This window comes from Oncorhynchus mykiss, chromosome 31 (assembly GCF_013265735.2).
Source record: "Oncorhynchus mykiss isolate Arlee chromosome 31, USDA_OmykA_1.1, whole genome shotgun sequence".
NCBI classification, from domain to species: domain Eukaryota; kingdom Metazoa; phylum Chordata; class Actinopteri; order Salmoniformes; family Salmonidae; genus Oncorhynchus; species Oncorhynchus mykiss.
The window spans coordinates 8,879,870-8,951,958 of NC_050571.1; the positions used below are offsets into that span (position 1 = coordinate 8,879,870).

Here is a 72,089-nt window from a genome sequence, read left to right on the forward strand (position 1 = left end):
GACTAGACATAGCCTCTGGCTGGAAAACCTGCTTTTTATACCCTAACACCTATCTCACCCCCCCCCTCCCCCCTGTCCATCTGGTTTCTCAGCCCCTTCTCTTCACTGCACACCAGGCTAGTGGGCTAGATATGTCATGTCTCAGCTGTTGTACTTTACAGTACATTTTGTACTAAAAGTGGACAGTCTTTGAGATGACACAAAACCAGTCTGTACTGTAGTTAATCTGATATAAATAAATGGATAATACGAAAAGGCAGAATATATACAGTCAAAGCTATGATCTGAGTTCTTTATGTTGGAAGTCAAGACATATGAACACCCCAAAGCCCTGACCTGTGCCTCAGGGCTAGGGGTAGGAGCTCCTAATGTTTATGACCGATTCTTTCCCTTCCCATTCTCTCTCTCCTTGCCTTTTCAGTCAACATTAACATTCAGGGATATAGATGGTGAAATCAGACTAACATTCAGGGATATACATGGTGAAATCAGATTAACATTCAGGGATATACATGGTGAAATCAGATTAACATTCAGGGATATAGATGGTGAAATCAGATTAACATTCAGGGATATAGATGGTGAAATCAGATTAACATTCAGGGATATAGATGGTGAAATCAGATTAACATTCAGGGATATACATGGTGAAATCAGATTAACATTCAGGGATATACATGGTGAAATCAGACTAACATTCAGGGATATACATGGTGAAATCAGATTAACATTCAGGGATATACATGGTGAAATCAGATTAACATTCAAGGATATAGATGGTGAAATCAGATTATGATTCAGGGATATACATGGTGAAATCAGATTAACATTCAGGGATATAAATGGTGAAATCAGATTAACATTCAGGGATATAGATGGTGAAATCAGATTAACATTCAGGGATATAGATGGTGAAATCAGATTAACGTTCAGGCATATAGATGGTGAAATCAGATTATGATTCACTGATATATACTGAACAAAATTATAAAATCATCATGTAAAGTGTTGGTCCCACGTTTCATGAGATGAAATTAAAGATAAAATGTCCTTCATATCTACTGGTTCAGTTGTTGATAATGGTGGGGCCCAGGCCTCTAATGTCAGCTCTGTTACAGTCAACTATAATATAGGCCCTTATGTGAACCATTTTAACTTTGAGCCTGTTTCTTATACTGAGGTCTTTAAAGAACTAAAGGCAATAGACACTAAAATGTCTGCAGGTCCAGACAACCCGGATCCCCTACCTCTTAAAGATAGCAGCTGGTATTATTACTGAACCTGTGGCTCACATTTTCAACTTGAGTCTCTTGGCCAATTCCATACCCAGCATTTGTAAATCAGTTTATGTCCTCCCACTGCTAAAGGGTGGAGATCAAATCAAATCAAATTTTATTTGTCACATACACATGGTTAGCAGATGTTAATGCGAGTGTAGCGAAATGCTTGTGCTTCTAGTTCCGACAATGCAGTAATAACAAGTAATCTAACTAACAATTCCAAAACTACTGTCTTGTACACAGTGTAAGGGGATAAAGAATATGTACATAAGGATATATGAATGAGTGATGGTACAGAGCAGCATAGGCAAGATACAGTAGATGGTATCGGGTACAGTATGTACAAATGAGATGAGTATGTAAACAAAGTGGCATAGTATAGTATAAAGTGGCTAGTGATACATGTATTACATAAGGATACCGTCGATGATATAGAGTACAGTATATACGTATGCATATGAGATGAATAATGTAGGGTAAGTAACATTTATATAAGGTAGCATTGTTTAAAGTGGCTAGTGATATATTTACATCATTTCCCATCAATTCCCATTATTAAAGTGGCTGGAGTTGAGTCAGTGTCAGTGTGTTGGCAGCAGCCACTCAGTGTTAGTGGTGGCTGTTTAACAGTCTGATGGCCTTGAGATAGAAGCTGTTTTTCAGTCTCTCGGTCCCAGCTTTGATGCACCTGTACTGACCTCGCCTTCTGGATGATAGCGGGGTGAACAGGCAGTGGCTCGGGTGGTTGATGTCCTTGATGATCTTTATGGCCTTCCTGTGACATCGGGTGGTGTAGGTGTCCTGGAGGGCAGGTAGTTTGCCCCCGGTGATGCGTTGTGCAGACCTCACTACCCTCTGGAGAGCCTTACGGTTGAGGGCGGTGCAGTTGCCATACCAGGCGGTGATACAGCCCGCCAGGATGCTCTCGATTGTGCATCTGTAGAAGTTTGTGAGTGCTTTTGGTGACAAGCCGAATTTCTTCAGCCTCCTGAGGTTGAAGAGGCGCTGCTGCGCCTTCTTCACGATGCTGTCTGTGTGAGGGGACCAATTCAGTTTGTCTGTGATGTGTATGCCGAGGAACTTAAAACTTGCTACCCTCTCCACTACTGTTCCATCGATGTGGATAGGGGGGTGTTCCCTCTGCTGTTTCCTGAAGTCCACAATCATCTCCTTAGTTTTGTTGACGTTGAGTGTGAGGTTGTTTTCCTGACACCACACTCCGAGGGCCCTCACCTCCTCCCTGTAGGCCGTCTCATCGTTGTTGGTAATCAAGCCTACCACTGTTGTGTCGTCCGCAAACTTGATGATTGAGTTGGAGGCGTGCGTGGCCACGCAGTCGTGGGTGAACAGGGAGTACAGGAGAGGGCTCAGAACGCAACCTTGTGGGGCCCCAGTGTTGAGGATCAGCGGGGAGGAGATGTTGTTGCCTACCCTCACCACCTGGGGGCGGCCCGTCAGGAAGTCCAGTACCCAGTTGCACAGGGCGGGGTCGAGACCCAGGGTCTCGAGCTTGATGACGAGCTTGGAGGGTACTATGGTGTTGAATGCCGAGCTGTAGTCGATGAACAGCATTCTCACATAGGTATTCCTCTTGTCCAGATGGGTTAGGGCAGTGTGCAGTGTGGTTGAGATTGCAGATCCCTCAGATGCTAATAACTATCGTCCCATCTCTAAACTCCCTATCCTGGCCAAAGTCTATGAATCCCTAGTGAACTCACAGTTATAAAAAACCTCTTAATTGAAAAAAACATACTGAGCTGGGTTCAGTCTGGCTTTAGATCGGGGCACAGCAGCTATGGTCCTTCACCAGCAGCTATGGTCCTTCACCTCTTCACCTGCAGCTATGGTGCTTCACCAGCAGCTATGGTCCTTCACCTGCAGCTATGGTCCTTCACCAGCAGCTATGGTCCTTCACCAGCAGCTATGGTCCTTCACCTGCAGCTATGGTCCTTCACCTGCAGCTATGGTCCTTCACCAGCAGCTATGGTCCTTCACCAGCAGCTATGGTCCTTCACCTGCAGCTATGGTCCTTCACCTGCAGCTATGGTCCTTCACCTGCAGCTATGGTCCTTCACCAGCAGCTATGGTCCTTCACCTGCAGCTATGGTCCTGCAGCTATGGTCCTTCACCTGCAGCTATGGTGCTTCACCAGCAGCTATGGTCCTTCACCTGCAGCTATGGTCCTTCACCAGCAGCTATGGTCCTTCACCTGCAGCTATGGTCCTTCACTTGCAGCTATGGTCCTTCACCTGCAGCTATGGTCCTTCACCAGCAGCTATGGTCCTTCACCTGCAGCTATGGTCCTTCACTTGCAGCTATGGTCCTTCACCAGCAGCTATGGGCCTTCACCAGCAGCTATGGTCCTTCACCAGCAGCTATGGTCCTTCACCTGCAGCTATGGTCCTTCACCAGCAGCTATGGTCCTTCACCAGCAGCTATGGTCCTTCACCTGCAGCTATGGTCCTTCACCAGCAGCTATGGTCCTGCAGCTATGATAAAAAAAAGCATCATTGTGCTGCTCTATTTGTTGACTTATCAAAGATCATTAATTGTTGTTAGCTAGACATTGGTCTCAGTGAAGGGGCACTAAACCATTCCCGGTGGCCCATTGTACACCGCCCTATGGGACTCCCAATCACACCCAGATGTGATACAGCCTGGATTCAAACCAGGGACTGTAGTGATGTCTCTTGCGCTGAGATGCAGTGCCTTTAGACCACTGCGCCACTCGGGAGCCCCAAAATGTATGTGCTCCTTCTCTGTTTCAGGCTGTTGAAGAGCTCCAGACTGCTTTTCAGTCACTGCAGGCCTCCCTTTCTGGTCTCAAACTGGTCTTGAATGTACAAAAAAACTAAATTCATGACCTTTACCAGAGCTCGCAATCAGCCAGAGAAGGTTAGCATTGTCACATCTGGCAGCTTATCCATTGAAAAAGTGTCATCCTACAAATAACTAGGTATCTGGTTTGATGACAAGTTGTCCTTTAAAGTTCATATGGATAATATTGTGAGGAAGCTTAAATTGAAATTGTATTTTCGTAATAAGGCTTGCTATCTGCTTATGGCCAGACAGAAGCTTGTTCAGGCTACTTTTGTCTTTGTAATTGATTATGGTGACATGTTGTATATACATGCAGCCTCTTCCGTCTTAGAGACTGGACACTGTTTATCATGCAGCCTCTTCCGTCTTAGAGTCTGGACTCTGTTTATCATGCAGCCTCTTCCGTCTTAGAGACTGGACTCTGTTTATCATGCATCCTTGGGCTTTATTACAAACACCAAGTCACACACCCAACATTGCAACAAATGGAAGATTGGTCCTCACTTTATATGCTACATCATTTTCTGGAATTTTCCATGCTGTTTAAAGGCACATTCAACTTAATGTATGTAATCTTCTGACCCAATGGAATTGTGATACAGTGAATTATAAGTGAAATAATCCGTCTGTAAACAATTGTTGGAAAAATTCCTTGTGTCATGCACAAAGTAGATGTCCTAACCAACTTGCAAAAACTATAGTTTGTTAACAAGAAATTTGCAGTGTGGTTGAAAAACAAGTTTTAATGACTCCAATCTAAGTGTATGTACACTTACGACTTCAACTGTATATCTCACTAGGTCAGGGTATTTAAGCCTCCATATATCAACTAATTCCAGTATATCCATGACATTCATGATTTCCATAAGTGCCTGAGGGTGATAGTTTGTAGTGTAATTTCCTTTCTGGTCCATAGAGGTATTTAAGACCATATTAAAATCCCCCACCAGGGAGGGTAGTCTAGGGCGGCAGGGTAGCCTAGTGCTTAGAGCGTTAGACTAGTAACCAGAAGGTTGCAAGTTCAAATCCCTGAACTGACAAGGTACAAATCTGTCGTTCTGCCCCTGAACAGTCGTTCTGCCCACTGTTCCTAGGCCGTCATTGAAAATGAGAATTTGTTCTTAACTGACTTGCCTATATAAAATAAAATAGAGTCTAGTGTTGCTTGTAGAGTTGATAAATTCTTATATATATTTTCAAAGAAGCTTGGATCATCATTACTTGGACCGTATAGGTTAATAAGCCATATCTGTTTATTGTCCAATAACATATTTAAAATAATCCATCTACCTTGAGGATCTGTTTGGACAATTCGTACATTTGCATCACAATGTTAGTTAATGGTTTTAGTTTTAGTTAATATCATCGCCCCTTTTGAATTTCTTTGCCCATGAGAGAAGTATATCCCCCCCCACCCCCCCCCCCCCCCCCCCCCCCCCCCAGTTATTTCCCCACATAACTTCATCTAAACTTGTTAAATTAGTTTCCTGTAAACGATAGATATCAGGTTCCTTCTCTTTAAGCCAGATCAGTACTACTTGTCTTTTCTTATTATCTGCTAAGCCATTACAATTATAACTGGCTATACTTATTTCACCCATTTACCATAATGAGACACAAGTTTCAATTCTATTTATCATAATATATGTTTGTAAACGTACCATTAAAAAGTAACATGATGATGGAGTGTCTATATAGCTGAACCATGATATTTGCATTGCTACTAAGTAAACCTCCAATTGGTCCCCACTATTCCACCCACTAAAACCCCTCCTCATCCTGAATTGGGTTGTCATCCCGTTGCCCAGTAGACCACCCCCGACCCCCGGGATCCCATGGCCCCCGAGAGAGACCAGGATCCATCCTTGGAAAAGAGCACACAGTGCCACCCACAGAACAGAAGCAGATTAACCGCCAATTGCATTTCCATCGCCCTCACCTCAATTTGTATTATATATAGCTATTAAAAAAATATATTATTAAATATTCCTGTTTATCTTATTTTCTATAATTAGCTATTAATATTTGTAGTAATGTAGGCAATTTACTGCAAGGAATGTTATCTCTTATCAGTCTCGACATTACCAGATATACATTATGGCAAGCAATTATTATTTTAGCAAACAATTATTGTGATTCATCCCATATTGTCCCTAACATCCCTCGCAACAGTTGTGGGACACAAACACACAAACACACACACACACACACACACACACACACACACACACACACACACACACACACACACACACACACACACACACACATACACACATACACACACACACACACACACATACACACACACACACACACACACACACACACACACACACACACACACACACACACACACACACACACACACATACACGCATATAAACACAAACAAACTCTCACACACACAAACTTTTGCTAGGAACTTTAATAATATCAATCTCATAGGCAAGGTCATGACATGGTGAGTCATAGTCAGGGCTGCTAATGCATGCGGTCGACAGTCAGAGTGGCATTTTTTCTAAATCTTTTCCAACTGTTTCACCAAAAGTGAAGGTGAGGGAAATGTAATCAATATTGCTTTCAATTAACAAAAAGATGAACGCAAACCATATGAATAAATTAACAATTATCATTCCTGCCAAGACGTATGCTTTATCACCCTGACAGTACAGTTAACACACTATCTGTCTGACTCATGATGTGACAGTACAGTTAACACACCATATGTCTGACTCAGGATGAGACAGTACAGTTAACACACCATCTGTCTGACTCATGATGAGACAGTACAGTTAACACACCATCTGTCTGACTCATGATGAGACAGTACAGTTAACACACTATCTGTCTGACTCATGATGTGACAGTACAGTGAACACACCATCTGTCTGACTCATGATGAGACAGTACAGTTAACACACCATCTGTCTGACTCATGATGTAACAGTACAGTTAACACACCATCTGTCTGACTCATGATGTAACAGTACAGTTAACACACCATCTGTCTGACTCATGATGTGACAGTACAGTTAACACACCATCTGTCTGACTCATGATGAGACAGTACAGCTAACACACCATCTGTCTGACTCATGATGTGACAGTACAGTTAACACACCATCTGTCTGACTCATGATGAGACAGTACAGCTAACACACCATCTGTCTGACTCATGATGTGACAGTACAGTGAACACACCATCTGTCTGACTCATGATGAGACAGTACAGTTAACACACTATCTGTCTGACTCATGATGTAACAGTACAGTTAACACACCATCTGTCTGACTCATGATGAGACAGTACAGTTAACACACCATCTGTCTGACTCATGATGTGACAGTACAGTTAACACACCGTCTGTCGGACTCATGAGGTAACATTTCCTCAACGGCTTGATAGCTATACTGTGATAGACCGGCCAGGAATATAACAAGAGGACTCCAACTTCAATATGTGCAGTTTTGATATGGAACGACATCAGAACCTTCCAATCACCTGGGCGTAACGCAACATGAAACAGTATTACAAGGGTAATAATGGGTAATAACAAGGGTAATAATGGGTAATAACAAGGGTAATATTGAGTAATAACAAGGGTAATAGTGGGTAATAACAAGGGTAATAATGGGTATTAACAGGGGTAATAATGGGTAATAACAAGGGTTATAATGGTATTAACAGGGATAATAGTGGGTAATAACACGGGTAATATTGGGTAATAACAAGGGTAATATTGGGTAATAACAAGGGTAATAATGGGTAATAACAAGGGTAATAGTGGGTATTAACAAGGGTAATAGTGGGTAATGACAAGGGTAATAGTGGGCAATAACAAGGGTAATAGTGGGTAATAACAAGGGTAATATTGGGTAATAACAAGGGTAATAGTGGGTAATAACAAGGGTAATAATGGGTATTAACAGGGGTAATAGTGGGTAATAACAAGGGTAATAGTGGGTAATAACAAGGGTAATAGTGGGTATTAACAGGGGTAATAATGGGTAATAACACGGGTTATAATGGGTAATAACAAGGGTAATAGTGGGTATTAACAAGGGTAATAGTGGGTAATAACAAGGGTAATAGTGGGTAATAACAAGGGTAATAGTGGGTAATAACAAGGTAATATTGGGTAATAACAAGGGTAATAGTGGGTAATAACAAGGGTAATAATGGGTATTAACATGGGTAATATTGGGTAATAACAAGGGTAATATTGGGTAATAACAAGGGTAATAATGGGTAATTACAAGGGTAATAATGGGTATTAACAGGGGTAATAGTGGGTAATAACACGGGTAATATTGGGTAATAACAAGGGTAATAGTGGGTAATAACAAGGGTTATCATGGGTAATAACAAGGGTAATCATGGGTAATAATGACAGGAGGGTTCTATAGAGACATGGAAAACATGTGTTTTATATGGACTGACACAAAGGAATAACCTGTCGTATGAAGTTACTGAAACATGTGAAGGAAGCTTTCACCTCAATACTGACACAGAGGTATTCAAAAGAAAGCGAAGACCACAGTATAAAGAAGTGTGGCTTCACAGCGTGGCTTCACAGCATGGCTTCACAGCATGGCTTCACAGCATGGCTTCACAGCATGGCTTCACAGCATGGCTTCACAGCCTGGCTTCACAGCATGTCTTCACAGCCTGGCTTCACAGCATGGCTTCACAGTGTGGCTTCACAGCATGGCTTCACCGTGTGGCTTCACAGCATGGCTTCCACAGTGTGGCTTCACAGCATGGCTTCACAGTGTGGCTTCACAGTGTGGCTTCACAGCATGGCTTCACAGTGTGGCTTCACAGCATGGCTTCCACAGTGTGGCTTCACAGCATGGCTTCCACAGTGTGGCTTCACAGCATGGCTTCACAGCATGGCTTCACAGCATGGCTTCCACAGTGTGGCTTCACAGTGTGGCTTCACAGTGTGGCTTCACAGCATGGCTTCACAGCATGGCTTCCACAGTGTGGCTTCACAGCATGGCTTCCACAGTGTGGCTTCACAGCATGGCTTCCACAGTGTGGCTTCACAGCTTGGCTTCCACAGTGTGGCTTCACAGCATGGCTTCCACAGTGTGGCTTCACAGCATGGCTTCACAGCATGGCTTCACAGCATGGCTTCCACAGTGTGGCTTCACAGTGTGGCTTCACAGTGTGGCTTCACAGCATGGCTTCACAGCATTGCTTCCACAGTGTGGCTTCACAGCATGGCTTCCACAGTGTGGCTTCACAGCATGGCTTCCACAGTGTGGCTTCACAGCTTGGCTTCCACAGTGTGGCTTCACAGCATGGCTTCCACAGTGTGGCTTCACAGCATGGCTTCCACAGTGTGGCTTCACAGCATGGCTTCCACAGTGTGGCTTCACAGCATGGCTTCCACAGTGTGGCTTCACAGCTTGGCTTCCACAGTGTGGCTTCACAGCATGGCTTCCACAGTGTGGCTTCACAGCTTGGCTTCCACAGTGTGGAAGGGGCTAAAGAGATGGGAAAAATATGTTTTGTTAAATCCTCTTCACACTGTTTAATGTCTGAGACAGAGAGAGGGAGGGAAGACGAGGAGAGACACGATTGATGGAAGATCAGCTCAGACAATCAAAGGAAGAAAGATTTGGTTATGCGTCCCACCAGGTACCCTATTCCTTATTTAGTGCACTACTTTTGACCAGAGCCTTGTATTATTATGGAATAATAAAGGAAGTAAGGAAACAGGGTGCCATTTTGGACGCATTCTTGGTGATGCCAGAGAGAGGAGTCTGTCTGGTGCACCCTGTCCTACCGTCTGTCTGGATCAAATGAGAGAGAGAGAGAGGACTGTTTGATAACATCATAGAATTGGTACCACTCCAACATAACTCATACAGGTCTACCTGGGAATCTGATTAGCCAATGTTGTCTTGTGTTGATTTTATAGGCTTAGTCCTGTATAAACTAGAAACACTTAGATAGAACTCCCTACCATCCCTCCCAACATACCTCCCTACCATCCCCCCATACAACCCTACCACCCCCCCAACATACCTCCCTAACATCACTCCCAACATACCTCCCTACCATCCCCCCCAACATACATCCTTACCATCCCCCCCAACATACCTCCCTACCATCCCCCCCAACATACATCCCTACCATCCCCCCCAACATACAACCCTACCATCGCCCCCAACATACCTCCCTACCATCCCCCCCAACATACAACCCTACCATGGCCCCCAACATACCTCCCTACCATCGCCCCCAACATACCTCCCTACCATCCCCCCCAACATACAACCCTACCATGGCCCCCAACATACCTCCCTACCATCACTCCCAACATACATCCTTACCATCCCCCCCAACATACCTCCCTACCATCCCCCCCAACATACATCCCTACCATCCCCCCATACAACCCTACCATCTCTCCAACATACAACCCTACCATCCCCCCAACATGCAACCCTACCATCCCTCCCAACATACCTCCCTACCATTCCCCCATACAACCCTATCATCCCCCCAACATACAACCCTACCATCCCCCAAACATACCTCCCTACCATCCCTCCCAACATACAACCCTACCATCCCTCCCAACATACAACCCTACCATCCCCCCATACAACCCTACCATCCCCCCCAACAGACCTCGCTACCATCCCCCCCAACATACCTCCCTACCATCCCCCCATACAACCCTACCATCCCTCCCAACATACAACCCTACCATCCCCCCAACATACAACCCTACCATCCCCCCAACATACCTCCCTACAATCCCCCCATACAACCCTACCATCCCCCCAACATACCTCCCTACAATCCCCCCATACAACCCTACCATCCCTCTCAACATACAACCCTACCATCCCTCCCAACATACAACCCTACCATCCCCCCAACATACCTCCCTACAATCCCCCCATATAACCCTACCATCCCTCCCAACATACAACCCTACCATCCCTCCCAACATACAACCCTGCCATCCTTCCCAACATACAAACCTACCATCCCTCCCAACATACAACCCTACCATCCCCCCAACATACAACCCTACCATCCCTCCCAACATACAACCCTACCATCCCTCCCAACATACAACCCTACCATCCCTACCATCCCTACCATACCTATCTGTACTAGCTCTACCAACCCTACCAGCATACATCCTACCATACCTACCATCCCTACCAGCTCTTTCAGCCCTACCAGCAAACAACGTGAGGGAAAGGATCTTGGAGAAACTGAAGATGAACTACAGGAAGATTGAGGTGGAGTGCTCCCACAGGACTGGAAAACCTACCACAGGCCGAGGCGACAGGCCCAGGTGACAGACCCAGGCGACAGACCCAGGCCCAGGCCAATAGTGGTCAAGTTCCTGAGATTCAAGGACAAGGTAACTGTTCTGGAAAGAGCTGAGAACCCGAGAGGAGCCTATATCTTCCTCAAGATGGACTATCCTGAAGCTGTGCACGTGAAGAGGAAATAACTTATCCACAGCACGTGGAGACATTTCTTACGTCTGCTACATCACAGGATCATTGTTCAGCCTCCCTCCCAAACAGCTTGGTAGGGATGAGACAGCTAAACCTATGGGTTCGTAGCTTCAACCCCACAGCACACACACACACTTCCACACACCAACTGATTAATGGACTGCTGAATGTATGTTTTTTTAAATCTTGCTTGGTTTGCTCTTTTCCATATTATCTTTATCTCTGATAACTTACCCAGGGAAAGGCTGTAAATGGCCCGTATTAATATATGTAGCAATAGGTTCAGGAAATCAAGAACTTGCTAACATCAGATAACATTCATTGTATTAGCCATTTGTGAGACCCATTTAGAGAGTTCATTTGATGATACAGCAGTAGCAATATGAGGATATAGTACATGGTGTTACAGCCCTACCAGCCCTACCAGCCCTACCATCCCTAGTACAAGACTCATCTCTTCAGTGGGTCATATGATTGAGTGTAGTCTGGCCCAGGAGTGGGAGGGTGAACGGAAAGGCTCTGGAGCAACGAACCCCCCTTGCTGTCTCTGCCTGGCCGGTTCCCCTCTTTCCACTGGGATTCTCTGCCTCTAACCCTATTACAGGGGCTGAGTCACTGGCTTACTGGGGCTCTCTCATGCCGTCACCTGAGTGGGTTGATTCACTGATGTGGTCATCCTGTCTGGGTTGGCGCCCCCAGACAGGATGACGGTGGCGGAGGTCTTTGTGGGCTATACTCAGCCTTGTCTCAGGATGGTAAGTTGGGGGTTGAAGATATCCCTCTAGTGGTGTGGGGGCTGTGCTTTGGCAAAGTGGGTGGAGTTATATCCTTCCTGTTTGGCCCTGTCCGGGGGTGTCCTCGGATTGGGCCACAGTGTCTCCTGACCCCTCCTGTCTCAGCCTCCAGTATTTATGCTGCAGTAGTTTATGTGTCGGGGGGCTAGGGTCAGTTTGTTATATCTGGAGTACTTCTCCTGTCCTATTCGGTGTCCTGTGTGAATCTAATCTCTAATTCTCTCCTTCTCTCTTTCTCTCTCTCGGAGGACCTGAGCCCTAGGACCATGCCCCAGGACTACCTGACATGATGACTCCTTGCTGTCCCCAGTCCACCTGGCCGTGCTGCTGCTCCAGTTTCAACTGTTCTGCCTTATTATTATTCGACCATGCTGGTCATTTATGAACATTTGAACATCTTGGCCATGTTCTGTTATAATCTCCACCCGGCACAGCCAGAAGAGGACTGGCCACCCCACATAGCCTGGTTCCTCTCTAGGTTTCTTCCTAGGTTTTGGCCTTTCTAGGGATTTTTTCCTAGCCACCGTGCTTCTACACCTGCATTGCTTGCTGTTTGGAGTTTTAGGCTGGGTTTCTGTACAGCACTTTGAGATATCAGCTGATGTACGAAGGGCTATATAAATACATTTGATTTGATTTGATTTGACATGGTGTTACAGCCCTACCATCCCTAGTACATGGTGTTACAGCCCTACCAGCCCTACCAGCCCTAGTACATGGTGTTACAGCCCTACCAGACCTACCATCCCTAGTACATGGTGTTACAGCCCTATTAGCCCTACCAGCCCTAGTACATGGTGTTACAGCCCTACCAGCCCTACAAGCCCTACCATTCCTACAATCCCTAGTACATGGTGTTACAACCCTACCGGCCCTACCAGCCCTAGTACATGGTGTTACAGCCCTACCAGCCCTAGTACATGGTGGTACAGCCCTACCAGCCCTACCAGCCCTAGTACATGGTGTTACAGCCCTACCAGCACTACCAGCCCTAGTACATGGTGTTACAGCCCTACCAGCCCTACCAGCCCTAGTACATGGTGTTACAGCCCTACCAGACCTACCAGCCCTACCAGTCCTCGTACATGGTGATACAGCCCTACCAGCCCTACCAGCCATAGTACATGGTGTTACAGCCCTAATAGCACTACCAGCCCTACCAGCCCTACCAGCCCTAGTACATGGTGTTACAGCCCTACCAGCCCTACCATCCCTAGTACATGGTGTTACAGCCCTACCAGCCCTACCAGCCCTACCATCCCTAGTACATGGTGTTACAGCCCTATCAACCCTACCATCCCTAGTACATGGTGTTACAGCCCTACTAGTCCTACCAGCCCTACCATCCCTAGTACACGGTGTTACAGCCCTACCAGCCCTACCAGCGCTACCAGCCCTAGTACATGGTGTTACAGCCCTGTCAGCCCTACCAGCCCTAGTACATGGTGTTACAGCCCTACCAGCCCTAACAGCCCTACCAGCACTAGTACATGGTGTTACAGCCCTGTCAGCGCTACCAGCCCTACCAGCCCTACCAGCACTAGTACATGGTGTTACAGCCCTGTCAGCCCTACCAGCCCTACCAGCCCTACCAGCACTAGTACATGGTGTTACAGCCCTACCAGCCCTACCAGCCCTACCAGTCCTAGTACATGGTGTTACAGCCCTACCAGCCCTACCAGCCCTACCAGCCCTACCAGTCCTAGTACATGGTGTTACAGCCCTACCAGCCCTACCAGCACTAGTACATGGTGTTACAGCCCTACCAGCCCTACCAGCCCTACCAGGACTACCTGTCCTAGTACACGGTGTTACAGCCCTACCAGCCCTACCAGCCCTACCAGCCCTAGTACATGGTGTTACAGCCCTACCATACCTACCAGCCTTACTAGTCCTACCAGCCCTACCAGTCCTAGTACATGGTGTTACAGCCCTACCAGCCCTACCAGCCCTACCAGCACTAGTACATGGTGTTACAGCCCTACCAGCCCTACCAGCCCTACCAGCACTAGTACATGGTGTTACAGCCCTACCAGCCCTACCAGCCCTACCAGCCCTACCAGTCCTAGTACATGGTGTTACAGCCCTACCAGCCCTACCAGCCCTACCAGCCCTACCAGCACTAGTACATGGTGTTACAGCCCTACCAGCCCTACCAGCCCTACCAGTCCTAGTACATGGTGTTACAGCCCTACCAGCCCTACCAGCACTAGTACATGGTGTTACAGCCCTACCAGCCCTACCAGCCCTACCAGCACTAGTACATGGTGTTACAGCCCTACCAGCCCTACCAGCCCTACCAGTCCTAGTACATGGTGTTACAGCCCTACCAGCCCTACCAGCACTAGTACATGGTGTTACAGCCCTACCAGCCCTACCAGCCCTACCAGTCCTAGTACACTGTGTTACATTCTTACTTGAAAACATAATTTTATTCCCATTTCATTTCCAGATCTAGACATGCTAAAGTAGTTTCACCCATAGTGGCATGAAGCTGAGAATAGCCTATGAGACAGGGACATGACCTGTTCTGATACTTCTGTTGCATGTACACATGCTGAGGGAAGACTGAAGAGGGACTTTTACACACTGGCAGTGTGATCTGAAGGCTAACAGCAGTTCATTTACTGTATTAATGAGTTTTCCCATGACAACATGAGGATTGTCAACCTCAAGGCTGAACAGAGCTATATCAATCCACCATCCCTGTCATTCTGATGTCTCAGGGTTATTATCGGTCCCACAGGCCCTGTCACTATGCTGTCCCACCAGCACTGTCATTCTGCTGTCTCAAAGTTATTATCTGTCCCACAGATCCTGTCACTATGCTGTCTCAGGGTTATTAGCTGTCCCACCAGTCCTGTCACTATGCTGTCTCAGGGTTATTAGCTGTCCCACCAGCCCTGTCAATATGCTGTCCCACCAGTCCTGTCACTATATTGTCTCAGGGTTATTAGCTGTCCCACCAGCCCTGTCAATATGCTGTCCCACCAGTCCTGTCACTATGCTGTCCCACCAGCCCTCACTATGCTGTCCCACCAGTCCTGTCATTCTGCTGTCTCAAAGTTATTATCTGTCCCACAGATCCTGTCACTATGTTGTCTCAGGGTTATTAGCTGTACCACCAGTCCTGTCACTATGCTGTCTCAGGGTTATTAGCTGTCCCACCAGCCCTGTCAATATGCTGTCCCACCAGTCCTGTCACTATATTGTCTCAGGGTTATTAGCTGTTCCACCAGCCCTGTCACTATGCTGTCCCACCAGCACTGTCAATATGCTGTCCCACCAGTCCTGTCACTATGCTGTCTCAGGGTTATTAGCTGTCCCACCAGCCCTGTCACTATGCTGTCCCACCAGCCATGTCACTATGCTGTCCCACCAGTCCTGTCACTATGCTGTCCCACCAGTCCTGTCACTATGCTGTCCCACCAGTCCTGTCACTATGCTGTCCCACCAGCCCTGTCATTCTGCTGTCTCAGGGTTATTATCTGTCCCACCAGCCCTGTCATTCTGCTGTCTCAGGGTTATTAGCTGTCCCACCAGTCCTGTCACTATGCTGTCCCAGGGTTATTATCTGTCCCACCAGCCCTGCCATTCTGCTGTCTCAGGGTTATTAGCTGTCCCACCAGTCCTGTCACTATGCTGTCCCACCAGCCCTGTCACTATGTTGTCCCAGGGTTATTAGCTGTCTCACAGGGCCTGTCACTATGCTGTCCCACCAGCCCTGTCACTATGCTGTCTCAGGGTTTTTATCTGTCCCACCAGTCCTGTCACTATGCTGTCCTACCAGTCCTGTCACTATGCTGTCCCACCAGCCCTGTCATTCTGCTGTCTCAGGGTTATTCGCTGTCCCACCAGTCCTGTCACTATGCTGTCCCACCAGCCCTGTCACTATGCTGTCCCAGGGTTATTATCTGTCCCACCAGCCCTGCCATTCTGCTGTCTCAGGGTTATTAGCTGTCCCACCAGCCCTGTCAATATGCTGTCCCACCAGTCCTGTCACTATATTGTCTCAGGGTTATTAGCTGTCCCACCATCCCTGTCACTATGCTGTCCCACCAGTCCTGTCACTATGCTGTCCCACCAGCCCTGTCACTATGCTGTCCCACCAGTCCTGTCATTCTGCTGTCTCAAAGTTATTATCTGTCCCACAGATCCTGTCACTATGTTGTCTCAGGGTTATTAGCTGTACCACCAGTCCTGTCACTATGATGTCTCAGGGTTATTAGCTGTCCCACCAGCCCTGTCAATATGCTGTCCCACCAGTCCTGTCACTATATTGTCTCAGGGTTATTAGCTGTTCCACCAGCCCTGTCACTATGCTGTCCCACCAGCACTGTCAATATGCTGTCCCACCAGTCCTGTCACTATGCTGTCTCAGGGTTATTAGCTGTCCCACCAGCCCTGTCACTATGCTGTCCCACCAGCCATGTCACTATGCTGTCCCACCAGTCCTGTCACTATGCTGTCCCACCAGTCCTGTCACTATGCTGTCCCACCAGTCCTGTCACTATGCTGTCCCACCAGCCCTGTCATTCTGCTGTCTCAGGGTTATTATCTGTCCCACCAGCCCTGTCATTCTGCTGTCTCAGGGTTATTAGCTGTCCCACCAGTCCTGTCACTATGCTGTCCCACCAGCCCTGTCACTATGCTGTCCCAGGGTTATTATCTGTCCCACCAGCCCTGCCATTCTGCTGTCTCAGGGTTATTAGCTGTCCCACCAGTCCTGTCACTGTGCTGTCCCACCAGCCCTGTCACTATGTTGTCCCAGGGTTATTAGCTGTCCCACAGGGCCTGTCACTATGCTGTCCCACCAGCCCTGTCATTCTGCTGTCTCAGGGTTATTATCTGTCCCACCAGCCCTGTCATTCTGCTGTCTCAGGGTTATTAGCTGTCCCACCAGTCCTGTCACTATGCTGTCCCACCAGCCCTGTCACTATGCTGTCCCAGGGTTATTATCTGTCCCACCAGCCCTGCCATTCTGCTGTCTCAGGGTTATTAGCTGTCCCACCAGTCCTGTCACTATGCTGTCCCACCAGCCCTGTCACTATGTTGTCCCAGGGTTATTAGCTGTCCCACAGGGCCTGTCACTATGCTGTCCCACCAGCCCTGTCACTATGCTGTCTCAGGGTTATTATCTGTCCCACCAGTCCTGTCACTATGCTGTCCCACCAGTCCTGTCACTATGCTGTCCCACCAGCCCTGTCATTCTGCTGTCTCAGGGTTATTCGCTGTCCCATCAGTCCTGTCACTATGCTGTCCCACCAGCCCTGTCACTATTCTGTCCCAGGGTTATTATCTGTCCCACCAGCCCTGCCATTCTGCTGTCTCAGGGTTATTAGCTGTCCCACCAGTCCTGTCACTATGCTGTCCCACCAGCCCTGTCACTATGCTGTCCCAGGGTTATTAGCTGTCCCACAGGGCCTGTCACTATGCTGTCCCACCAGCCCTGTCACTATGCTGTCTCAGGGTTATTATCTGTCCCACCAGTCCTGTCACTATGCTGTCCCACCAGTCCTGTCACTATGCTGTCCCACCAGTCCTGTCACTATGCTGTTTTAGGGTTATTAGCTGTCCCACAGGCTATGTCACTATGCTGTCTCAGGGTTATTAGCTGTCCCACAGGCCCTGTCACTATGCTGTCTCAGGGTTATTAGCTGTCCCACCAGCCCTGTCATTCTGCTGTCTCAGGGTTATTATCTGTCCCACCAGCCCTGTCATTCTGCTGTCTCAGGGTTATTAGCTGTCCCACCAGTCCTGTCACTATGCTGTCCCACCAGCCCTGTCACTATGCTGTCCCAGGGTTATTAGCTGTCCCACCAGTCCTGTCACTATGCTGTCCCACCAGTCCTGTCACTATGCTGTCCCACCAGTCCTGTCACTATGCTTTCCCACCAGTCCTGTCACTATGCTGTCCCACCAGCCCTGTCACTATGCTGTCCCAGGGTTATTAGCTGTCCCACAGGCCCTGTCACTATGCTGTCTCAGGGTTATTAGCTGTCCCATCAGTCCTGTCACTATGCTGTCCTACCAGCCCTGTCACTATGTTGTCTCAGGGTTATTAGCTGTCCCACAGGCCCTGTCACTATGCTGTCTCAGGGTTATTAGCTGTCCCACAGGCCCTGTCACTATGCTGTCTCAGGGTTATTATCTGTCCCACCAGCCCTGTCATTCTGCTGTCTCAGGGTTATTAGCTGTCCCACCAGTCCTGTCACTATGCTGTCCCACCAGCCCTGTCACTATGCTGTCCCAGGGTTATTAGCTGTCCCACCAGTCCTGTCACTATAATGTCCCACCAGTCCTGTCACTATGTTGTCCCACCAGTCCTGTCACTATGCTGTCCCACCAGCCCTGTCACTATGCTGTCCCAGGGTTATTAGCTGTCCCACAGGCCCTGTCACTATGCTGTCCCAGGGTTATTAGCTGTGCCACCAGTCCTGTCACCATGCTGTCCCACCAGTCCTGTCACTATGCTGTCCCACAGGCCCTGTCACTATGCTGTCCCACCAGTCCTGTCACTATGCTGTCCCACCAGCCCTGTCACTATGCTGTCCCAGGGTTATTAGCTGTCCCACAGGCCCTGTCACTATGCTGTCCCACCAGTCCTGTCACTATGCTGTCCCACCAGCCCTGTCACTATGCTGTCCCAGGGTTATTAGCTGTCCCACCAGTCCTGTCACTATGCTGTCCCACCAGTCCTGCCACTATGCTGTCCCACAGGCCCTGTCACTATGCTGTCCCACCAGTCCTGTCACTATGCTGTCCCACCAGTCCTGTCACTATGCTGTCTCAGGGTTATTAGCTGTCCCACAGGCCCTGTCACTATGCTGTCTCAGGGTTATTAGCTGTCCCATAGGCCCTGTCACTATGCTGTCTCAGGGTTATTAGCTGTCCCACAGGCCCTGTCACTATGCTGTCCCAGGGTTATTAGCTGTCCCACAGGCCCTGTCACTATGCTGCCTCAGGGTTATTAGCTGTCCCACAGGCCCTGTCACTATGCTGTCTCAGGGTTACTAGCTGTCCCACCAGTCCTGTCACTATGCTGTCCCACCAGTCCTGTCACTATGCTGTCCCACCAGTCCTGTCACTATGCTGTCCCACCAGCCCTGTCACTATGCTGTCCCACCAGTCCTGTCTCTATGCTGTCTCAGGGTTATTAGCTGTCCCACAGGCCCTGTCACTATGCTGTCCCACCAGTCCTGTCACTATGCTGTCCCACCAGTCCTGTCACTATGCTGTCCCACAGGCCCTGTCACTATGCTGTCTCAGGGTTATTAGCTGTCCGACAGGCCCTGTCACTATGCTGTCCCACCAGTCCTGTCACTATGCTGTCCCACAGGCCATGCCATTCTGCTGTCCCAGGGTTATTAGCTGTCCCACCAGTCCTGTCACTATGCTGTCCCACAGGCCCTATCACTATGCTGTCCCAGGGTTATTAGCTGTCCCACCAGTCCTGTCACTATGCTGTCCCACAGGCCCTGTCACTATGCTGTCCCAGGGTTATTAGCTGTCCCACAGGCCCTGTCACTATGCTGTCCCACAGGCCCTGTCACTATGCTGTCCCAGGGTTATTAGCTGTCCCACAGGCCCTGTCACTATGCTGCCCCAGGGTTATTAGCTGACCCACAGGCCCTGTCATTAGCTGTCCCACAGGCCCTGTCACTATGCTGTCCCACAGGCCCTGTCACTATGCTGTCCCAGGGTTATTAGCTGTCCCACAGGCCCTGTCACTATGCTGTCCCACCAGTCCTGTCACTATGCTGTCCCACCAGTCCTGTCACTATGCTGTCCCACAGGCCCTGTCACTATGCTGTCTCAGGGTTATTAGCTGTCCGACAGGCCCTGTCACTATGCTGTCCCACCAGTCCTGTCACTATGCTGTCCCACAGGCCATGTCATTCTGCTGTCCCAGGGTTATTAGCTGTCCCACCAGTCCTGTCACTATGCTGTCCCACTGGCCCTATCACTATGCTGTCCCAGGGTTATTAGCTGTCCCACCAGTCCTGTCACTATGCTGTCCCACAGGCCCTGTCACTATGCTGTCCCAGGGTTATTAGCTGTCCCACAGGCCCTGTCACTATGCTGTCCCACAGGCCCTGTCATTATGCTGTCCCAGGGTTATTAGCTGTCCCACAGGCCCTGTCACTATGCTGCCCCAGGGTTATTAGCTGACCCACAGGCCCTGTCATTAGCTGTCCCACAGGCCCTGTCACTATGCTGTCCCACAGGCCCTGTCACTATGCTGTCCCAGGGTTATTAGCTGTCCCACAGGCCCTGTCACTATGCTGTCTCAGGGTTATTAGCTGTCCCACCAGAATATATTTAAATCAGCGTGTGTGTAGAGGGCGCTGCATGTTACATTCATCCAATGGCTGTTTGCATGAGCTGCATTGCTAGAAATATCTTAATGCATCTGTAGAATATTAACCTGGTCAGCTTGTAGAACTTTTCAATCTTTTGCCTATCTGGGATAAATGTTGTCAGTGCATGACATTTAGGCTATATGACTGACTAGGTATAGGCTATATGACTGACAAAAACACTACTAAAGTGTTATAACATCAGAAAATAACACTGAAAGGATTTTAACATTTAAATTCAAAGCAACTTGTGCAAGACACTGCTGGACTTTGCTTTCAGCGTTGTCTACGATGTCAAATCTCTGAGAGTAGGCCATGCCGTGGTGTTCACAGGGAGGTGAGGAAATAAAGACGACACCACCATCTGGTGGTGGGAAGCAGATTAACAGTACTGCAGAACAAGATGCTGTCCGTTGACAAGTTTGCTACTGTAACTATAGGCCAGCTACCTAGATATGTGTAAACGTTGTCTTCAAAAGGCAGTGCCTCAGGCTAGCAACCAATTAAGCCTCTACATCTGCGTTGCTTACTCTCGTGGGTTTTAGGCTCGGTTTCTGTATAGGCCTTTGTGACAACTGCTGTTGTAAATAGGTCTCTATAAATAAATGTGATTGATTGATTGAAGCCTATCCAATGGGTTTAGCTGCAATGCTATATGCTTGTTTTGGAACCTGGATTGGATACTAATGGATGGGTGTTTTGCTGAGATGTTTGGCTACTGTTTTTAGAACTAAATCTGGCAACCACTGAATTGTCTTTATGCTGGGGACTGGCTATGGATTCGATTTGTTCACAAAAGCCTGTATCACAATTGATCAATCTAAAGAATTAAGACCTATTTCCTGATTGGAGGTATCAAGTGAGGGATTAAATTGATTACGAAAACTAACACATCTGGTAAATATATTTATATTCTAACGCATCTGGTAAATAAACTTCTGACTGTGGGAAGATCCCAACTGTTTAATTCCTCGCGTCTTCTCTCCACTCGTCTCCTTCTCAAACCCCATTGGATGAGAGAGCCAGAGATCCCGCCCATCTGACTTTCTCCTACAATGAGTTTTGAGAAGAAGGAGAGAGGAGCGAGGGCGCGAAAGAAACAATTAAGATTTGTCCGTTGACATTTGCGCCCGCTTTATGGAGTCTGTCACGTGACGAGCGTCCAGTTTGCGTTGATAAACACGGAAGTGGGACTGAAATGTGAAAACAAATCTTTGCCGCATTGCCTCACAAAGTGTTATGACACAGTCGTTACCGATTCTTTTTAAAACGCGCATAATCTTAGTTTACGCGATTTCTGCTGTTATTTTGAATTAACCGTAATTATTTATAGTTCTGCTGTAGAGTAGATTAGCACAATGAAGAACTGTATTGCTGCTGTGATAACACTGTGCATTGTAATGCAGGTGAATGACGCTTTGGATTTCGAGAAAACGCGCACGGCATATTCTGCAAAGGCGAGTGAAATATCTGTAAATGTATTAAAATGTTGTTCAGTAACCTACGCTATCAATTCATTATGTATGGTATAGTAACATAGACTATTCAATACTATTGCACAGATCTTTGGGTTCTCATGGGAGAACTGCGGTAAGCCAGACGACCCAGCGGTTCTGAAGACCCTGACCCTGTCCCCGGACCCCATCACAGTTCCAGGGGACCTAACGGCCAGTGCATCCGGGAACACAACGGTCGAGCTGGCCGCTCCCCTCGCTGTTAGTACTAAGCATGCACCAAGGGTCTCCTCTTAAAATGCTCAAATGAGATCTTGAATGCTATTTGATTACTTATGAAGTATACTGATTTGTTTAGGTAGCTGGCAGTGGTGGAAAAAGTACCGAATTGTCATAGTTAATCAAAGTAAATATACCTTAATAGAAAATTACTCAAGTAAAAGTGAAAATTACCCAGTAAAATACTAGTTGAGGAAAAATCTAAAAGTATTTGGATTTAAATATACTTAAGTATCAAAAGTAAATGTAATTGCTAAAATATACTTAAGTATCAAGAGTAAAAGTACAAGTATAAATCATTTAAAATTCCTTATATTAAGCAAACCAGGTAGAATTTGCTTGTTTTTTTTTATCTACGGATAGCCAGGGACATGCCCGGGTCGGGGCGAGGGGACGGTGTAAAGTTATACTGTTACACATAGAAGAGTGACTTAATTGTTCTTCTTGGAAATCAATTTCTTAGATCACAGTGCCAGATTATAATTTTCCTTTCCTACCAAGTAAAAAGGCAGTAACTGCTCATAGCGTGGAACTGAGAAAAATGGCTTTTATTTACCTTGGTTTCACAGTAACTTTATACAGTTACTGCTAACATGACCCCCTATTTTCTCCTGAACACAATACAATAGAGGCAGGATACTTGTCCACGTGATTAAGCATGTATTTAATGTAACAAAAATGACATTAACTAATTTTCGACCAAATGAGCAGTTACTGCCTTTTAGCTTGGTAGGGCAGTAATAGCCTACCCAGAATTCTTTCTAACATTGCAGAATTCCAATGGTGACATCATTGCAAGGGAAGAATATAACAGTTTCTTCTTTGCTGTAAACGACTAGGGCACAATGTTCAAGTCAAGAATATCTCGGCATCAGACACGGCTTTAAAACATCATGGCGCTGGTCTGATTTTCTCCTCTTTAGGTAACCTGGCCACGCTTGGTGGTACAACTGTAAAATATCGTTTTATTGACACTTGTTATTTTATTGATACTTTGTTTTTCATAACATCCTGGTCCTATTTAGGATGCATATTGGCCAGTCAAAAGTCAAACAGTAGTTAAATAACAGTATTTTGTCCATAGGTAAATGTAACCTTGTGATGGCCTACCTTGTGGATAGGTGCACTGTTACTGTAGCCTACAATGTTTTTCCAGACATCCCACTTAACTGGCCCTATATATTTCTCTTTTAGGTGAATGTGACCCTGGAGAAGGAGGTGGCAGGGTTCTGGGTCACGGTCCCATGTCTGGAAGAGATAGGGAGCTGCCATTACACAGACGGCTGTGACCTGCTCAACTTGCTGATACCACCAGGACAGGACTGTCCTGAACCTCTTCACACCTACGGCATCCCCTGCCACTGTCCCTTTAAAGCTGTGAGTCTATACTGTATTCCATCCCCTGCCACTGTCCCTTTAAAGCTGTGAGTCTATACTGTATTCCATCCCCTGCCCACTGTCCCTTTAAAGCTGTGAGTCTATACTGTAGTTCATCCCCTGCCCACTGTCCCTTTAAAGCTGCGAGTCTATACTGTATTCCATCCCCTGCCACTGTCCCTTTAAAGCTGTGAGTCTATACTGTATTCCATCCCCTGCCACTGTCCCTTTAAAGCTGTGAGTCTATACTGTAGTTCATCCCCTGCCCACTGTCCCTTTAAAGCTGTGAGTCTATACTGTATTCCATCCCCTGCCACTGTCCCTTTAAAGCTGTGAGTCTATACTGTACTCCATCCCCTGCCACTGTCCCTTTAAAGCTGTGAGTCTATACTGTAGTCCATCCCCTGCCACTGTCCCTTTAAAGCTGTGAGTCTCGAGTTTGTGGTAGTGTTCATTAGGGCACAATAATTTGAAACCATTTTGCTATGAAAAATGATCATGGTTGTTCCTGGTCCCTCTATAGGCATATCTGTCCATTTTCTTCCATTTGGTGCCTTTTGAACACAACCCTCCTTCCTACATGGTATGTGATGTAGAACGTACCTGTTATTCAGTGGTTACCGCTTAGGCTACTTCCCTCTTTCCTATCCTCATCAGTGCAATGTAGTGAATGTCCGTTGATAGCACTGTGAATGATTGGTAACAGAGTGCTGTTTGTTGAACAGCAGCTAGCCTAACAACAAAACGTTCTCTGAATGTTTTGAACATTTGCACTTAGCATTCTGTTGCCATGTGCACTTAGCGTTCTGTTGCCATGTGCACTTAGCGTTCTGTTGCCATGTGCACTTAGCGTTCTGTTGCCATGTGCACTTAGCGTTCTGTTGCCATGTGCACTTAGCGTTCTGTTGCCATGTGCACTTAGCGTTCTGTTGCCATGTGCACTTAGCGTTCTGTTGCCATGTGCACTTAGCGTTCTGTTTCCAATGTGCACTTAGTGTTCTGTTGCCATGTGCACTTAGTGTTCTGTTGCTCAGTACTCATTCTGTTTTTCCTCAAGGATACGTTTTTCTTCTGTTTACTCAATGTCTACTGTGTTCAAATGACTTATTTTCTCTCTCCTGAGGGTGCATACCTTTTCTATACAGTAAAACATGCTTCACTCAAAGGCTGTGTCCCAAATGACACCTTATCCCTGTATATACTTCGACCATGGTGCACTACCTTTGAATAGAGCCCTATGGGCCTTGGTCATACGTAGTGCACTTTATAGGGTATAGGATGCCATTTGGGATGAAGTGGAAGTGTATTGGTTGAAACCTCTATTTCCTGTCTGTTCTAAGGGGGCATACACACTACCAGAGTCAGACTTCTACCTCCATGACATTGACCTGCCCTACTGGCTGACCAACGGATACTACAGAGTACAAGGAGTGCTGGGAGCTATGGGGAAAGAGCTGGGCTGCCTCAAAATCACCTTCTCTGTCCACTCTAATAACTAAATGATGGATAAATTACCTTCTCTTTCCACTCTAATAACTAAATTATGGATAAATGACCTTCTCTGCCCACTCTAGTTAAATGGTGGATAAATTACCTTCTCTGCCCTAAATGGTGGACACAGGGAACATTATCTACCATTCAATGAGCTGGTGTACTGACATTTTGTCTTCTTTATTCTGAAGGGAACTTCTGCTCTCATCTCTTCTCATCTCATCAAAGTGCCAATTGACAACTGGGCCTGTATACACAAAGCCTCTCAGAGTAGGAGTGCTGCTCTAGGATCAGTTTTACCTTTACAATCGTAATGAATAAGAGACCGGGACCTGATCCTAGATCAGTACTCTAAAACGCTTTGTGGATACTGGCCCTGTACCAAACAAGCAGTAACTGAGCTGCTACTGTAGTGGTACTGTAGTTTAAGGATACGATTCAGACTCACTTTCAGGTAAAACAGTTAAGTTGAGTGATTTTGCATGGCTTGCTACTGTACTGCTATGAACTTGTCAGAACCATTATGATTATTTTTCATAATGTTTTACACTGTCTTTTTTTATTCAGAATTATTTTTATTTGATTTCTTCTCAAGGTTGAATGGCCGTGGGTATGCTGCTATTGGTCATCGGCTTTTACCCAGGGTAAGGTACTGGTCACATAACTAGTAGTTTTAGGAGTTTTAATTGTGACAGTCGTTTCTAGCTGATGCTTACTGTGTCATCATTTTTGGTTCTATGGGTCGTAATGCTACTTCCTGTTGCTAGTGGTGACACTTCTGATTTTACGACCCCTGGGAATACGTTGTTCTTCCTGTTGAGGGTGGTGACACTTCTGATTTTACGACCCCTGGGAATACGTTGTTCTTCCTGTTGCTAGTGGTGACACTTCTGATTTTACGACCCCTGGGAATATGTTGTTCTTCCTGTTGCTAGTGGTGACCCTTCTGATTTTACGACCCCTGGGAATACGTTGTTCTTCCTGTTGAGGGTGGTGACACTTCTGATTTTACGACCCCTGGGAATACGTTGTTCTTCCTGTTGCTAGTGGTGACACTTCTGATTTTACGACCCCTGGGAATACGTTGTTCTTCCTGTTGCTAGTGGTGACACTTCTGATTTTACGACCCCTGGGAATATGTTGTTCTTCCTGTTGAGGGTGGTGACACTTCTGATTTTACGACCCCTGGGAATATGTTGTTCTTCCTGTTGAGGGTGGTGACACTTCTGATTTTACGACCCCTGGGAATATGTTGTTCTTCCTGTTGAGGGTGGTGACACTTCTGATTTTACGACCCCTGGGAATATGTTGTTCTTCCTGTTGAGGGTGTATTGATCTGTTTTTTTTTCTGAAGGTGTTTTGTTGTTGACATGTACAAAGTGCCTAAATAGACCTGCTGGAAAGGAGATCTGCGAATCAGGTGGGACTGTGTGATGTTTCAAAGGGAAATGGAATGAAAGCAGCCAATCAATTCCCCCCCTCATATAATACCGTACCAATAGGCTAATCCTGTTCTATAACCAATCAAAGTGTTGTAAGGAATGTAAGTGCATAATTATTCTAATGAAATGGTTAGCAAGTAAAGAAGTCTTAAGGAATCAACACGAAAAAATTGCACCTTGATTATTTAGAAATGACATGCTTACTACTGTAACAAATCAGCATTATGTTGGTCAATATTTCACTGTAAAAACATTTTTTTGTTTCAATAAAATAATATCATATATTTTGCTAAGTCCTTTGTTTTCTGAAATGCATTACTGTATTGCGCAATCAAGGTGTCCAGGATTTGAATCTTTGCAGTTTCACAGGATGGCCCCAGGATGGCAGTAGAGGTTAACCGTTGATTACATGATGGATATGTTAGTACCTAGTCTTTCTGATGTTGACCAGTCAGTCTGCAGTTGGAAATCCACTCTTTGTGTCCTCATTCCTGATTACTCTTTGGACACAAGTTGTGTTTTATAACTCTCACAGTGTTCCTTCCCCTATAACAAAGATATGAAATAGAAAGCAAGAAGAGTTTACAAGTTCTGTTTACTCCTGCAAACTGTTTGTTAGTGTTTAACTGCTTATGATTTCCTGTAAGCCCTGCATGTATATTCTCTTTCCTGTTTGTACCCTCCCCTCACGTCTATAAACTTCCTGTTTGTACCCTCTCCTCATGTCTATAAACTTCCTGAATGTACCCTCTCCTCATGTCTATAAACTTCCTGTACGTACCCTCTCCTCATGTCTATAAACTTCCTCTACGTACCCTCTCCTCATGTCTATAAACTTCCTCTACGTACCCTCTCCTCATGTCTATAAACTTCCTGAATGTACCCTCCCCTCATATCTATAAACTTCCTGAATGTACCCTCCCCTCATGTCTATAAACTTCCTGTATACACTCTCCCCTCACGTCTATAAACTTCCAGAATGTGCCTGGGGACGAGGTAAGTGGAAATATAACGTACCGCTAGTATTTAATGTCACTTATTTAACACTACGTAGATACTAAATATTAATACAACACTAAATCAAAGACTATAAATGAGGAAAACACTGTACAGTAAGCTGGATCCTCTGTTGTGACCAGAGGGAAATATAAAACAATGTGTTACCCTTCCAGAGAGTTATCACTCAGTCTCTGAGAACAATGGATCCTTCCCAAATGGCACCCCCAAATGGCACCCTATTCCCCTATGGGTCCTGGTCAAAAATAGTACAGTATCAAATCAAGTTTTATTTGTCAAATGCTGAACACAACAGGTGTAGTAGACCTCACAGTGAAATGCTGAATACAACAGGTGTAGTAGACCTTACAGTGAAATGCTGAATACAACAGGTGTAGTAGACCTTACAGTGAAATGCTGAATACAACAGGTGTAGTAGACCTTACAGTGAAATACTTACTTACAAGCCCTTAACCAACAATGGAGTTTTAAGAAAAATACCTCCAAAATGTTTTGTAAAAATAAAAGTAACAAATAATTAAAGAGCAGCAGTAAAATAACAATAGCGAGGCTACAGTTGAGGTCGGAAGTTTACATACACTTAGGTTGTACATTTCTTGTTAACAAACTATAGTTTTGGCAAGTCGGTTAGGACATCTACTTTGTGCATAGTACGCAAGTATAAACACCATGGGACCACGGAGCCGTCATACTGCTCATGAAAGAGACGTGTTCTGTCTCCTACAGATGAACGTACCTTCGTGCGAAAAGTGCAAATCAATCCCAGAACAACAGCAAAGGACATTGTGAAGATTCTGGAGGAAACAGGTACAAAAGTATCTACAGTGAGGGAAAAAAGTATTTGATCCCCTGCTGATTTTGTACGTTTGCCCACTGACAAAGAAATGATCAGTCTATAATTTTAATGGTAGGTTTATTTGAAATCCAGAAAAACGCATGTCAAAAATGTTCTAAATTGATTTGCATTTTAATGAGGGAAATAAGTATTTGACCCCTCTGCAAAACATGACTTAGTACTTGGTGGCAAAACCGTTGTTGGCATTCACAGAGGACCAGACATCTGGAGGGTAGGAGTACCAGACGTTTCTTGTAGTTGGCCACCAGGGTTGCACACATCTCAGGAGGGACTTAGTCCCACTAAGGTCTGGAGTCTGGCTAGGCCACTCCAGGTCCTTAATGTGCTTCTTCTTGAGCCATTCCTTTGTTGCCTTGGCCGTGTGTTTTGGGTCATTGTCATGCTGGAATACCCAATCACGACCCATTTTCAATGTCCTGCGTGAGGGAAGGAGGTTCTCACCCAATATTTGATGGTACATGGCCCCGTCCATCGTCCCTTTGATGCGGTGAAGTTGTCCTGTCCCCTTAGCAGAAAAACACCCCCAAAGCATAATGTTTCCACCTCCGTGTTTGACGGTGGGGATGGTGTTCTTGGGGTCATAGGCAGCATTCCTCCTCCTCCAAACACGTCAAGTTGAGTTGATGCCAAAGAGCTCCATTTTGTTTTCATCTGACCACAACACTTTCGCCCAGTTGTCCTCTGAATCATTCAGATGTTCATTGGCAAACTTCAGACGGGCATGTATATGTGCTTTCTTGAGCAGGGGGACCTTGCGGGTGCTGCAGGATTTCAGTCCTTCACTGCGTAGTGTGTTACCAATTGTTTTCTTGATGACTATGGTCCCAGCTGCCTTGAGATCATTGACAAGATCCCCCCGCGTAGGTCTGAGCTGATTCCTCACCGTTCTCAAGATCATTGCAACTCCACGAGGTGAGATCTTCATGGAGCCCCAGGCCGAGGGAGATTGACAGTTCTTTTGTGTTTCTTCCATTTGCGAATAATCGCACCAACTGTTGTCACCTTCTCACTAAGCTGCTTGGCGATGGTCTTGTAGCCCATTCCAGCCTTGTGTAGGTCTACAATCTTGTCCCTGACATCCTTGGAGAGCTCTTTGGTCTTGACCATGGTGGAGAGTTTGGAATGTGATTGATTGATTGCTTCTGTGGACAGTTGTATTTTATACAGGTAACAAATTGAGATTAGGAGCACTCCCTTTAAGAGTGTGCTCCTAATGTCAGCTCGTTACCTGTATAAAAAACACCTGGGAGCCAGAAATCTTTCTGATTGAGAGGGGGTCAAATACTTATTTCCCTCATTAAAATGCAAATCAATTTATAACATTTTCGACATGCGTTTTTCTGGATTTTATTTGTTGTTATTCTGTCTCACTGTTCAAATAAACCTACCATTAAAATTATAGACTGATCATGTCTTTGTCTGTGGGCAAATGTACAAAATCAGCAGGGGATAAAATAATTGTTTCCCTCACTGTATATCCACAGTAAAACAAGTCCCATATCGACATAACCTAAAGGCCGCTCAACAAGGAAGAAGCCACTGCTCCAAAACCGCCTTAAAAAAGCCAGACTACGGTTTGCAACTGCACATGGGGACAAAGATTGTACTTTTTGGAGAAATGTCCTCTGGTCTGATGAATCAAAAATATAACTGTTTGGCCATAATGACCCTCGTTATGTTTGGAGGAAAAAGGGGGAGGCTTGCAAGCCGAAGAACACCATCCCAACCGTGAAGCACGGGGTTGGCAGCATCATGTTGTGAGGGTACTTTGCTGCAGGAGGGACTAGTGCACTTCACAAAATAGATGGCATCATGAGGTAGAACAATTATGTGGAAATGTTGAAGCAACATCTCAAGACATCAGTCAGGAAGTTAAAGCATGGTCGCAAATGGATCTTCCAAATGGACAATGACCCCAAGCATACTTCCAAAGTTGTGGCAAAATGGCTTAAGGACAACAAAGTCAAGGTATTGGAATGGCCATCACAAAGCCCTGATCTCAATCCTATAGAACATTTGTGGGCAGAACTGAAAAAGCGTGTGCGAGCAAGGAGGCCTACAAACCTGACTCAGTTACACCAGCTCCGTCAGGAGGAATGGGCCAGATTTCACCCAACTTATTGTGGGAAGCTTGTGGAAGACTACCTGAAATGTTTTACCCAAATTAAGCAATTTAAAGGCAATGCTACCAAATACTAATTGAGTGTATGTAAACTTATGACTCACTGGGAATGTGATGAAATAAATAAAAGCTGAAATAAATCATTCTCTCTACTATTATTCTGACATGGTGATCCTAACTGACCTAAGACAGGGGATTTTTACTAAGATTAAATGTCAGGAATTGTGAAAAACTGAGGTTAAATGTATTTGGCTAAGGTGTATGTAAACTTCCGACTTCAACTGTATATACAGGGGGTACCTGTCACGCCCTGATCTGTTTCACCTGTCCTTGTGCTTGTCTCCACCCCCTCCAGGTGTCGCTTATTATCCCAGGTGTATTTATCCCTGTCTTTCCTGTCTCTCTGTGCCAGTACCAGCGGTTTTCCTAGCTCTTTTTCCCCAGTCTCTTTTTTCTTAGCCCTCCTGGTTTTGACCATCGCCTGTCCTGATGCCAAACCCGCCTGCCTGACCACTCTGCCTGTCCTGACCTCGAGCCTGCCTATCGCCTGGTACTGTTTGGACTCTGACCTGGTTTAGGAACTCTCGCCTGTCCTGACCTCGAGCCTGCCTATCGCCTGGTACTGTTTGGACTCTGACCTGGTTTAGGAACTCTCGCCTGTCCTGACCTCGAGCCTGCCTATCGCCTGGTACTGTTTGGACTCTGACCTGGTTTAGGAACTCTCGCCTGTCCTGACCTCGAGCCTGCCTATCACCTGGTACTGTTTGGACTCTGACCTGGTTTAGGAACTCTCGCCTGTCCTGACCTCGAGCCTGCCTATCGCCTGGTACTGTTTGGACTCTGACCTGGTTTAGGAACTCTCGCCTGTCCTGACCTCGAGCCTGCCTATCGCCTGGTACTGTTTGGACTCTGACCTGGTTTAGGAACTCTCGCCTGTCCTGACCTCGAGCCTGCCTATCGCCTGGTACTGTTTGGACTCTGACCTGGTTTAGGAACTCTCGCCTGTCCTGACCTCGAGCCTGCCTATCGCCTGGTACTGTTTGGACTCTGACCTGGTTTAGGAACTCTCGCCTGTCCTGACCTCGAGCCTGCCTATCACCTGGTACTGTTTGGACTCTGACCTGGTTTAGGAACTCTCGCCTGTCCTGACCTCGAGCCTGCCTATCGCCTGGTACTGTTTGGACTCTGACCTGGTTTAGGAACTCTCGCCTGTCCTGACCTGCAAATATTGCAAATATTCTGCATAGCCGTTTGATTAGATGTTCCGGAGTCTTATGACTTGGGGGTAGAAACTGTTTAGAAGCCTCTTGGACCTAAACTTGGCGCTCCGGTACCGCTCGCTCCGGTACCGAGAACAGTCTATGACTAGGGTGGCTAGAGTCTTTGACAATTTTTAGGGCCTTCCTGTGACACCGCCTGGTATAGAGGTCCTGGATGGCAGGAAGCTTGGCCTCAGTGATGTACTGGGCCATACGCACTACTGTCTGTATCGCCTTACAGTCAGATGCCGAGCAGTTGCCATACCAGGCAGTGATGCAACCGGCCAGGATGCTCTCGATGGTGCAGCTGTAGAACCTTTTGAGAATATGGGGACCCATGTCAAATCTTTTTAGTCTCCTGAGAGGAAATAGGTTTTGTCGTGCCCTCTTCACGACTGTCTTGGTGTGCTTAGACCATGTTAGTTTGTTGGTGATGTGGACGCCAAGGAACTTGAAACTCTCAACCTGCTCCAATAGCATTCCCAAGTTCCAAATGGCACCATATTCCCTATAGTGAGCTTATAGGGAGGAGGTCAGAGACCTGAACGTATGGTGCAGGGACAACAACCTCTCCCTCAACATGATCAAGACAAAGGAGATGATTGTCGACTACTGGAAAAGGAGGACCGAGCACACCCCCATTCTCATCGGCAGGGCTGGATTGGAGCAGGTTGAGAGTTTCAAGTTCCTTGGCGTCCACATCACCAACAAACTAACATGGTCTAAGCACACCAAGACAGTCGTGAAGAGGGCACGACAAAACCTATTTCCTCTCAGGAGACTAAAAAGATTTGACATGGGTCCCCATATTCTCAAAAGGTTCTACCTCCTACCCTCCTGATGACTGGTCCTCCTACCCTCCTGATGTCTGGCCCTCCTATCCTCCTACCCTCCTAATGTCTGATTTTCCTACCCTCTGGATGTCTTGGTCTCCTACCCTCCTGATGTCTGGTTATCCTACCCTCCTGATGTCTGGCCCTTCTACCCTCCTGATGTCTGGCCCTTCTACCCTCCTGATGTCTGGCCCTCCTACCCTCCTGATGTCTGGTTCTCCTACCCTCCTGATGTCAGGCCCTCCTACCCCTTGATGCCTGGCCTTCCTACCCTCCTACCCTCCTGATGTCTGGGCCTTCTACCCTTCTACCCCTCCTGATTTCTGACCCTACTACCCTCCTGATGTCTGACCCTACTACTCTACTGATGTCTGACCCTGCTACCCTCCTGATGTCTGGCCCTGCTACCCTCCTGATGTCTGGCCCTGCTACCCTCCTGATGTCTGGCCCTGCTACCCTCCTGATGTCTGGCCCTGCTACCCTCCTGATGTCTGGTCCTCCAACCCTCCTGATGTCTGGTCCTCCTACCCGCCTGATGTCTGGTCCTCTTACCTGCCTGATGTCTTCTCCTACCCTCCTGATGTCTGGTCCTCCTGCCCCCTTATGTCTGGTTCTCCTACCTTCCTGATGTCTGGTCTCCTACCCTTCTACCATCCGGGTGTCTGGGTCTCGTTCCTTCCTGATGTCAGGTTCTACTACCCTCCTGATGCCTGGTCCTCCTACCCTCTTGATATCTAGTTCTCCTGCCCTCCTGATGTCTGGCCCAGCTACCCTCCTGATGTCTGGCCCTCCTGCCCTCCTGATGTCTGGCCATACTACCCTCCTGATGCCTGGTTCTCCTACCCTCTTGATGTCTGGTCCTCCTAACCTCCTGATGTCTGGCCCTACTACCCTCCTGATGCCTGGTTCTCCTATCCTCTTGATGTCTGGTCCTCCTAACCTCCTGATGTCTGGCCCTACTACCCTCCTGATGTCTGGTTCTCCTGCCCTCCTGTTGTCTGGCCCTGCTACCCTCCTGATGTCTGGTCCTCCCACCCTCCTGATGTCTGGTACTCCTCCTCCTCCCTATAAGCTCACTATAGGGAATATGGTGCAATTTGGAACTTGGGAATGCTATCTGCTGGCCAGCAGGGGGGTTGGCTACCCTCCTGATGTCTGGTCCTCCTACTCTTTTGATGTCTGGTCCTCTTACTGTCCTGATGTTTGGTCCTCCTACTCTCCTGATGTCTGGTTCTCCTACCCTCCTGATGTCTGGCCCTGCTACCCTCCTGATGTCTGGTACTCCTACCCTCCAGATGTCTGGTCCTCCTACCCTCCTGATGTCTTGGCCTCCTACCCTCCTGATGTCTTGTCCTCCTACCCCCCTTACGTATGGTTTTCCTACCCTCCTGATGTCTGGTCCTCCTACCCTCCTGATGTCTGGTCCTCCTACCCTCCTGATCTCTGGTCCTCCTACCCTCCTGATGTCTGGTCCTCTTACCCTCCTGATGTCTGGTCCTCTTACCCTCCTGATGTCTGGTCCTCTTACCCTCCTGATGTCTGGTCCTCTTACCCTCCTGATGTCTGGTCCTCTTACCCTCCTGATGTCTGGTCCTCTTACCCTCCTGATGTCTGGTCCTCTTACCCTCCTGATGTCTGGTCCTCTTACCCTCCTGATGTCTGGTCCTCTTACTCTCCTGATGTCTGGTCCTCTTACCCTCCTGATGTCTGGTCCTCTTACCCTCCTGATGTCTGGTCCTCCTACCCTCCTGATGTCTGGTCCTCCTACCCTCCTGATGTCTGGTCCTCCTACCCTCCTGATGTCTGGTCCTCCTACCCTCCTGATGTCTGGTCCTCCTACCCATCTGATGTCTGGTCCTCCTACCCACCTGATGTCTGGTCCTCCTACCCATCTGATGTCTGGTCCTCCTACCTTCCTACCCTCATCTCGTGCTTCAGCTTTATGGGGGTTTATTATGCAAAGACTTTTATGCATTCACAATCACACTCCCTGTTTATAGTAGGGTTGGGGCATGACTTCCCTTATGCCTCCACAATCACATTCCCTGTTTATTGTCAGGCTGGGGCATGACTTTCCAAATGCCAAGTCCTATAAAAATACACTAAAAATACACTATAAAATGCTGATCACAAGACAATGCGTATTAGGCTACAGTAGACTACTACTGAAAACTAAATATTTGGCTTAAGACTTTAGTTGATTGTATTTGTTAAAAGATAACTGTTAATGGGGGATATGGAGTTTCACATCTACTTATAAACTCTTACACATTGGTGAACGTTTACACCGTCAGTCTATGTGGAGAAACTACATTTCCAGCATGTATAAACAGTTATTGGCTCTTACATAAAATCCCCTATTCACACATACAATGAACTCCATAGTTTTAGCCTACTGTTCCATACATATTTGGAAGTAGTCCAGCCTAATGCACATTGTCTTCAAAGTGATCGGCACCCTAAGCATAGGCTTGATGTTAAAAAGTCATGGCCCTACAATCTTAAAAATCTGTGACTTGTTTCTGTGTTTTCATCCTTGTTCTCAAACCTTCACTTTGAGAAAGTCCTAATTTCCTATCCTAGTGCCCTGGTAATGAAAAGGAAGGATGTCACATCCCTTCTACCTCCCTCTTTCCAGTGTCCGTTGAGGCCCTCTTTCTCAGATAAATGATTAGGCCTACCAATGACAATGACCCTTCCAGATGATCTCTTTCCTCTTTCCGGTGTTCTTTCCAAAGGCCTTATCGAGGCTAGCCTGATTCCAGATCTGTTTGTGCTGTTTTGACAACTCCTATGGTCATTGTCATACTGCACAAACATTAGTTGGCAAGACAGCACCAACAGATCTGGGACCAGGATGGTCTATATCTATGTATGGGTTCTATAGGTCCAGTGGGGTGTACGGGTTCTATAGGTCCAGTGGTGTGTATGGGTTCTATAGGTCCAGTGGGGTGTATGGGTTCTATAGGTCCAGTGGGGTGTATGGGTTCTATAGGTCCAGTGGGGTGTATGGGTTCTATAGGTCCAGTGGTGTGTACGGGTTCTATAGGTCCAGTGGTGTGTATGGGTTCTATAAGTCCAGTGGGGTGTATGGGTTCTATAGGTCTAGTGGTGTGTATGGGTTCTATAGGTCCAGTGGTGTGTATGGGTTCTATAGGTCCAGTGGTGTGTATGGGTTCTATAGGTCCAGTGGTGTGTATGGGTTCTATAGGTCCAGTGGTGTGTATGGGTTCTATAGGTCCAGTGGTGTGTATGGGTTCTATAGGTCCAGTGGGGTGTATGGGTTCTATAGGTCCAGTGGTGTGTATGGGTTCTATAGGTCTAGTGGGGTGTATGGGTTCTATAGGTCTAGTGGTGTGTACGGGTTCTATAGGTCCAGTGGGGTGTACGGGTTCTATAGGTCCAGTGGTGTGTATGGGTTCTATAGGTCCAGTGGTGTGTATGGGTTCTATAGGTCCAGTGGTGTGTATGGGTTCTATAGAGGTGACACATCAATGATCAGTACTGTAGAGGTGCCACATCTATGATCAGTACTGTAGAGGTGCCACATCTATGATCAGTACTGTAGAGGTGCCACATCTATGATCAGTACTGTAGAGGTACCACATCTATGATTAGTACTGTAGAGGTGCCACATCTATGATTAGTACTGTAGAGGTGCCACATCTATGCTTCGTGTAAACTAGACTCATTGCCGGGTTGTGGAGAAGACAGATGGTGTGTCAGAATAAAGAAATATGGGATATAGAGAAGACAGCTGTTGTCTCAGATTAAAGAAATACGGGATGTAGAGAAGACAGCTGGTTTGTCAGTGTAAACAAAGACATTGGAATCCATTGTTCTACACACTTTTATTGTTTTTATGCAACTTTTTGTCTTCTATTTTGCAAGAGAGACTTTCTGTCTCTAATATGTTCAAAGTTGAAATAATGCAATGTTGATTGAGATAATATAGGTATTTTTGAAGTGGGGCCAACTTTCAGAGTCGTATATGTTTGAGTCTTATCTATGAGATAAAATCTCTTTGTTCAATGTTGAAATTATTGAATGTTAATTGTAGGGAAATGTATTTTTTGTAAGAGTGCCAACTTTCAGAGTCATATCTGTTTAACCTCTTGTAGTTTTGCATTTAACCCATGATGTCACCTTTGGGAAATGTGATTGTCAGCTAAAAGCCAATCAGAGCAGAGCTCTTCATGGGACACTGCCAACCTGCCCAGTAGTTTACATTCTGTGTGCAAGACCACACGCACGCACACATACACCCACACACACATCCATACATTCCATACATGTAGATCATTTAGCCTCCCTGTGACGTTGTGAGAGATCAGACCTCTGATTTCACGAACCTGTGGAAATGGATGTTGTTATTGAAAAAGGTCTTGGATGATAGCTTGTCTGACAGCTTTAGAACGGGTGGGGTTTTGACAATAACTCCAACATTCCAGCGTCCGTTGTCTGTCCCTTTTGTTCATATCAACCAGTCTTACGTACTGTACTGTATGTCTGGAACCAACAGGACCCTGAACCGTTTCTACCCTCAAGCTATAAGACTACTAAAGAGTTAGTCTGGCTATTTGGTTAACTATGTAAATATCTGCATTGACCCTTTTTGCAATAAAAAAAAAAAAAAAACATATGACATACCCTGCTGCTACCATCTGCTATCTGTCACTTTAGTCCTAGTTATATGTACATATCTCCATGTACACGGCAGCAGGGTAGCCTAGTGGTTAGAGCGTTGGACTAGGAACCGAAAGGTTGCAAGATCGAATCCCCGAGCTGACAGCGTAACAATCTGTCCTTCTGCCCCTGAACAAGGCAGGTAACCCACTCATTGAAAATACGAATGAGTTCTTAACTGACTTGACTAGTAAAATAAAATATCTCTCAATTACCCCTGCGCATGGACTAAGTACTGATACCCCGTGTATATCGCCAAGTCCTTGTTATGTATTTTCCTGTTATATCTCTATTTTATTTCTCTCTGCATTGTTGGGAAAGACCGTAAGTAAACTGTTAGTCTACACTGAAGCATGTGACAAATACAATTTGATTGGATTTGTAAGTCATGAGTTGCGACAATAATTCTTAGCTATGCAACAGGATGAAATGTTGCAGGTTGGTAAATTACCCCAGAGGGCTATGTGCAGCCTACAGGGGTAAGGCTATGATATGGAGTCTTTACATCTGCCTACCCCTCCCTGCAAGATCAGCATGACCTTTCTCCTCAGAGACGGAATTCATCTGTAAAGTAAAATCCATCCCTGGATGGAGGGAGGGATGGATGGAGGGATGGATGGATGGATGGAGGGATGGAGGGATGGATGGATGGAGGGATGGATGGATGGAGGGAGGGATGGATGGATGGAGGGAGGGATGGAGGGAGGGAGGGAGGGAGGGAGGGAGGGAGGGAGGGAGGGAGGGATGTATCTACTGTGTCTTTCACATGTCCATTGACTATGTGTGTTTTTCACATGGACTCTTCCTCAACATGTATTATAAACAAAATGACAGATTCAGATTAATCCATACAATTCTCCATTTGTATCTTACTGCAGTGATAATTCAATATTATTGGGCACATTATAGGCCTGATATAATTAAATAGCCTCTAGGCAATAGGAAAAATAATCCATGCATGAAACCTATGATTAGGTAACCTATTATGTGTGATGTAAATCCGATGGGGCGTGTATTCGGTGTATTACGGTAAAATGTCAACTTCATAGACTTGAAACACCCACAAGCCTAAATTTTGCGTAACAGGATGAGCAATCCACTGATCTACACCCTGTTTCCCCTTCTAGAACGTGGGTCGGTTCAGTTTGTTTTAAGATCAGTGTTTTTTATTTTTTTAAAGAGAACCGCCCAACTGGTCGAGTTGAGTGAGTTGTTGTGAGTGAGAGTGAGCAGCACCGACCTCTTGAGAGACCATACCACAGCCCGGCGAGGCGCAGTGTTCAGAAGAGTTGGTAACTCTAGACAAGGACTGGTAGGGTTGACGAGAGGACGCAGGGCAGGCATGGGTTGCAGCCACAGCAAGGTGCGTGGCAGAATTTGCAAGACAATGTTATTTATTCATCTTTGTTGTGAAATAATCTAGTATATTAATTAAGTAACCAAGTGGTGTTTTGTTATTGTAGCTGCCCATTGTCGCACGGATTAGTAGCACAACACAGGCGTGTTGATATATTTTTTTAATCGATCAAGCAAAATTGTTTGTTAGATTATAGCCTAATTTCCCACGTGCGTTAATCTCTAGTGGATTTTATTTATGGGGATTAGCATCGTGTTTTGCAACTCGTGATGTATTCTATCAGTCAATTTGTGCGAAGTTTTCTACAAGTTTTTATTGGAAACAGATGTGCTGAAAATAATTTAATAAGATGTCTATCCTCTGAGACTGACTTTCCCACGGTTTCAAACTCTACTTGTCAAACGTAACAGTGCAAGGAAATCATCTGACGTCATTCTTCCGCATTAATTAGAGGAAGTTACAGGTTGACCAGACATTGACAGTTACTGGTGGTGATACATTGTATCAATGATCTTCGGTGTCATTGTATCGTCATCATCACCAGTAAATTCTACATGATATTAATTGATTGACACCCTGTAGCCTACATAGTCAGTGAATTACATCTGTGATTTATTTTTATTTATTTTTTAACATTCTGATCATACGAGTTGTTGGGTTTTTCTACTTAAGTCCACACAATTAGTTGCTGTTTCCTGTGACGACTACTGAGAACTACAAATTGCACTGTTTTGTGATCGGAAAGAAGTGACTTGAGGATATGGAGTGTAATAATTAACATGCAGTTAAATGTATTTTAAGTAGGCTACAGTTAGATGTTCTAGTACTGCCTCTGACATTTACAACCAGTGGCACAGGTTTATATTACCACCCAGAAATAATACCCCAGATTGTACCACTTCCAGAAGGCGTTGAAGAGAGAGACTAGATTGATGAATCATTAAGTTTAAATTTATTTCCCCTTCAAACTCATCTGGCAATGCATCAAACAGTCACACATTGAGACCACTCACACTGATTGATTAGTCAAGATTCTCTGTGAGTGTATTTCTTCATTTCTCAATGGTGGTGTTTGACATAGAAAATATGTTTTCTTCTACAACAACAGAAATAAGTACTTAAAGAGGTACTGCAAACCAAGCCACTGGCGAGCTGTATAGCAGCGTCTGCAGAGCAGATCACAAAACCATCTGTTTGGCTGGTTGACGTAGGCAACTGGAGAAGTGTGAAGGTCTGCTAGAGAGGGCTCTACAAGAGAAGCCTGAAGAGAGACACACACACACACAGCAATATGGGTCTCCATACGGCCCATGATGAAAATGCCACATGAAGAGACTCCTCCTCAGCCAAGTGTTAATGGCATATCACGGAACATGTGTTTCTCTGCTTGAAAGACTCAACCACAGTCTAAATTAAATGTCCTTTAACTAAGTCTGAATGTCCTTTGTTGTATTGGAATATGTGGTTTTAGTTTTATGAATTTCCTTTGAGTTGTGGGTCTGTTTTTCTAGTTCTATCAGCCCGGTGGTACATGTCTGTCTCCTATGCGTGTACCTTTTGACAGGCCAGTTCTTTATTCACATTTTTTTTGGGGGGGGGATGTTTCGCACTCTTCTTGGAAAGTTTCTTTCAACTCTTGTGAGAGCATACCTGGACTAGATATTTCTCACAGAAGTCAGAAAACATTCAATCTTAACCTTGTGCTCTTGGGGTCAGGAAGAACTTGTGAACATAAGGAGTCCGGTGTAGACTACAGTCTGCCATGGGGCTAGCATGTTCCCTGTGTGTTTAGTCAGTGTACACAGAACTCAACGTTGGAAGTTTCTCCAATGTTTAAAAAGACTGGGGAGACCGGGTCTCCATCCCAAATGGTACCCTATTCCCTCTGTAGTGAACTGCTATAGGGCCCTGGTCAAAAGTAGTGCACTACATAGGAAATAGGGTCCCATTTGGGACGTACGGCCTGAGAAAGAAGAGGTGTGATTTATGGTCGTGTTAAAGAGAGCCTTTCCGACCCCACCTCAACATGTGCCCCTGGACTTGTGTGTTTAAGATCCTTAACTGAGATTTAAAGCAGGTAATAAAACGCATGCCCATCACACATCATGTTAAGATCCTTTTATTGAGATTTAAAGCCCATCACACATCATGCTATACTGGTCTCTACAGTGTCTTTCTGGAGTCACTTTTCTTATTGGACTATTGGAGCAGCCAGGTTGGTGAGAAGGAACACGGTATTTATTGGAGCAGCCAGGTTGGTGAGAAGGAACACGGTATTTATTGGAGCAGCCAGGTTGGTGAGAAGGAACACGGTATTTATTGGAGCAGCCAGGTTGGTGAGAAGGAACACAGTATTTATTGGAGCAGCCAGGTTGAAGGAACGCGGTATTTACTGGAGCAGCCAGGTTGAAGGAACACTGTATTTATTGGAGCAGCCAGGTTGGTGAGAAGGAACACAGTATTTATTGGAGCAGCCAGGTTGAAGGAACGCGGTATTTACTGGAGCAGCCAGGTTGAAGGAACACTGTATTTATTGGAGCAGCCAGGTTGGTGAGAAGGAACGCAGTATTTATTGGAGCAGCCAGGTTGGTGAGAAGGAACACTGTATTTATTGGAGCAGCCAGGTTGGTGAGAAGGAACACTGTATTTATTGGAGCAGCCAGGTTGAAAGAACGCGGTATTTATTGGAGCAGCCAGGTTGAAGGAACGCGGTATTTATTGGAGCAGCCAGGTTGGTGAGAAGGAACACAGTATTTATTGGAGCAGCCAGGTTGAAAGAACACTGTATTTATTGGAGCAGCCGGGTTGGTGAGAAGGAACACTGTATTTATTGGAGCAGCCAGGTTGGTGAGAAGGAACACTGTATTTATTGGAGCAGCCGGGTTGGTGAGAAGGAACACTGTATTTATTGGAGCAGCCGGGTTGGTGAGAAGGAACACTGTATTTATTGGAGCAGCCAGGTTGGTGAGAAGGAACACAGTATTTATTGGAGCAGCCAGGTTGAAGGAATGCGGTATTTATTGGAGCAGCCAGGTTGGTGAGAAGGAACACTGTATTTATTGGAGCAGCCAGGTTGGTGAGAAGGAACACAGTATTTATTGGACCTGTACCCTTTGTAGTGAACTCCCTAGGAAACCAGGGTCAAAAGTAGTGCACTATATAGGGGAAAAGATGGCATTTAGGACACAGCCTGTGTCTTCCAGGCACAAATAAAGCTTGTACTCTGGCCGTGTTGCTCGGAGTATCTATGTGTTTATACAACGGTAGTGGTGGTGGGATAACGTTGTGTTGTGGGAGGAGGTCAGAAGGTGGCTGGTCTCCATGGACGGCAGGGCAGCAGCATGGAATTGCCCTACTTACAAAAAACAGTTATGATTGACCTCGCTGTAACTCCTTAGTGTAGTAGTCTATGCTCAACTAGTATAGGTTATTCTACAACAACGTAATGTATCTAATGCAGAAATGTTTTTATTAAGACTCCATAATTTAATGGTATGATCAGTTTGACGTAAATCACATTGTACAACCAGTATGAAGACACAGGTCAGCTGTTGAATCATAAAACTGTAGCATAGACATGTTATGTAACTTTTGAACAAACTAATGATTCATTTCCAGTCATGTGGGTACTAATCACTCCCTGTGAGAGAGCCATATGGGTCAAGCACCAATCAGAAGCTTTACATAAGATCTTACCCTGCTCCAGTTTACGAACAACAAGTTCTGTGGTCCCTGGCACTTCAAAACATCCAAAATAAGGTGGAATTCAAATCAAATGTTATTTGTCACATGCTCCGAATACAAGTGAAATGCTTACTTACAAGCCCTTAACCAACAGGTGGAGACCTCACAGTGAAATGCTTACAATGTAGTTTTAAGGGGGTGGGGGGGGTGTTTTCAAAGTATTTACTAAAGTTAACTGAAGTAAAAAACAAAACGTTTTGTTCTTATTTATATTTTACGATATTGTGGTATTGTACTCCTACATCAGACATCTTTTTCTCCTTGTAGAGAAAGAGCAAAGTGAAAGAGGAAGAGAAGACGGTGAAGGAGGTCAACAACAGTCAAGATGGAGGAGGAGGTGAGGGGTGTGGTTTCCTGTTGTGTTGTAGACTGACACTGACTACTCCTCTCCTGTTGTGTTGTACACTGACGCTGTGACTCCTCCTCTCCTGTTGTGTTGTACACTGACGCTGTGACTCCTCCTCTCCTGTTGTGTTGTAGACTGACGCTGTGACTCGTCCTCTCCTGTTGTGTTGTAGACTGACGCTGTGACTCCTCCTCTCCTGTTGTGTTGTAGACTGACGCTGTGACTCCTCCTCTCCTGTTGTGTTGTAGACTGACGCTGTGACTCCTCCTCTCCTGTTGTGTTGTAGACTGACGCTGTGACTCCTCCTCTCCTGTTGTGTTGTAGACTGACGCTGTGACTCGTCCTCTCCTGTTGTGTTGTAGACTGACGCTGTGACTCCTCCTCTCCTGTTGTGTTGTAGACTGACGCTGTGACTCCTCCTCTCCTGTTGTGTTGTAGACTGACGCTGTGACTCCTCCTCTCCTGTTGTGTTGTAGACTCACGCTGTGACTCCTCCTCTCCTGTTGTGTTGTAGACTGACGCTGTGACTCGTCCTCTCCTGTTGTGTTGTAGACTGACGCTGTGACTCCTCTCCTGCTGTGTTGTAGACTGACGCTGTGACTCCTCCTCTCCTGTTGTGTTGTAGACTGACGCTGTGACTCGTCCTCTCCTGTTGTGTTGTAGACTGACGCTGTGACTCCTCCTCTCCTGTTGTGTTGTAGACTGACGCTGTGACTCCTCCTCTCCTGTTGTGTTGTAGACTGACGCTGTGACTCCTCCTCTCCTGTTGTGTTGTAGACTGACGCTGTGACTCCTCCTCTCCTGTTGCGTTGTAGACTGACGCTGTGACTCCTCCTCTCCTGTTGTGTTGTAGACTGACGCTGTGACTCCTCCTCTCCTGTTGCGTTGTAGACTGACACTGTGACTCCTCCTCTCCTGTTGCTTGTCTGGTTGTCTTTTATTACATCTCTGATGCAGAGGGTTTTACACATCACACTGCCTATTGACTCATTATAAAATCCTCTATTATTAGGCCCACTAATAACCTGTACATAATAACTGGGCTCCAGTATGGCTCAGTTTGTAGAGGATAGTGCTTGCAACACCCTGGGCTGCTCGTACGTAATAATGTATGCATGCATGACTAAGTCACTTAGCGTCTGCTAAATGGCATAAAATATCTGAGTGTTTTAAATGACACACACTTTGTCATGATCCCAGTAGGTTGAAATGATGTCACTACACCCAGAAACTGGTTGGAATTACTGATTTTTAAAGGGACATCAAAATGACCTAATTTCAACCAGTCGGTTTTGAATGCTTCGATGGCCTTGGAAACACTGACGTGTCAACACTGTGTTGTCTGCATTAGAATACTCAACAGGTACTCTCTTGTGTACTCTGTTGTCATGTAATTATGGTTCTCAGGGTCATGCCTTCACCAAGTGCCCGATTGAACAAGACTGTGTTGGCCTAGCCTGCTGAGCTAAAAACCTAAGACATTAACTCTGAGAGCTAACACAAGTTTCCATGTCGCAGGAAGGTCAATCATCACTCGGAACGTGGTTCACCAAACTAGTCTTGAGTTCCTCAGAAGTTGAACTGGAGCCCTCCCCTATACATATCGGAGTAGCTCTAAGTGTTTTATAATCAGACAAACTGAGTTAGTATATTCTAGTGGTGTTGTATTGAGTCTAGTCTGACCAGTAAAGGTTGCAGCCAGGTCTGGTTTGGTTCAACCCCTCTGCCAACTACATTATGGGAATGGCTCAATCACACAGTACTCGGTACTAAGCAGTAGACAACGCCTGTGGAGCATACTGTACAATATACATGATAGACATGTGAAGAGAACTGACGTGATTTCTTATCCTACATGTCTACAATATACATGATAGACATGTGAAGAGAACTGACATGATTTCTTATACTACATGTCTACATAATATATTTCTATCTGAGCATTCTAGCAAGGTTTTTTGTCTTGGTAACCACAGCCGTGGGTCGTGTTCAGGTAAATTGTAACATAGCGAACGTAGAATTTTGCCATGTAGAACAATACTTTTTGTTATTGCACATGTTCAGGTATTCCCTCCCTGTTTGTTTTCTTCTGTTTGTTACTTACTGAGTACAACCCTGGTATCCCCTCCTCCAGGTAAAGTCCCTCTGGAGGAGCTGAACGTGGGTCTAGAAGCAGAGAAGCAGCTGGGTCAGTATGAGTGGCAGCTGAAGATCCTACGGGAGGTGCTGTCTGCCTCTGGGACCCAGGAGAGGGAGGAGCTACTAAAAGACCCAACCCAAGGAGAGCTCTGTGCCCTGGTCCACAACATCATAGAGAAGGTATCTAACCACATAGAAAGCTCTGGTCCACAACATCATTGAGAAGGTAGGTGACCCTTAGACCACAGAAAATGCATTTCCATTCTAACCAAATGGATGGGTAGCCAGACACCAAGTGGATGGGTAGCCAGACACCAAGTGGATGGGTAGCCAGACACCAAGTGGATGGGTAGCCAGACACCAAGTGGATGGGTAGCCAGACACCAAGTGGATGGGTCATCCTTTAGCCCACTTATTGTAGACCATCAATCCACTACTACCTTAAGTGTGATCTGGACCACCGTATCACTGAGAAGGTAGATAGTCACTGCGAGCCCACTTCCCTCAGCTCACTGCTAGCCCACTGCTAGCCTGTACCATTTACAGTCACCATATACCATCAGCCAGCAGCATACCACCCTGCATCCCACTGCTGGCTTGCTTCTGAAGCAGAGCAGGGTTGGTCCTGGTCAGTCCCTGGAGGAGGGACCAGATGCTGCTGGAAGTGGTGTTGGAGGGCCAGTAGGAGGCACCCCTTTCCTCTTGTTTAAAAAATATCCCAATGCCCCAGGGCAGTGATTGGGGACATTGCCCTGTGTAGGGTGCCGTCTTTCGGATGGGATGTTAAACAGGTGTCCTGACTCTCTGAGTTCATTAAATATCCCATGGCACTTAATTGTAAGAGTAAGGGTGTTAACCCCTGGTGTCCTGACTAAATTCCCAATCTGGCATTCATACCATCATAGCCACCTAATCATCCCCAGTTTACAGTTGGCTCATTCACCCCCCCCCCCTCTCCTGTAACTATTCCCCAGGTTGTTACTGTAAATGAGAATGTGTTCTCAGTCAACTTACCTGGTAAAAATAAACACACAAATGCCCTGTACAATTTACATTCACCATTCACCATCTACTATATACCCTGTACAATTTACATTCACCATATACCATCTACTATATACCCTGTACAATTTACATTCACCATATACCATCTACTATATACCCTGTACCATTTACATTTACCATTTACATTCACCATATACCATCTACCCTGTACCATTTACATCCACCATATAAACTATTCAGACACCTTTACTTTTTCCACATTTTGTTACGTTACAGCCTTTGGCTGAATTTTTATTTTATTTTTTTATAATCTACAAATAATACCCCATAATGACAAAGTGAAAAAAATAAAGGTTTTTAGAATTGTTTTAAAAAACAGAACTTATTTACATAAGTATTCAGACCCTTTGCTATGATATTTGAAATGGAGTTCAGGTGCATCCTGTTTCCATCGATCATCCTTGAGATGTTTCTACAGCTTGGAGTCCACCTGTGGTAAATTCAATTGATTAGACATGATTTGGAAAGGCACACACGTGTCTAAGGTCCTGACAGTGCATGTCAGAGCAAAAACCAAGCCATGAGGTCGAAGGAATTGTCTGTAGAGTTCTTAGACTGGACTGTGTCCAGGCGCAGATCTGGGTAAGGGTACCAAAACATTTCTGCAGCATTGAAGGTCCCCAAGAACACCGTGACCTCCATCATTCTTAAATGGAAGAAGTTTGGAACCACCAGGACTCTTCATTGAGCTGTCCAACCGGCTAAACTGAACAATCGGGGGGCGAAGGGCCTTTGTCAGGGAGGTGACCAAGAACCCGGGGGTCACTCTGACAGAGCCAGAGTTCCTCTGTGGAGATGGGAGAACCTTCAAGAAGGACAACAATCTCTGCAGCACTCCACCAATCAGGCCTTTATACTACGAGTGGCCAGGCGGAAGCTAGAACGAAACCAATATGCAAGGCAGATCCTCACCAGACATCACCGGCAACAACGTCGCCTATGGGCACAACTCACCGTCGCTGGATCAGACAGGACTGGCAAAAAGTGCTCTTCACTGACGAGTTGCGGTTTTGTCTCACCGGGGTTGATGGTCGGATTTGTGTTTATCGTCGAAGGAATGAGTGTTACACCGAGGCCTGTACTCTGGAGCGGTATCGATTTGGAGGTGGAGGGTCCGTCATGGTCTGGGGCGGTGTGTCACAGCATCATCGGACTGAGCTTGTTGTCATTGCAGGCAATCTCAACGCTGTGCATTACAGGGAAGACATCCTCCTCCCTCATGTGGTACCCTTCCTGCAGGCTCATCCTGACATGACTCTGCAGCATGACAATGCCACCAGCCATACTGCTGGTTCTGTGCATGATTTCCTGCAAGACAGGAATGTCAGGGTTCTGCCATGGCCAGCGAAGAACCCGGAACTCAATCCCATTGAGCACGTCTGGGACCTCTGGATCAGAGGGTGAGGGCTAGGGCCATTCCCCCCCCCCCCCCCCCCCCCCAGAAATGTCAGGAAACTTGCAGGTGCCTTGGTGGAAGTGTGGAGTAACATCTCACAGAAAGACCCTGGGTCTCGACCCCGCCCTGTGCAACTGGGTACTAGACTTCCTGACGGGCCGCCCCCAGGTGGTGAGTGTAGGTAACAACATCTCCACCATGCTGATCCTCAACACTGGGGCCCCACAAGGGTGCGTTCTGAGCCCCCTCCTGTACTCCCTGTTCACCCACGACTGCATGGCCATGCACGCCTCCAACTCAATCATCAAGTTTGCGGACGACACTACAGTGGTAGGCTTGATTACCAACAACGACGAGACGACCTACAGGGAGGAGGTGAGGGCCCTCGGAGTGTGGTGTCAGGAAAATAACCTCACACTCAACGTCAACAAAACTAAGGAGGAGATTGTGGACTTCAGGAAACAGCAGAGGGAGCACCCCTCTATCCACATCGACGGGACAGTAGTGGAGAGGGTGTAAGTTAAGTTCCTCGGCGTACACATCAAGGACAAACTGAATTGGTCCACCCACACAGACAGCGTTGTGAAGAAGGCGCAGCAGCGCCTCTTCAACCTCAGGAGGCTGAAGAAATTTGGCTTGTCACCAAAAGCACTCACAAACTTCTACAGATGCACAATCGAGAGCATCCTGTCGGGCTGTATCACCGCCTGGTACAGCAACTGCTCTGCCCACAACCGTAAGGCTCTCCAGAGGGCTCTCCAGAGGGTAGGGAGGTCTGCACAACGCTTCACCGGGGGCAAACTACCTGCCCTCCAAGACACCTACACCACCCGATGTCACAGGAAGGCCAAAAAGATCATCAAGGACAACAACCACCCGAGCCACTGCCTGTTCACCCCGCTATCATCCAGAAGGCGAGGTCAGTACAGGTGCATCAAAGCTTGGACCGAGAGACTGAAAAACAGCTGGGACCGAGAGACTGAAAAACAGCTTCTATCTCAAGGCCATCAGACTGTTAAATAGCCATCACTAACATTGAGTGGCTGCTGCCAACACACTGACTCAACTCCAACCACTTTAATAATGGAAATTGATGTAAAAAAAAAATTTGCACTAGCCACTTTAAACAATGCTACTTAATATAATGTTTACATACCCTACATTACTCATCTCATATGTGTATACTGTACTCTATACCATGTACTGCATCTTGCCTATGCCGTTCTGTACCATCACTCATTCATATATCTTTATGTACATATTCTTTATCCCCTTACACTTGTGTGTATAAGGTAGTAGTTGTGGAATTGTTAGGTTAGAGTACTCGTTGGTTATTACTGCATTGTCGGAACTAGAAGCACAAGCATTTCGCTACACTCGCAATAACGTCTGCTAACCATGTGTATGTGACCAATAAAATTTGATTTGAATCCTGTAAATATTTACATTCACCATCTACCCTTTCCACACTGAGCAGAGCCTAGCCAACTGTACTGTTCTGGCCTGACTATACAGCATGTCCACCATTAATGGAGAGGACAATGTGAAAATAACATATCCATGCCAACGCAGTACAGTTGGCACGATAGTATGAAAAGGGCATTAGTGTTTAATTAGTGTGAGCCACAAAGCCACTACTACAACATATTATTTACTAAGCAGATCAGAACAAGTCAATCTGTTCCTCCTGTAGGATTGCATTGTGATTTTGTATTTGAATTACACAGTGTCTTACACAAAGAACTTGGTTAGCCTTTTAAGTTGAGGTCTCAGTGGCTGCACCCTAGTCCCTATATCGTCCCTAAGGGCTCTGGTCTAAAGTAGTGTAAAGTAGTGTTTCCACCATGTTTCCACCATGTTTCCAGGGACACTGCCCATGTTTCCAGGGACACTGCCCATGTTTCCACCATGTTTCCAGGGACACTGCCCATGTTTCCAGGGACACTGCCCATGTTTCCACCATGTTTCCAGGGACACTGCCCATGTTTCCACCATGTTTCCAGGGACACTGCCCATGTTTCCAGGGACACTGCCCATGTTTCCACCATGTTTCCAGGGACACTGCCCATGTTTCCACCATGTTTCCAGGGACACTGCCCATGTTTCCAGGGACACTGCCCATGTTTCCACCATGTTTCCAGGGACACTGCCCATGTTTCCAGGGACACTGCCCATGTTTCCACCATGTTTCCAGGTCATCTGGTTTAATTCACCTGGTACACCAGGTCATCTGGTTTTATTCACCTGGTACACCAGGCCATGTGGTTTCATTCACCTGGTAGACCAGGGCATCTGGTATTATACACCTGTAGACCAGGTCATCTGGTATTATACACCTGTAGACCAGGTCATCTGGTATTATACACCTGTAGACCAGGTCATCTGGTATTATACACCTGTAGACCAGGGCATCTGGTATTATACACCTGTAGACCAGGGCATCTGGTATTATACACCTGTAGACCAGGGCATCTGGTATTATACACCTGTAGACCAGGTCATCTGGTATTATACACCTGTAGACCAGGTCATCTGGTATTATACACCTGGTAGACCAGGTCATCTGGTATTATACACCTGGTAGACCAGGTCATCTGGTATTATACACCTGGTAGACCAGGTCATCTGGTATTATACACCTGGTAGACCAGGTCATCTGGTATTATACACCTGGTAGACCAGGTCATCTGGTATTATACACCTGGTAGACCAGGGCATCTGGTATTATACACCTGGTAGACCAGGTCATCTGGTATTATACACCTGTAGACCAGGTCATCTGGTATTATACACCTGTAGACCAGGTCATCTGGTATTATACACCTGGTAGACCAGGTCATCTGGTATTATACACCTGTAGACCAGGTCATCTGGTATTATACACCTGGTAGACCAGGTCATCTGGTATTATACACCTGGTAGACCAGGTCATCTGGTATTATACACCTGGTAGACCAGGTCATCTGGTATTATACACCTGGTAGACCAGGTCATCTGGTATTATACACCTGGTAGACCAGGTCATCTGGTATTATACACCTGGTAGACCAGGTCATCTGGTATTATACACCTGGTAGACCAGGTCATCTGGTATTATACACCTGGTAGACCAGGTCATCTGGTATTATACACCTGGTAGACCAGGTCATCTGGTATTATACACCTGGTAGACCAGGTCATCTGGTATTATACACCTGGTAGACCAGGTCATCTGGTTTTATACACTTGTTTTGTTTATGTAACAAAGATCTCACTGTTTTTATATTTGGTTTTCACTTTGTCTAGCTCCTATGACAAGTGTGGCTGTACATGGCTTCAACCCCTGTCCTCGTGTTGTTGATCATCTCCAGGTGGAAACAGAGACGGCTGCTGACATGACTGTTCTCTACGTGGAGAAGAGCCAGAGGACCGCAGAGCAGCACGCGAGACAGCTGGAAGGCAAGTCTAGAGCATGTGAAATAACTTCTGCATGTAGATGGAATAACCATGTGGATTGTGTTGGAACTGGAATGCGAATGAGTAATCATTGACTGATGTTATCCCGGCCCGTAGAACTACATATAGAATTCCTATTATCCCCCACAGAACGGCAGAGGAGACAGAGTGAAGAGAGAAAACGGCTAACAGAGACACACCAGGCAGCAGAGAAAGTGTTGAAGGTATGTGTGTTTAGTTGTCTCTCTAACTTGATCAGTTTGTATCACCTGTTTTGATGTACTGTGGTCTATACACTACCCCTTCCCTTCTAACTGTGTACTAGGACGTACAGAACTGACCAGTAGGTTTTCTTTTAAAGGAGGAGGTAGAGGAGCTGACTACAGAGCTACACGTGTACAATCAGTTAAAGAAGAGAGTTGACGAGTCTACCTTCAAGAAGGACCTGCAGCGGAACATTCAGGTGTGTGTGCGCAGTGTGTCTGTGTCTGCGTGGCTTGTGTATGATCCCATAGCCAGTTCACTTAGTTGGACTGTTGTTTGAGACATCTGGTCTCCAGGTCTCATTACTATGCTGTTAATTTTATACTCTTCCTCTCGCTCCCCCTCCCCTTCTCTCTCTACTCTCACTCTCCCCTTCTCTCTCTCTACTCTCGCACTCCCCTTCTCTCTCTACTCTCGCTCTCCCCTTCTCTCTCTACTCTCGCACTCCCCTTCTCTCTCACTCTCCCCTTCTCTCTCACTCTCCCCTTCTCTCTCACTCTCCCCTTCTCTCTCACTCTCCCCTTCTCTCTCACTCTCCCCTTCTCTCTCACTCTCCCCTTCTCTCACTCTCCCCTTCTCTCACTCTCCCCTTCTCTCACTCTCCCCTTCTCTCGCTCTCCCCTTCTCTCGCTCTCCCCTTCTCTCTCGCTCGCTCTCCCCTTCTCTCTCGCTCGCTTTCCCCTTCTCTCTCGCTCGCTCTCCCCTTCTCTCTCGCTCGCTCTCCCCTTCTCTCTCGCTCGCTCTCCCCTTCTCTCTCGCTCGCTCTCGCTTCCCTTCTCTCTCGCTCGCTCTCGCTTCCCTTCTCTCTCGCTCGCTCTCGCTTCCCTTCTCTCTCGCTCGCTCTCGCTTCCCTTCTCTCTCGCTCGCTCTCGCTTCCCTTCTCTCTCGCTCGCTCTCGCTTCCCTTCTCTCTCGCTCGCTCTCGCTTCCCTTCTCTCTCGCTCGCTCTCGCTTCCCTTCTCTCTCGCTCGCTTCCCTTCTCTCTCGCTCTCGCTCCCCTTCTCTCTCGCTCTCGCTCCCCTTCTCTCTCGCTCTCCTCTCTCTCTCTCTCTCTCTCTCCCCTTCGCTCTCGCTCTCCCCTTCTCTCTCGTTTTCTCTCTCGTTCTCCCCTTCTCTCTCGCTCTCCTTCTCTCTCGCTCTCCTTCTCTCTCGCTCTCCTTCTCTCTCGCTCTCCTTCTCTCCCGCTGTCCTCTCCCGCTCCCTACTTTCTCGCTCTCCCCTTCGCTCTCGCTCTCCCCTTCGCTCTCGCTCTCCCCTTCGCTCTCGCTCTCCCCTTCTCTCTCGCTCTCGCTCCCCTTCTCTCTCGTTCTCGCTCTCCTTATCTCCCGCTGTCCTCTCCTGCTCTCCCCTTCTCGCTCTCCCCTTCGCTCTCGCTCTCCCCTTCTCCCCTTCTCCTCTCGCTCTCCTTCTCTCTCGCTCTCCTTCTCTCTCGCTCTCCTTCTCTCCCGCTGTCCTTTCCCGCTCCCTACTTTCTCTCTCACTCTCCCCTTCGCTCACGCTCTCCCCTTTGCTCTCGTTCTTCGCTCTCGCTCTCCTTTTCTCTCCTTCTCTCCCGCTGTCCTCTCTCCTTCTCTCTCGCTCTCTCCTTCTCGCGCGCTCTCCCCTTCACTCTTACACTCGCTCTCCCCTTCTCTCTCTCGCTCTCCCCTTCTCTCAATCTCATTCTCTCTCGCTCTCGCTCTCTCCCCTTCTCTCTCTCTCTCGCTCTTTCCTTCTCTCTCCTTCTCTCTCTCCAGGCCCATGGCAGTCCTGGGCCATTCTGGGAGCAGGAGCAGGAGAGTCTGCTGTTTGTCATTGAGATGAAGAGTGAACGTATTCAGGAGCAGGGAAACAAACTGCTACAGATGCAGGTTCTGGTAGGTTGACTGGGACTAGGACTGGCTGACAGACAGACTCTTAGATTTCTCCTAGTCAAAGTTTATTTAAAGTGCATCATCAGTCTCAATACACTTTACAGAGGAATAAAACAGAAACAAGAAATCTTAGGTGCTCTGCGCTGTCAAAAAATACTCTGGGTTATAGAAGTCTGACACCGTACCCAAACCAAATTAATTTTCTCCTCCCCCCCACACCAAACGCCTTCACGAAACGCAGGTTGAACTATCAAAACAAACTGAACCAATTATATTAATTTGGGGACAGGTCGAAAAGCATTTAACATTTATGGCAATTTTAGTTAGCTAGCTTGCTGTTCCTAGCTAATTTGTCCTGGGATATAAACGTTGAGTTGTTATGTTGCATTTCAGGTAAAATAACAAGTCTTCACCACCTAACTTTGTATTTCTATCACGTCAGGTGGAGAAGAATCTGTCTCTGGAAGACCAGGTCATAACTGTTTTACAGCAGAACGAGGACCTGACGGTTCGGATTGACAACCATCAAAGCCTTATACAGTAAGAACCGCTGCTGCTTATCAGCTGGTATCCACACCATCTCTGTCTGTTGGAATATTCTGTTACCCTGGAGTTGTTGGTAAGTCTGTTAACCTGGAGTTGTTGGTAAGTCTGTTACCCTGGAGTTGTTGGTAACGGTCTGTTACCCTGGAGTTGTTGGTAACGGTCTGTTTCCTTGGAGTTGTTGCTAACGGTCTGTTTCCCTGGAGTTGTTGCTAACGGTCTGTTTCCCTGGAGTTGTTGCTAACGGTCTGTTTCCCTGGAGTTGTTGCTAACGGTCTGTTTCCCTGGAGTTGTTGCTAACGGTCTGTTTCCCTGGAGTTGTTGCTAACGGTCTGTTTCCCTGGAGTTGTTGCTAACGGTCTGTTTCCCTGGAGTTGTTGCTAACGGTCTGTTTCCCTGGAGTTGTTGCTAACGGTCTGTTTCCCTGGAGTTGTTGCTAACGGTCTGTTTCCCTGGAGTTGTTGCTAACGGTCTGTTTCCCTGGAGTTGTTGCTAACGGTCTGTTTCCCTGGAGTTGTTGCTAACGGTCTGTTTCCCTGGAGTTGTTGCTAACGGTCTGTTTCCCTGGAGTTGTTGCTAACGGTCTGTTTCCCTGGAGTTGTTGCTAACGGTCTGTTTCCCTGGAGTTGTTGCTAACGGTCTGTTTCCCTGGAGTTGTTGCTAACGGTCTGTTTCCCTGGAGTTGTTGCTAACGGTCTGTTTCCCTGGAGTTGTTGCTAACGGTCTGTTTCCCTGGAGTTGTTGCTAACGGTCTGTTTCCCTGGAGGTGTTGCTAACGGTCTGTTTCCCTGGAGTTGTTGCTAACGGTCTGTTACCCTGGAGTTGTTGCTAACGGTCTGTTACCCTGGAGTTAACGTTGTTAGGTCTGTACCAGGAAGTCACATTGTAGAAGACTACATGTCAACAAGGCTGTAAATAGATGAACAAACAAACCTAATAATATCTGTTCTAACAAACTTAAATTTAGCAAATGGCTTTGGCATTTAGATCAGATGTGAATGTGGTGCCACTTGGTGGAGAAAGTGGTGAGAATATTTCTTAAAGTTGTGGCAGTTTACAGTACTTTAGTGTAAAAGTTCAATTTCACCATAGAAACTTGTGTAATTTCCTCTTTTACATTAAAGTATATAGATGCTGGATGACTTTTTGGTGCTACTACTACTTATGACAATGCATTTACACTTGTAGAATTTTGATGAACAGTGATTTGAGGTCAGCAAAATATTTATAAAATCTACTTTGCTACAGATTAGTTTTTTTATCACTCATTATGAATGTATTCCTGTCAAACTATCAATGTAATACAGAGCATTCTGAAAGTATTCAGACCCCTTGACTTTTACCACATTGTTACATTATAACCTTATTCTACAAATGATTAAATTATTTTTTTACACACAATACCCCATAGTGATGAAGCAAAAACACATTTTACGTAAGAAACAGAAATATCACATTTTACATTAGTATTCAGACCCTTTACTCAGTACTTTGGTGAAGCACCTTAGGCAGCGATTACAGCCTTGAGTCTTCTTGGGTATGACGCTACAAGCTTGGCACACCTGTATTTGGGGAGTTTCTCCCATTCTTCTCTACAGATCCTCTCAAGCTCTGTCAGGTTGGGTGTGGAGCGTCGCTGCACAGCTATCTTCAGGTCTTTCCAGAGATTGGATTCAAATCCGGGCTCTGGCTGGGCCACTCAAGGACATTCAGAGACTTGTCCCGAAGCCACTCCTGCGTTGTCTTGGCTGTGTGTTTAGAGTCGTTGTCCTGTTGGAAGGTGAACCTTCATCCCAGTCTGAGGTCCTGAGCGCTCTTCTTCAAGGATCTCTCTGTAGTTTGCTCCGTTCATCTTTCCCTTGATCCTGACTAGTCTCCCAGTCCGTGCCACTAAAGAGCATCACCTCTGCCACCACCACACTTCACTCTATGGATGGTATATGCCTGGTGATGAGCGATGCCTGGTTCACATAGTTCCATCTTGGTTTCATCAGACCAGAGAATCTTGTTTCTCATGGTCTGAGAGTCCTTTAGGTGCCTTTTGGCAAACTCCAAGCAGGCTGTTATGTGCCTTATACTGAGGAGTGGCTTCCGTCTGGCCACTCTACCATAAAGGCCTGATCGGTGGAGTGCTGCAGAGATGGTTGTCCTTCTGGAAGGTTCACCCCTCTCGGGTTCTTGGTCACCTCCCTGACCAAGGCCCTTTTCCTCCGATTGGTCAGTTTGGCCGGGCGGCCAGCTCTAGGAAGTGTATTGGTGGTTCCAAACGTCTTCCATTAAGAATGATGGAGGCCACTGTTCTTCCTTCAATGCTGCAGAAATGTTTTGGTACCCTTCCCCAGATCTGTACCTCGACACAGTCCTCTCTCAGAGCTTTGCGGACCATTCCTTAGACCTCATGGCTTGGTTTTTGCTCTGACATGCACTGTCAACGGTGGGACCTTATATAGACAGGTGTGTGCCTTTCCAAATCATGTCCAATCAATTGAACTTACCACAGGTGGACTCCAAGTTGTAGAAACCTCTCAAGGATGAACAATGGAAACAGGATGAACCCGAAAGTCTCATAGCAAAGGGTCTGAATACTTATGTAAATAAGGTATTTCTGTTTTTTGTTTTAAATACAGTGTCATTGTATTATGAGGTATTGTGTGTAAATTGAGGTAAAACATTTATTTAATCAATTTTAGAATAACGATGTAATGTAACAAAATGTGGACAAAGTCAAGGGGTCTGAATACTTTCGTAATGCACTGTCTACGTGTCTTCTAATATTTGTCCTTCCCTGTGCTCCTGCCTGTAGGCAGCTCTCCAAGGAGCACCAGGACCTCCAAGGGACGTTAGACAGGCAGGCAGGTCTCTGTCAGAGGCTCACCCAGGAGAAAGAGCAACTCATGTTTAAACTGAAGCACAGAGACTCCTGTCCTACCTTCCCATCCTTCCCCATAGTGTCTGAGATCTCCCCCAGCTGATCCACCCAGACCGAACAGGACAATCGATTACTTCTGTCTTAATCCTGTCCAGGGTTGCAAGCAGGGATCTGTTAACTTTCCCAAAATTCAAAAATATTTTTTTTCAGTAATCCCTGATTGGAGGATTCCAAGAATCAGGAAGTAATATACACGGAGGGATTTCTCCAACCTGGAATTTTTCAAGTGAAATTTCTGAAAAATCTGGGGATTGTGGGAACGTTTCGGGGCTTTTGCAACCCTACTGTAATCCTACTTTGACAACCAAAGTCCAGGTACCTTTACAAAGGGCTATAGTCACATGTTTGATGGAACCTGATGCCAAAAAAATTGTTTTAAAGGTTTTATACCTGCTGTGCCGTAGAGTACATAATGTTTCTGTAGCAGTATGGTATTCATACAACAGGACTGTTTTTTTTTTTACTGTTGGACTTAACTGACACCCTGCTGTTCAACTGAGATTCTCATAGTTGTGTTACTGTTCAACTGATATTATAGGTGAATGTGACAGTGTTCACTTTGATGGTTTGAATTGCAGTTGGAGAGGCAGATGTTTAATCATGTAGCACGTAGCTAGTAGCTACATCTTTATTTATCTACCTTCTCCCTGAGACACTATTACGACGTCTGTCAAAGTTTTACGTCACTGAATAAGGAGTAAATGTTACAGGATATAATGCAGTGTATATACAATTTAAACAGTAACTTTAGACAGTTTTTGTATTATATGTTTGACTTTTTTGTTTCATACAGTATGGGAAATGGATTGCCATGGTTGTTTTATTTTTGCAGATGAGGACATTTGTGACTTTTTTTTTTTTAAAGTTACAAAGAACCAAAAGCACTTCTCAGTGTTTTTAATTTGTATTTCTTCTGATGCACTAGCACTTTTAATCAGTATTTTACTAGTACTAAATGTGAGAAAGGTTGCTGTAAAAAAAAGTTTTTTACTCTTGTTTACTCCTGTGTTTTACATTTTTGTTTGTTTACATTGACATTTGAATAATTTAGCCAACTCCTTTATCCACAAAGGCAGCGGATAGATCTAGGAGGAGAGAGAGAGCTTGAGTTACAATAAACATCTGCATCTGAACCACTGTACTTTGTGTTTGTGTGAAATGTGTCAGTGTCTCCACTAGGGGGCATGTTGTGTGAAATGTGTCAGTGTCTCCACTAGGGGGCATGTTGTGTGAAATGTGTCAGTGTCTCCACTAGGGGGCATGTTGTGTGAAATGTGTCAGTGTCTCCACTAGGGGGCATGTTGTGTGAAATGTGTCAGTGTCTCCACTAGGGGGCATGTTGTGTGAAATGTGTCAGTGTCTCCACTAGGGGGCATGTTGTGTGAAATGTGTCAGTGTCTCCACTAGGGGGCATGTTGTGTGAAATGTGTCAGTGTCTCCACTAGGGGGCATGTTGTGTGAAATGTGTCAGTGTCTCCACTAGGGGGCATGTTGTGTGAAATGTGTCTGTCTCCACTAGGGGGCATGTTGTGTGAAATGTGTCAGTGTCTCCACTAGGGGGCAGGTTGTGTGAAATGTAATAAGCTAGTGTTAATTGTTTTAACTTTTTATATTCCATTTGACAGAACTCCTAGTCCTATTCTCTATTCTTATTTAGTGTGTATTATCTTCCTATGTATACCAAAAGGCTCTTCTCAGATATTTAAAAAACAATAATAATTTAGTCTTAGGTAACAGTTATTTTTTTCCATACTGTGTGTAATGCGTTGTGATAAACGCTGGGGGGCAGAACAGGACAGTTGTGTGGAAAGAGTTGATGATGAGTATTGCTTTGGCTAGGTCCTGTTCTGCTTTATTTTCTGTCACATTGTATTTGTATTCTCCAGTATGTTTTCACAGAAAGGAAAAGGCTGTCGCAATGAAATAATAATGAACATTTTATGTATTTGTCAAGTCAATGTGGAAAACATGTGAAAGTGCAGAAAAGATACTGATGATAATTTGTTTTAGGGTATAGTCACTTTATAATATCTAAAGGGTTAATTAGTTCCTAATTTATGAAATAATTTACCCCGCAAAGGGGTAAATGAGGTGATTTGAGAAGGTGTCGGATGGGACTAACAACAACCACAAAGGTGAAGCTGATTGACACATTCATTGGTGACTTTTGAACCCTGGTGCTTGAACCCCCCCTTGTGCTTTGCTCAGGGCTGATGGGGAGCAGAGGAGGTGAAAGTGGGACCCCTCTCACCCCCCCTCTCTGTCTCGTTGCGGCCGGCAGCGGAACCGTTTGCTCAGCGGATGTAAAAAAGGATCACTATGTCAATGGATGTTTGACAAGCCAGGACAATACCTGGTGGGGCTCCACGCTAACTGCAGGTCAAACCCCTGGCTGTGGTGTCACCCAGTTCCCAGGGCATATCACAGTCACCTGGGGGAACACCTTTCTGCGTTTGGCCTCCCAAATGGCATCCGAGCAACAATACAGCATCCTGTTACCACTCCCAGTCACAATGAGGAGCATGTCAACCCCATCTGCACACAGACACACACAGTCTAGCTAGCATGGCAACTCCGCCTCCAGTCTAGGGTTAACCTGTGGAAACTAACCCTAGACTGGAGGCTGAACCTGTGGAAACTAACCCTAGACTGGAGGCTGAACCTGTGGAAACTAACCCTAGACTGGAGGCTGAACCTGTGGAAACTAACCCTAGACTGGAGGCTGAACCTGTGGAAACTAACCCTAGACTTGAGGCTGAACCTGTGGAAACTAAACCTAGACTGGAGGCTGAACCTGTGGAAACTAACCCTAGACTGGAGGCTGAAGCTGTGGAAACTAACCCTAGACTGGAGGCTGAAGCTGTGGAAACTAACCCTAGACTGGAGGCTGAACCTGTGGAAACTAAACCTAGACTTGAGGCTGAACCTGTGGAAACTAACCCTAGACTGGAGGCTGAAGCTGTGGAAACTAACCCTAGACTGGAGGCTGAAGCTGTGGAAACTAAACCTAGACTGGAGGCTGAAGCTGTGGAAACTAAACCTAGACTGGAGGCTGAAGCTGTGGAAACTAAACCTAGACTGGAGGCTGAACCTGTGGAAACTAACCCTAGACTGGAGGCTGAAGCTGTGGAAACTAACCCTAGACTGGAGGCTGAAGCTGTGGAAACTAAACCTAGACTGGAGGCTGAAGCTGTGGAAACTAAACCTAGACTGGAGGCTGAACCAGTGGAATCTAACCCTAGACTGGAGGCTGAACCTGTGGAAACTAACCCTAGACTGGAGGCTGAACCTGTGGAAACTAACCCTAGACTGGAGGCTGAACCTGTGGAAACTAACCCTAGACTGGAGGCTGAACCTGTGGAAACTAACCCTAGACTGGAGGCTGAACCTGTGGAAACTAACCCTAGACTGGAGGCTGAACCTGTGGAAACTAAACCTAGACTGGAGGCTGAACCTGTGGAAACTAAACCTAGACTGGAGGCTGAACCTGTGGAAACTAACCCTAGACTGGAGGCTGAAACGGTGACCTGTCCTCTGTCTGTTACCTCCTCACTTTCATTTTTTTTTTTACTATTTTACTTTCCCCACGAATTGCCTTTTGTTGATTTGTTAGAGGTTAATAAAGTCTGATTTACTATAACCACCAAGCCAAAACACCCACAATGCTTCCCTTTGAAACGGAGTCATGACAGAGACACAGCACTATCGTTAATATTCCTGGGGAGGTGGAGAAGAACGAGGTGCTGTGTCTGTGTCTGGTGTCATGACAGAGAGACACAGCACTATCGTTAATATTCCTGGGGAGGTGGAGAAGAACGAGGTGCTGTGTCTGTGTCTGGTGTCATGACAGAGAGACACAGCACTATCGTTAATATTCCTGGGGAGGTGGAGAAGAACGAGGTGCTGTGTCTGTGTCTGGAGTCATGACAGAGAGACACAGCACTATCGTTAATATTCCTGGGGAGGTGGAGAAGAACGAGGTGCTGTGTCTGTGTCTGGTGTCATGACAGAGAGACACAGCACTATCGTTAATATTCCTGGGGAGGTGGAGAAGAACGAGGTGCTGTGTCTGTGTCTGGTGTCATGACAGAGAGACACAGCACTATCGTTAATATTCCTGGGGAGGTGGAGAAGAACGAGGTGCTGTGTCTGTGTCTGGTGTCATGACAGAGAGACACAGCACTATCGTTAATATTCCCGGGGAGGTGGAGAAGAACGAGGTGCTGTGTCTGTGTCTGGTGTCATGACCGTGTTTTCAACACACCTGAATTGTCTTGGTCCCTCTGTGCGTTATTAGCTGTGTGAGTTTAGTACAATACCTGACCCTGCCTCATCATTTGCTAATTGCTCAGAAATAGAAGCATATTCCCATATTCATTAACCGACTACTGAAAATGTTTCCATTACCTCTGTGTCTTCATGCCTGATTAATAACATGTGAATACACTCCTAGTATCTTTATTACAATGTGGATTCTTTTATTACAGGCAACGATAACCCTTAAATGACCAAGTGGGGAATTAAGAATGAAAAACCTCATGCATATTTCTGTAGGTAATTACCAACTGCTATTTGTGGCAACTGAGGTGTTTTTCAACACATTTTCCTTAGAACAAAAAAGGTGAAAATTGCACCCAGGGGAAAACAGCTTTGAGGGAAAGAAGGTGTAGTAATCGCAACCGTCTCTCTCATTCACTCTCTCTCTATCTCACACACACACACACACACACACTCTCTCTCTGTATTCTACCTGTTCTTTACCCTCCTAGGGTTTTAGTAGATTTTGGCAATTTAAAAAATATATTCCATTTTAAATTCAGAAAAAATGCAACTCTGCAAATAATTATCTCCATGGGCTTGGTTGAAATGTTGATTTGAAGACCCGGTTTCATTTTAGGTATAATTATCTCTATGGGCTTGGTTGAAATGTTGATTTGAAGACCCGGTTTCATTTTAGGTATAATTATCTCTATGGGCTTGGTTGAAATGTTGATTTGAAGACCCGGTTTCATTTTAGGTATAATTATCTCTATGGGCTTGGTTGAAATGTTGATTTGAAGACCCGGTTTCATTTTAGGAATAATTATCTCTATAGGCTTGGTTGAAATGTTGATTTAAAGACCCGGTTTCATTTTAGGAATAATTATCTCTATGGGCTTGGTTGAAATGTTGATTTGAAGACCCGGTTTCATCTTAGGAATTGATGGCCAAAGCACACAATGAAAAACACATCACAAACTAAATAAAAGAAAATTGCAATGCATTCGGAAAGTTTTCAGACCCCTTGACACATCTTGTTATGTTACAGCCTTATTCTACATAATGTAATGACAAAGCAAAAACAGTTTATTTTTATTTTTAATTTTAGCACAAAAAACCCCAGAAACATTATTTACACAAGTATTCAGACCCTTTGCTATGAGACTCTCAATTGAGCTCAGGTGCATCCTGTTTCCATTCATTATCCTTGAGCTCTTTCTTCAACTTGATTGGAGTCCACCTGTCACAAAGCCAATTCATTGAACATGATTTGGAAAGGCACACACCTGTCTATATAAGGTGCCACAGTTGATAGTGCATGTCAGAGCAAAAAGGTCGAAGGAATTGTCCGTAGAGAGCTGAGACAGGATTGTGTTGTGGCACAGAACTGGGGAAGGGTCCCAAACAATGTCTGCAGCATTAAAGTTCCCCAAGAACACAGTGGCATCCATCATTCTTAAATAGAAAAAGTTTGGAACCACCAAGACTCTTCCAAGAGCTGGCTGCCCAGCTAAACTGACCAATCGGGGGAGAAGAGCCTTGGTCAGGGAGGTGACCAAGCACCCAATGGTCAATATGACAGAGCTCTAGAGTTCCTCTGTGGAGATGGGAGAACCTTCCAGAAGGACAACAATCTCTGCAGCACTCCACCAATCAGGCCTTTATACTAGAGTGGCCAGACGGAAGCCACACCTCAGTAAAAGGCACATGACAGCCCGCTTGGAGTTTGCCAAAAGGCACCTAAAGGACACTCAGACCATGAGAAACAAGATTCTCTGGTCTGATGAAACCAAGATGGAGATCTTTGGCCTGAATGCCAAGCGTCACATCTGGAGGAAACCTGGCACCATCACTATGGTGAAGAATGGTGGTGGCAGCATCACGTTGTGGGGATGTTTTTCAGTGGCAGGGACTGGGAGACTAGTCAGGATCCAGGGAAAGATGAACGGAGCAAACTACAGAGAGATCCTTGATGAAAACCTGCTCCAGAGTGCTCAGGACCTCAGACTGGGGCGAAGGTTCACCTTCCAACAGAACAATGACCCTAAGCATACAGCCAAGACAACGCAGGAATCTCTGAATGTCCTTGAGTGACCCAGACAGAGCCCGGACTTGAGCCCGATCAAACATCTCTGGAGACACCTGAAAATAGCTGTGCGGCAACGCTCCCCATCCAACTTGGAGATGATCCGTTCACCTACTCTGCGTCTCACAAAGACGGCGGTTGGAACCAAAAATCTAAAATTTCTCAAAGGACAGATTTGCACCTGTCTAATGTCCATTGCTTTTGTTTCTTGGCCCGAGCAAGTCTCTTCTTATTTTTGGTGTCCTTTAGTAGTGGTTTCTTTGCATAAATTCGACCATGAAGGCCTGATTCACACAGTCTCCTCTAAACAGTTGATATTGAGATGTGTCTGTTACTTGAACTCTGCAAAGCATTTATTGAGGCAGGTAACTCGAATGAACTTATACTCTGCAGCAGAGGTAACTTTGGGTCTTCCTTTCCTGTGGCGGTCCTCATGAGAGCCAATTTCATCATAGCGCTTGATGGTTTTTGGGACTGCACTTGAAGAAACTTTCAAAGTTCCTGACATTTTCCGCATTGACTGATCTTCATGTCTTAAAGTAATGACGGACTGTTGTTTCTCTTTGCTTATTTGAGCTGTTCTTGATATAATATATATATAATATGGACTTGGACTTCTGTATACGACCCCTACTGTCACGCCCTGACCTTCGAGATCCTTTTTATTCTCTATGTTTGGTTAGGTCAGGGTGGGACTCGGGTGGGAAAGTCTATGTTCTCTCTTTCTTTGTTTTGGTTCGTGTGTGTGTGTGTGTGTGTGTGTGTGTGTGTGTGTGTGTGTGTGTGTGTGTGTGTGTGTGTGTGTGTGTGTGTGTGTGTGTGTGTGTGTGTGTGTGTGTGTGTGTGTGTGTGTGTGTGTGTGTGTGTGTGTGTGTGTGTGTGGTTCCCAATCAGAGGCAGCTGTCTATCGTTGTCTCTGATTGGGGATCACCTATAAGTTGTCATTTTCCTTTTGGGTTTTGTGGGGATCTTGTTTTCTGTTTAGTGTCTGTACCTGACAGAACTGTGCGCTTTCGTTTTCACTTTATTTTGTTTGAGTGTTTTTTGAAAATAAAAATCATGAACACTTTCCACGCTGCGCTTTGGTCCACTCCTTTCGACGAGAGTCGTAACACCTACCTTGTCACAACACAATTGATTGGCTCAAATGAAATAAAGAAACAAGAAATAAATACATTCTACAAATTCATTTTTAACAAGGCACACCTGTTAATTGAAATGCATTCCAGGTGACTACCTCTTGAAGGTGGTTGAGAGAATGCCAAGAGTGTGCAAAGCTGTCATCAAGGCAAAAGGTGGCTACTTTGCCTTGATTATACTTTTTCGGGTTACTACATGATTCCATATGTGTTATTTCATAGTTTTGATGTCTTCAATATTATTCTACAATGTAGAACAAATAAAGAAACTAACCCTGTTCAGACATGACCAGCCACTCACTAACACCAACTCTGTCCAGACATGACCAGCCATTCACTAACACCAACTCTGTTCAGACATGACCAGCCACTCACTAACACCAACCCTATTCAGACATGACCCGCCATTCACTAACACCAACCCTGTTCAGACATGACCCGCCATTCACTAACACCAACCCTGTTCAGACATGACCCGCCATTCACTAACACCAACCCTGTTCAGACATGACCCGCCATTCACTAACACCAACCCTGTTCAGACATGACTAGCTATTCACTAACACCAACCCTGTCCAGACATGACCCGCCATTCACTAACACCAACCCTGTCCAGACATGACCAGCCATTCACTAACACCAACTCTGTTCAGACATGACCAGCCACTCACTAACACCAACTCTGTTCAGCCATGACCAGACACTCACTAACACCAACCCTATTCAGACATGACCAGCCACTCACTAACACCAACCCTATTCAGACATGACCAACCATTCATCAGCACCAACCCTGTTCAGTCATGACCAGCACCAACCCGGTCCAGACACAACCAGCCATTCAGCACTAGCAGGTCCTACTATACCACCTGACCCAGAGCCAAATGGTCTTGTAGGCAGGGCTCCATGTACAGATGGTCTGCCTCGCACCCTCCTGTCCAACCCCATCTTCTGCTTTCTACATTTACAAATTACTCAAATGTACTTTGGACATACGGGCCATTCAATTTTCACATCTCCAAATATGATTTACATCTGCTTACTTTGTTCAAAATACTAAATGTTCATTTGTGTTGTATTCAATGTATGTGGTTAATATAATGTTCATATACATATGTGTATGTACTGTTTGTCCTTGCAACATGAGTCAAAGTGAAATCCTGAGATGCAACACTAGAGGTCTCATTACAACCGGAATCTTGTGGTCCTGGTTAGCTTCCATCAGAAAGGAGACTGTGGTCCTAGTTAGCTTCCATCAGATAAGAGACTGATCGTAGTTAGCTTCCATCAGATAGGAGACTGATCGTAGTTAGCTTCCATCAGATAAGAGACTGATTGTAGTTAGCTTCCATCAGATAAGAGACCGATTGTAGTTAGCTTCCATCAGATAAGAGACTGATCGTAGTTAGCTTCCATCAGATAGGAGACTGATCGTAGTTAGCTTCCATCAGATAAGAGACTGATCGTAGTTAGCTTCCATCAGATAGGAGACTGATCGTAGTTAGCTTCCATCAGATAAGAGACCGATTGTAGTTAGCTTCCATCAGATAAGAGACCGATTGTAGTTAGCTTCCATCAGATAAGAGACTGATCGTAGTTAGCTTCCATCAGATAGGAGACTGATCGTAGTTAGCTTCCATCAGATAAGAGACTGATCGTAGTTAGCTTCCATCAGATAGGAGACTGATCGTAGTTAGCTTCCAACAGATAAGAGACCGATTGTAGTTAGCTTCCATCAGATAAGAGACTGTGTTCCTCGTTAGCTTCCATCAGATTAGAGACTGTGGTCCTCGTTAGATTCCATCAGATAAGAGACTGTGTTCCTCGTTAGCTTCCATCAGATTAGAGACTGTGGTCCTCGTTAGCTTCCATCAGATAAGAGACTGTGGTCATAGTTAGCTTCCATTAGATTAGAGACTGATCGTAGTTAGCTTCCATCAGATTAGAGACTGATCGTAGTTAGCTTCCATCAGATTAGAGACTGTGGTCCTCGTTAGATTCCATCAGATAAGAGACTGTGGTCCTCGTTAGCTTCCATCAGATTAGAGACTCTGGTCCTGGTTAGCTTCCATCCGATTAGAGACTGTGGTCCTCATTAGCTTCCATTAGATTAGAGACTGTGGTCCTTGTTAGCTATGATAGGAGACTGATAGATAGGAGACTGGTAGATAGGAGACTGGTAGATAGGAGACTGATAGATAGGAGACTGATAGATAGGAGACTGATAGATAGGAGACTGGTTGATAGGAGACTGATAGATAGGAGACTGATAGATAGGAGACTGATAGATAGGAGACTGATTGCTAGATAGGAGACTGGTAGATAGGAGGGCCCTCGGAGTGTGGGGTGAGGGCCCTCGGAGTGTGGTGTCAGGAAAATAACCTCACACTCAACGTCAACAAAACTAAGGAGATGATTGTGGACTTCAGGAAACAGCAGAGGGAACACCCCCCTATCCACATCGATGGAACAGTAGTGGAGAGGGTAGCAAGTTTTAAGTTCCTCGGCATACACATCACAGACAAACTGAATTGGTCCACTCACACAGACAGCATCGTGAAGAAGGCGCAGCAGCGCCTCTTCAACCTCAGGAGGCTGAAGAAATTCGGTTTGTCACCAAAAGCACTCACAAACTTCTACAGATGCACAATCGAGAGCATCCTGGCGGGCTGTATCACCGCCTGGTACGGCAACTGCTCCGCCCACAACCGTAAGGCTCTCCAGAGGGTAGTGAGGTCTGCACAACGCATCACCGGGGGCAAACTACCTGCCCTCCAGGACACCTACACCACCCGATGTTACAGGAAGGCCATAAAGATCATCAAGGACATCAACCACCCGAGCCACTGCCTGTTCACCCCGCTATCATCCAGAAGGCGAGGTCAGTACAGGTGCATCAAAGCTGGGACCGAGAGACTGAAAAACAGTTTCTATCTCAAGGCCATCAGACTGTTAAACAGCCACCACTAACATTGAGTGGCTGCTGCCAACACACTGACACTGACACTGACTCAACTCCAGCCACTTAATAATGGGAATTGATGGGAAATTATGTAAATATATCACTAGCCACTTTAAACAATGCTACCTTATATAATGTTACTTACCCTACATTATTCATCTCATATGCATACGTATATACTGTACTCTATATCATCGACTGCATCCTTATGTAATACATGTATCACTAGCCACTTTAACTATGCCACTTTGTTTACATTCTCACCTCATGTACATACTGTACTCGATACCATCTACTGTATCCTGCCTATGCTGCTCTGTACCATCACTCATTCATATATCCTTATGTACATATTCTTTATACCCTTACACTGTGTATAAGACAGTAGTTTTGGAATTGTTAGTTAGATTACTTGTTGGTTATTACTGCATTGTCGGAACTAGAAGCACAAGCATTTCGCTACACTCGCATTAACATCTGCTAACCATGTGTATGTGACAAATAAAGGAGACAGATAGATATAGGAGACAGATAGATAGGAGACTGATAGATAGGAGACAGATAGATAGGAGACTGGTAGATAGGAGACTGTTAGATAGGAGACAGATAGATAGGAGACTGGTAGATAGGAAACTGATAGATAGGAGACTGTGGTGTTGTTTGTTCAGCCGTCCCATCAAATGAGGCAGATGAATCGCTTGAACAAGTCAGTTACACCGTATATATACACATCAACAGGCTTGGAGGCAGCCCTGCCTGCTCTCCAATGAAACCCAATCCCACTCTGTTCCAGGTGCATGTCACTCTGTATGTGTACATCAGTCCTATGACTGAACCGGCCCTAGCAGATCATGTAACACTGATGAAGATGATTTGGGGCTTGGATGTATTGATATGTCACATTATGTCATATTAATTCATCACAAGAAGAAAACGTGCATTGAATAACTGATTGACATTCAAACTGTAGTACAACAAAACAGGTTATAGGGATACAAATAAGACGTTAACCTTGATATTAGGCTCATACTAATACGCCATTAGTTTACAGCTATTGAAGTGATCATGTATTTTGTGACATGTTTAAAATCAATCTCATAGATGGGATTCTGTACAACCAAAATATACTTCAATCCTATTATTGTAAAAACTCTCAAAATGCAAGACTGAACAATGACGAATTAATTATATTTACCCTCTAATTTGTCTGTCAGAATAACCTGCCAACACTTCTACTGTTCTGTCAGTCACTGGAGATTCCATGACACACAAGTAATGACACATTCATTACACACACAGATTAACAGTGTAGATTAGATTAGTGTAGATTAGATCCTGAACGTGAGTTATTTGTGTCTGTTTCATGTACCAGTAAACCTCATCTGCCGACTGCCTCATCCCTGGTATAACGCTATGGCGTTGGTTTATCCCTGGGATAACGCTATGGCGTTGGTTTATCCCTTGTATAACGCTATGGCGTTGGTTTATCCCTGGGATAACGCTATGGCATTGGTTTATCCCTGGTATAACGTTATGGCGTTGGTTTATCCCTGGGATAACGCTATGGCGTTGGTTTATCCCTTGTATAACGCTATGGCGTTGGTTTATCCCTGGGATAACGCTATGGCGTTGGTTTATCCCTGGTATAACGCTATGGCGTTGGTTTATCCCTGGTATAACGCTATGGCGTTGGTTTATCCCTGGTATAACGCTATGGCGTTGGTTTATCCCTGGGATAACGCTATGGCGTTGGTTTATCCCTGGTATAACGCTATGGCGTTGGTTTATCCCTGGTATAACGCTATGGCGTTGGTTTATCCCTGGTATAACGCTATGGCGTTGGTTTATCCCTGATATAACGCTATGGCGTTGGTTTATCCCTGATATAACGCTATGGCGTTGGTTTATCCCTGGTATAACGCTATGGCATTGGTTTATCCCTGGGATAACGCTATGGCGTTGGTTTATCCCTGGGATAACGCTATGGCGTTGGTTTATCCCTGGGATAACGCTATGGCGTTGGTTTATCTCTGGGATAACGCTATGGCGTTGGTTTATCCCTGGGATAACGCTATGGCGTTGGTTTATCCCTGGTATAACGCTATGGCGTTGGTTTATCCCTGGGATAACGCTATGGCGTTGGTTTATCCCTGGGATAACGCTATGGCGTTGGTTTATCCCTGGGATAACGCTATGGTGTTGGTTTATCCCTGGGATAACGCTATGGCGTTGGTTTATCCCTGGGATAACGCTATGGCGTTGGTTTATCCCTGGGATAACGCTATGGCGTTGGTTTATCCCTGGTATAACGCTATGGCGTTGGTTTATCCCTGGGATAACGCTATGGCGTTGGTTTATCCCTGGGATAACGCTATGGCATTGGTTTATCCCTGGGACAGAGTGAATTATGACATTTTTGTCATAGCTCTCATACAGGTGAGAACATGTCGAAGTAATAGAGTTTAGTTTATGGTACTAGACCTCCTGGAGCAATTTGTCCTCGACAACAACACATAAAGTATTGCTTAAGTGTTGAGTAGGCCTCACTAAGAGCCCCTTGGCCAATTTCAGTTGGTTGGGGTCTGGGACAAAGATATACAGTCTGTGGGATGTTGTCAATGAATGGATGCCATTCTCAAAATATACTGTAGGTTATTTGACACCAAAACTATCACATAGTCAATGATAACCCTACAGTACCTATTCCTTCATGTAGACTTAAACTAAAATCTGCACATCAAGCATCAGCTACTTTACCATAGAAGTTACATGTAATCTAACACAATGTATTAATTATGGTCACTATAATGCCGTACTATAGTTACATTGCAACTTCTGACATTTGTAGATCTATTCTGGAATCATATATTCATTGTGGTTCATGGTGAAGAATGTGGTTATTCAATAGCGTTCCACATGACATCCCCAATGACAATAGGCTACACCTTGATCAATGATAGGGGCTGATTATTAAGGAAACAGGAAGTCCATGAGACCATTATGACTGTTCCAGCAGAGATCTTCCTCCTCTTGGTGTTTATTTGACTATGAGCTCTTATGGAGCACAATACACTTCTACAATAGGATGAAGAAGACAATACACAACAATTGCACTGTGTGGTCTTGTCCTGTTTGATTGTTTATGTCCTGTATGGTCCTATTTTGTTTCACAACACTGCAAGAAGAATCTCCGCAAAGGAATAATGAAGTGATTCTAATCAAATCAAATCTACTCAGCAGGAGTGTCTGAGCTGACTTATGTCACACACACACAGCTGAAGAGAACCATCCTCTGCCTCAATCTCCATAGTTACTGAAGAGAACCCTCCCCTGCCTCAATCTCCATAGTTACTGAAGAGAACCCTCCCCTGCCTCAATCTCCATAGTTACTGAAGAGAACCCTCCCCTGTCTCTAACACCATAGTGACTGAAGAGAACTCTCCCCTGCCTTGAACACCATAGTGACTGAAGAGAACCCTCCCCTGCCTCGAACACCATAGTGACTGAAGAGAACCCTCCTCTGCCTCAATCTCCATAGTTACTGAAGAGAACCCTCTTCTGTCTCTAACACCATAGTGACTGAAGAGAACCCTCCCCTGCCTCGAACACCATAGTGACTGAAGAGAACCCTCCTCTGCCTCGAACACCATAGTGACTGCAGTCAGATAGTAGAGAGGACACTGCTCCCAGTGAGACACTATGATTGGAGATAGTTGAGAGGACACTGCTCCCAGTGAGACACTATGATTGGAGGTAGTTGAGAGGACACTGCTCCTAGTGAGACATTATGATTGGAGATAGTTGAGAGGACACTGCTCCCAGTGAGACACTATGATTGGAGGTAGTTGAGAGGACACTGCTCCCAGTGAGACACTATGATTGGAGGTAGTTGAGAGGACACTGCTCCCAGTGAGACACTATGATTGGAGATAGTTGAGAGGACACTGCTCCCAGTGAGACACTATGATTGGAGGTAGTTGAGAGGACACTGCTCCCAGTGAGACATTATGATTGGAGATAGTTGAGAGAACACTGCTCCTAGTGAGACATTGTGATTGGAGATAGTTGAGAGGGCACTGCTCCCAGTGAGACACTATGATTGGAGATAGTTGAGAGGACACTGCTCCCAGTGAGACACTATGATTGGAGGTAGTTGAGAGGACACTGCTCCCAGTGAGACACTATGATTGGAGGTAGTTGAGAGGACACTGCTCCCAGTGAGACACTATGATTGGAGGTAGTTGAGAGGACAGTGGTGCATGGTGTGACCTTCCACATTGATTCCCAGACCATGTCTAAACCATCTCACAACATATTTCCCATCACTCACTCACTCACACATATGCAGAGTTTTCCTCCCCACTAGTCTCTAGTCTATCACAGATGTACAGTATGTAGAGGTTTCCTCCCCACTAGTCTCTAGTCTATCACAGATGTACAGTATATAGAGGTTTCCTCCCCACTAGTCTCTAGTCTATCACAGATGTACAGTATATAGAGGTTTCCTCCCCACTAGTCTCTAGTCTATCACAGATGTACAGTATATAGAGGTTTCCTCCCCACTAGTCTATAGTCTAGTCTCTAGTCTATCACAGATGTACAGTATGTAGAGGTTTCCTCCCCACTAGTCTCTAGTCTATCACAGATGTACAGTATGTAGAGTTTTCCTCCCCACTAGTCTATAGTCTATCACAGATGTACAGTATATAGAGGTTTCCTCCCCACTAGTCTATAGTCTAGTCTCTAGTCTATCACAGATGTACAGTATATAGAGGTTTCCTCCCCACTAGTCTATAGTCTAGTCTCTAGTCTATCACAGATGTACAGTATGTAGATGTTTCCTCCCCACTAGTCTCTAGTCTATCACAGATGTTAAGTCTGTAGAGTTTTCCTCCCCACTAGTCTATAGTCTAGTCTCTAGTCTATCACAGATGTACAGTATGTAGAGGTTTCCTCCCCACTAGTCTCTAGTCTATCACAGATGTACAGTATGTAGAGGTTT

The 72,089-nt window shown here is 45.8% G+C and overlaps 2 protein-coding genes and 2 long non-coding RNA genes across 4 annotated transcripts; all 4 read left to right on the forward strand.

Annotated features, from left to right (window-relative positions):
- The first annotated feature begins 21,895 nt into the window (after positions 1 to 21,895).
- Positions 21,896 to 57,781, forward strand: LOC110504364 (coiled-coil domain-containing protein 69). The gene is made up of 11 exons (XM_036969765.1): positions 21,896 to 22,211; positions 22,317 to 22,469; positions 23,682 to 23,864; positions 42,939 to 43,008; positions 45,152 to 45,336; positions 50,968 to 51,055; positions 51,203 to 51,276; positions 51,414 to 51,515; positions 53,052 to 53,171; positions 53,611 to 53,708; positions 56,515 to 57,781. Exons 1-11 carry the CDS (start codon positions 22,113 to 22,115, stop codon positions 56,681 to 56,683), a joined length of 1,341 nt encoding a protein of 446 aa, XP_036825660.1. The 5' UTR covers positions 21,896 to 22,112; the 3' UTR covers positions 56,684 to 57,781.
- LOC118946016 lies at positions 23,881 to 27,090 on the forward strand. Its single transcript, XR_005041148.1, has 2 exons — positions 23,881 to 24,243; positions 25,205 to 27,090. It is a non-coding gene; the product is annotated as an uncharacterized LOC118946016 (long non-coding RNA).
- LOC118946014 (extensin-1-like) lies at positions 32,851 to 37,578 on the forward strand. Its single transcript, XM_036969764.1, has 2 exons — positions 32,851 to 36,149; positions 36,312 to 37,578. The coding sequence occupies exon 1, from the start codon at positions 33,567 to 33,569 to the stop codon at positions 34,953 to 34,955; it is 1,389 nt and encodes a 462-aa protein (XP_036825659.1). The 5' UTR covers positions 32,851 to 33,566; the 3' UTR covers positions 34,956 to 36,149; positions 36,312 to 37,578.
- Positions 38,624 to 40,358, forward strand: LOC118946015. Its single transcript, XR_005041147.1, has 2 exons — positions 38,624 to 38,933; positions 40,036 to 40,358. It is a non-coding gene; the product is annotated as an uncharacterized LOC118946015 (long non-coding RNA).
- Positions 57,782 to 72,089: the final 14,308 nt, after the last annotated feature.

Excerpts from the sequence above, each read along its gene's own strand:
- LOC110504364 (XM_036969765.1), top strand. The coding sequence starts at position 22,113 with ATGAAGAACTGTATTGCTGCTGTGATAACACTGTGCATTGTAATGCAG. Across the intron at positions 43,009-45,151 it reads CAGTCAAGATGGAGGAGGAG|GTAAAGTCCCTCTGGAGGAG; the intron begins GTGAGGGGTGTG and ends CCCCTCCTCCAG. Across the intron at positions 53,709-56,514 it reads AACCATCAAAGCCTTATACA|GCAGCTCTCCAAGGAGCACC; the intron begins GTAAGAACCGCT and ends TCCTGCCTGTAG.
- LOC118946014 (XM_036969764.1), top strand. The coding sequence starts at position 33,567 with ATGTCAGGTTCTACTACCCTCCTGATGCCTGGTCCTCCTACCCTCTTG.